Here is a 72,089-nt window from a genome sequence, read left to right as displayed (position 1 = left end):
CTTTACTTAGGTTATTACCCTATAATTAAATATTCTTAATATTTAAATTATCTAAATAATAATATATATGCTAAATTTTGGCTCATAAATAATTAGAACAAAGACAGTACTTCCTTGTTTATTGTGGAGGCATGTTTCCCTGGAAGTATACCTTCATCTTACTCTTGCTAGAACTGTGTTTCCTCTAAGTGTAAATAACCTGTAAAAAAAAACCTGTTGATACTTCTATCTAAAGACTTTTTTCATTGTATTGCTTTGCTTTTAAAATCCGTGGAAGCAATCGTTGTGTGGTTATGAATGACATAGGAACATTTCTCGCTTTGATTCATCATTCTAAAATTTTTCAACTTTTTTAACTTTATGGAAACGAATTCTCAAATCCTTTCCCATTGTTTTTTTCCTGAACTTTTCCATTTCTCCTCTTTCACCCTGCCCAAGTTTTCACATCTATATCTGTTTCTCCTTTCCAGTCAAGTGCTCCAACCAGCGGGCAAAGCTGCCAGTAAGCAAAGATTTACTCAGCGTGTGAGGGCGTGGAAGAATATTTGGCTGTTGCGTGCCCAGGCTAGCTTTCTCTGGCAGTGCTACACTGAAGGCTACTGTCAAACAGAATGTCATATTAACCAAAAGAGCTGGGTAAGAGCCATTAGAACCAGCAAAAATTATCTGTGGGTTGGTCTAATTTTTTTTTTTTTCACTGTGGAGGAACATTCCTTCTTTCCTTTTGGAATTGTCATATTTCTTCAATTGCCAAAAGGAAAATGTTTAAATGGTTTGAAAAAGACAATTTAACACATGCAATAAAGTTTATATTTAGTAATACCTGTTAATAAAGAGCACATGAATGATTTCCTAATTTATATTCTTATTTTCAAATGTTTGCAAAGTTTCACATTTACATTATTACATGTGAGATGCTATAATTTCAACACTGTCATCTGTGGTATTGTAAGGAAATAGACTGTATGCAGATAAAAAGAAAAAATGCATATATAAAAAATAAATTATTGGTCTTGTGATCATACATAAATTGTTCTTAATATGCATATACTATGTGTGTGTATTCTTGTACATAAATCAAAATGTACAAGTATTTATAAACTCTATCCTATGGATAAAAAAGTTAATGATTAAAATATGGCAGTATTCAATGAAATCCTGATTTATAATGTAACAAGTCTCTTAAAGGCAGTAAAATCAATACATCAAAGTAGAACTTACATTGCAATGGATTAATATCCTCTTAAATAATCTTAGTTGGGTCCACACCAGATCACATGCATCACTACTTCTTTTTTACACAAAGCAGTTAGAGGGTCAAGCATTTTGGTTAATAACACTATTTCAACAAGGAAAGGTATAGCGATAAATTCTCCTAGAGTAATGTACACAAGACACACATGACACACTTACCTTTGTTGCATCCATCCTACACAAGCCTTCAGGGCAGCTGAACCATACATTTCTCTTTGACATCACAGACTAATAAACTTGTCCAGACTGTTATTCTCTTCTGTATTCTCACTGCTTTTATTTTTCTATTATGTTTATTCTACTTTATCAACTTTAGGTATTCCAGACTCCAGCCTACTTTATCAACCACTTAGTTTCCCACCATTTTTTGATCTTCCAGATCTTGGGTTTCCCCAATGACCTGACACTATCAAAGCTCTCAACTCTTAACTTCTTGTCAGCATAACGACTCATTGACTTTTGATCCTAAGTGTCTGCCCTACTTATATAACTGCAGTAGCCCTGTATTTCAATATGGCATCAACCAAATGAATGAAGGATTATCTCCAAGCACTGAGGATATTTTAAACAGTCTCTAGTCTGTATCTGCTAACTCTGTGAAAAAAAACCAAATACACCAAGGGTCATTTGTCTTCCAATCATTTATAAAAGTAGCCTCTTCTAATTCTCTGCCCTTCTAATTCTTTTCTCCAAACTTATCATCTGCTCAATTTTTACCTACACTATTTCATTTAACCATTTCTGGGTGAAATATTTCTAATGATTTTAGACTATATGATAAGCATAAAATAAAATCTGAACTAAGATCCAATATAAATCCTTAAACTACATAATACTTTTTTTGGTACATGAGTCAAGACCAGAAATCTTCTCAAAGACTCAACATCAGTTTCAAAAATTATGTGGTAGAAATGTCTCCTTATTAAGTTGATAGATATTTCAAATAAAGTAGCAAATGACAGAAATATTTAGTTTCCCCTTTTGGAATGTATGATTGTAACACTTTTCTATGCCTTTGTGATTATCGATGGTTTGTTGTTTTGATGTAAAAAATTTCACAGGCTTTAGATTGAGAAAAAAGTGATATTTTTGAGCCTCCTGTGACAATATAATATTCTGATATAAGTAACAGTTAAAATGTGTATGTCACTCTACTATTTCAATAATTTCACTATTTCAGTAAATGCATGGAAAATTTCAGAATCACCTCCATAGGGTCTTAATAATTTTTTTAATAAACAAAATTAATAGCAATCATATTTAAAGCAGAAGTGTCTTATTTTATTTTCAAATCATTTTGGAGTTCAGTAAATAGAGTTTGAACCTAAAATCATTTAACATCTCTGCTTTTGCTTTCCCCATTTATAAAATGGAAAAATAAACATCTATTTCATGGACTTTTTGTCAAACTCAAATTAAATACTATATGTGAAAAAAGCTTGTAAATTTTAAGACACTACTGGAATTTGAGGAATTATTATTTGACATGTTCATCAGACTAACAAAAATCAAATTAAGATCATTTTCCTCTACTAAAGGATGTAAAAGAAAAATGTTAATGTTAAATGAGTTTTATGGTATTTATTGCTTTCATAAAATGTAGACTGGAATCATAACTTAAAAGGTACAAGCTGCAAAGTTTTAGAATTTGTGTATATTCCAATGCAATGCATATTTATAGCAGATAGAATGAGAACCAGGAACTAAGTGAAAACATTCTCTAAATTCAGTGCACAGCTCAATGTTGAAAGATATTGGTTATGTTATTCTTTTTTGGTGGAGACTACACCTTGCTGCCTATTTATATCAAATACTTCTTTGTTATGTGTTTTATACATTTATGTCTACTAAATCCTACTTAGAAAGATTAGAGTTATTTTGTAACAAGACAGAAGGAGAAAAGGATGATCTCTCCCAGAAGCATTCTGCTGGGCAGTGAGGAGATGGTGGCAGTGAGGAGTGGCAGCAGGAATGTCACCACATCACGAAGTGCATGTGACATATGACCTCACATTACAGGCTCTGGGGATATCATTGATCCAGTTTAATAAAAAGAAGAAAAATTATGGTAGCAGGAGCTGTAATTATAACCAAACGCATAAGGCAGCCAATATTATACCTGTGTCTCTAACTGGACTATTAACTGACAAAAAATGTCTTTTATACTTCTTATGAAAATATAAACATGTGAGACTAGCTGGCAATTTTTAAAAAACACAAGTAGTAAGCCATAAGCCATACCAAACATTAAAATATATTACAAAACAAATTAACAAGACATGTTAGTATTGGCTGATAGATAGCGAGATCAATAGATCAGAAGATACAGCCAAAAATTATATCAAATATTTATGGAAGTTTAGTTCAAATAAGATAGTATTTTCAAATTTATGTGGGAAAGATGAATTATTCAAACAACAGTACTAGGAAAAATGGATAGCCATTTGGAAAAATATAGTTGGATTTCTCCTTCCTCGGTCCTTATACCAAATAAATGTTAGATGTATCCAATATTTAAACATAATAAATAAAAACAAAGTGCTTGAAGAAAACATTGAAGTTTTTTTTTAGTGTATGCTTAAAGTAAGAAGGGCTCCTCTAAGCAGAATGACCTCTGAAATCATTAAGGAAAAGATCTAAAAAATTTAACAACATACACATACAAGTTTAAAAATGAAAAGAGAAACGACTGGCCAAAATATTTTAAATTAATAAGGAGGTGTTAATTTCTTAATGAGATAGAATAGCATAATGGTTAAGAGCATGTATGCACAAATCCATAAATACAAAGACATGCAGATCTGTGACTGTAAATCCATATGAGGCTTGGTTGAATTTATAAAGGGAAACTTTATAAATTCAAAGTAATATACTTTTCATGATATATCTTTAGAACATCTGGATTTTTTAAATTGTTGCCATGGGCTTCATTACCTCTTCCAAATCAAATACAGCTTATAAAAAAAAACATTTGTAGCTTTTTGGTTCCAGCCAGAGTAGAATAGCCTGTTTTGGACTAGCCTTCCAGCACAGAACAACTATAAAAGCTGAAAAAAAATCTATAAAACATGGATTTGAAAGTTTTGGAAAGCATCAAATATAGGCAGGGCTTGAAGGGGTAAAACCCTTGTGAAAAGGGAATTGTATAATGAAATATCAGACAAGGGAGACAAAGCAGAAGCAAGAAGTGTAAGTCTTACTGTGTTGAGAAGACTGAGGCCAGATGTCGGTGCTGCCATACTGGCTGGGATTTAATAGGCAAACACCAGTGGAGAAGGAAACCTCTCCTTCTCCTCCCTTTAAGAGAGAGCTTAAAATGAGTATACACATCTCCCCTAAATCATTGTCTGACCTGCTGTGCACTCACAGGGTAACACTCAAAAATGTTTTTAACACTTACTAGAAGCAGCATCTGGGAGGTTAAAATGCTAAAGCAGACATGGCAATAGCCACATGATTTAGGGAGAAACGTTGGAGTTCAAACCCAGTCAAGGTTAGGGGTGGCTTTCGTTACTACCCAGTGCTTTGATTTGAGACCCCAGAAAGGTTATGCTCTAATAGTGAGGGCTTTGGGAATAAAGACAAAAATAAAATAACTAGCCCTAACAAAGACGAAAACCAAGCCTTAATAGGACCCAGGTGATGCAATAGTGCTGCGGTTGTTTTGCAAAAGAAAATTTAGCCCACCTGGAGGAAGATAACATCATTTAGAATTTCTACACTTTTCCTCCAATCCAAACATATGAAGCATGGAAAAATAAAAGAAACAAATGACCCCAAATCAAAGAAAAATAAAAAAGGAGAAGAGAAATCTACAGGTGATTTAGGTATTTTAGTTACCAATTGATTATTAGTCTGATTGCCAAAAAACAAAGATAAAATTTTCAGAGCGGCCAAAGAAAATCACACTTTGCATTCAAAAGGACAAAAATTAAACTTAAAGCTAAATGGTCTTCATTACTCTAGAAGGCAGAAGACCAGGGAATATCTTTAAAGTGATCAAAAGGAAAAAGACAAGTTACTTAGAAATTTCTCTCTAGCAAAAATGTCCTCCAGAACTGAAGATGGAGTAAAGAGGTATCAGATAAATAAAAGGTAAACAAATACATGAGCAGTTGGCCTACACTACGGTATGTTTTCTCATATTAAATAAAATATGACAATATATGGAAACCCAGAACTTCTGAAGTAAACAAACCCTGGAAAAAGTAAATATAAATAAATACTGACTACTTCAATGAACAACAATAATGTCTTATAAGGCAGATCACAAATGTAGAAGTAAAAATTATGATAACACGAGCACAAAAGGCAGGAGTGGTGGTAAATGAATTAAACTGTTTGACGGCACTTGCATTTAGAAGTGACAAATGTGCTAGTTTAAGATAGACAGTAATATAATAAAAAATGCATATTACCGTCCCTATCAATTACTACTATGAGAAAAATAAATGAATATAGAGCTAAAAAGTTAATGGAAAAGTTAAAAAAAAATGGAATAATTAAATATACCTGACTCGTCCAAAAGAAGACAGGAAAGGAGGTACAAAGGAATAAAAAACAGATGACCAAAATGGAAAATATATATCAAGTGTAGGGGATTTCAGAGCTGATCAAGGAACAATATACAACCACAAGGTGGCAGGAGCACACACAAACTTTACTGGGCAAAGCTTTGACAGGTTTTCACGGGGTTGGGGAGTCCCTCACAACACGAGGCCAATTACAGGCTAAAACGTGGGGCAGAAAAACAGGAAACTTACTTGTCTAGGTGACGTCCCTTACCCCGGTGGGGAGCTTGTTGGCCTGGTTATTGAAGCCTCCTCTGCAGTAGATGACTTTACAGGGCGTTTGCTTACAACAGAAGTATCTTCACACCTTGTACCCATTCTGAAAAGTATATTTGCATAAAGAGATTAGGCTGTCTACACAGCTAATAAAAGATGCTGGCTGTGGGAGAGAAATAACTAATACGAGGTCAGAATCTAGAGCCATATTTTAGGAGTTCAAATCCTGGCTCCAATATTTACTTAATGGGTGATTTTGAGGAAGTTACTGAACTCTTATTATCTATAAATGAACATAATAATGGCCCTCTCCTCACTGGACTGTAGTGTGGACTGTGTGAGTTTCCATATAAACTGTTTAGGACAATGAAAATGGCTATTACTAGTACTATTTATAAAAGCATTAGATAGGCCTCTTAGTATTTCACACAGCAATACCAGTTGTCTGGTAGCTTTTTAACGTCTTACAGACTTAGTGTATATGTTGTGAATTTTTTATTTTATTTTTTTACTTTTTAAGAAAGAGATTCTGATGCAACAAATATGCTTCTAAATTGACACATTAAATTACCTAATTAGGTTTATTCTTTATTAGTGTCGTACTCACCCTTACTGGTAGAGTGTTTGTAGTATAATCACTGACTGTTGATACTTTCTGAAGTGTGCAAGGATGTATTCAAAGCATTCAGGCATCGGGACTCTAACATTGGGTTTGTGTGTTTATTCCTGGCTTTATCCCAGGGAAATATAGAAAATATGATTGGAAGTCTGAAGACCTTACTTAAAATTATTCACAGCTCTGTAAGACTTAGGCCAAGTCAGTGCATATTCAGTGTTTCCACCTGCAAACTGAGATGATGAATGGTAGTTAGATGAACACTAAGACATTTATCTAACACACCATCATTCTATGAGAAATGTAAATTTACACACACATAAACTCATATACAACATAGACAGAGGTTGTCCAACTGTAGTTCTCAAAGGAAGCTAAGATTTTTTTTGTTTTGTCGATTAAAACTGTATCAAAGTTATAGAACAATTTCCAGCACATCTGTTCTGAATACATTATCATAATTATTTCCTTACATTGAACATCTCAGCAGTGCCAGAGCAATGGGCCAAGTAGGAGCAAAAATCTTATTATTAAGCAGTGACAACAGTTCCCAATTCTTTTCTTCTCTGTTGTTTGATAACTGAAGTCAATTAAAGACTTCCAGTGGAATTCTTTAAGTTAAAATAAAGGTTATTTGTATTTAACAGCTATAGATGAACACTCACCTCCCGGCTAAGTGCAAATACAGTATTTGGTTCATTTTTATGACTGCAAGGTCGGGCCAAGGTCCAGCCCGCTGCCCAGCCGGGTCTGGGCAGTGGCGGGAGAGGCCAGGCCGCAGGCTGGGAGTTCCAGAGCAGCAAGGCGCTGCCAAGGTCCAGCCCGCCCCGCAACAGAGACGCCTGTTCCCCTGAAGCCGATCTAGGGAACTCCTCAGTCTTGCCATCCAGGGCCCCATGGGAAAGTCCTCTGCCGCTGAGAGATGCCTCGGAGGCCTGACTCGCACAGAGGCCGCCCTGTGTACCTTCCCGGCACAGGGCCACGGAGCGTCTAGCTCCAAGGACCTTCCCTGCTCCACGTCAGGAGTTCAGTGGGAGAAACAGCTGACCCCAGGAAGATGGGCTACGAGGCTGGACCGGCCCTGTTCACACGGCCCTACAGCTCCCGGACACCTGAGAGCAGGTGCTCCGTGAGGACGAGGTGGGGGGGTGGGGGTGGGGGCGGGGCGAGCGAACTGCCAAACTGCGCGTGCGCATCCTGCGACTCGGCATCCGGGCTCTTTGGGATCTGTCCCAGGTCGACGCCTTGTAGGGAAGGGCTACGCCCATGTGGCCGGAGACTCCTGGCCAGATCTCTGAGATCTGTAAGATCTCAGGGGAACTCCTCAGTCTTGCCATCCCAGGCAGTACCGGGAAGTCGGCTGGTGAGAGACACGTGGGAGGCCTGACTCTGGCTCTGTGTACCTTCACGGCGCAGAGCCTTGAGTCTGGCTGCAAGGAAGTTCCTTGCTCCTCTTCTAGAGTGCAGTTGGGGGAAACGCTAGCCCTAGGAAGATGGCCGGCTGGGCAGGGTCAGCCCAGGTTCACAGATGTTCATAGGATCCCGGGGAGTGTTTGCTAATACCAGCCTGACTCAAAAAAGAGCAATGAGAGAAGAATAAATGGAACCTTTTCCAGAGCTCACCAGGACCCAGGAAACAAGCTCTGAGCAACCGGAGTGGCTATTCCTTGCGTATCAGTGGGAGCACTTCATAGAGACCCCAAAAAGATTAGACCTTAGTATGAGACTAAACAATCTCTACACAGTGATGAAGAGAAAATCGTGAAAGCTGCCAGAGGAAAAAGAACCATTATGTAGAGACGGATACAAATAGAATGATTGCAAAGGTATCTTCAGAAAATACATAAGCCAGAAGGCAATGATGTGACATCTTTAAGATGCTAAAAGCAAACGACTGTCAACACAGAATCTTATATCCAGTGAAAATAGTTTTTAAAAATTAAAGCAAAATTAGGACTTTTGAAGAACACTTGTAAAAAAACACAAAACAACAAAAAAAGTAAGTTGCACTCCATCAAATTTAAATTTTCTTCTCTCCAAAAAACATCATTAAAAAAGCAAATACATATTTACATATATACTGCTTAAAATACATATCCTTATATGTATATGGATGTATATGACAAAAGCCTTATATCCAGGATATATAAAAAACTTACTATAATAATTCAATAATAAAAAGACAACCAATCATTTAAAAATGGGCAAAAGGTTTGAATAGACACTTCACAGACTAGATATATAAATGGCACATGAAAAAATGCTCAATATTATTATTCATGAGGTAAATGCAAAGTAAAACCACAATAAATGAGAGAGGATTACACATGTATTGAACAGCTAAAATTAGAAAGATTAAATGTAATCAAGTTTGCCAAACATGTCGGACAACCAAGAGCTCTCCTACATTACCTGTGGGACTGCAAGATGCTACAAGCACTTTGAAAAAAGGTGAGCAAAAATCTTTTAAACACATATTTGCTATATAACCCAGCAATTCTTCTACCTATGTATCTAAAAGAAATGAATATATGTGTATAGGCAAAGCCTTGTACGTGAATATTTATAGCAGCTTTATTCAATATTACCTAAAACATGGAACATTCATCTGCAATAGATGAAGGGATGAGTAAATTGATGGATATTCATACAACAGAGTACTATTCAATGTTTAAAAAAGAAAAATTACTGATAAATGTAACAACATGAGTAAATCTTAAAAACATTAAACATTATGCAGAGCAAAAGAAGCAAGACACAAAGCAGTACATACTATGTAGATAATTATATTTATATGAAACCCTAGAGGTGTTCAATCTAATACTGATAAAAAGCACAACAGTGATAGCCAAATCTGAGGGCATTTGGAGGATTGACTGGAAATAAGCAACACAAAATTGGGGGGTTTATGGAAATGTTTTGTATCGCCTTATAATGGTAGTAAATACAAATGTATAAATTTGTCAACACTCATGTAGTTGAATTGTGTTCTCCAAAATTCACATGTTTAAATCCTAATCCCCAGTACCTCAGAATGTGACCTTATTTGGAAATAGAGTCATTGCTGATGTAATCAGTTAAGATGAGGTCATATTGGATGACTTGTGTACTTATAAAAAGGGAAATTTGGACTCAGGCACACACATAAAGAGGATAACGTGTGTATATTGGGTTTATGCCACATGCCAAGGGAAAACATAAAAATGTCAGCAAACCAACAGAAGATAGAAGCGAGGCATGGAACACATCATTCCCTAGAGCATTCAGAGGGAGCCTGGCCGTGCCAACACCTTGATCTGGGACTTCTAGCCTCCAGAACTACTGTGAGACAATAAATTTCTGTTGTTTAAACCACTCAGTTTGTGGTACTTCATTAGAGCAGGACTAGGAAACAAACACAACTCATCAAAGTGTATAATAAATGCATACCCTTTCTTGACTGTAAATTATACCTCAATAAATTTGATTTAAAGTGATTGAATCTAGTTCATTAATATCTGAAATAAAGTCTATAACTTTATTTAAATAACTTCTGAGAGTTCACATGGAGATAAGTTACTTAACCTTTTAGAATCTACATTCTAATACATAAATTTGGGAAAATAATCTTGCCTCACAAGTTGTGAGAAATCAAATAATATACATGAAATCTAAAGCAGTGTTTCTAACACATTGTTGGTGCTCAATACATGTCATCCCTTCTCCTAGAATAAATGAAAGCAGAAAGCTTCAGGAGGGGCTATTATTTGTTCATTTATTCGTATTTTTCATTGTATTGTTCCTAACCAAGTTGTTCCCATACGGCTTCCAAAAAAAAAAAATCTTGGTTTTAGCATAAGAGCTCAGTCAGGCTGGGATTTTAACACTCCTAATGTTGTTTTAAATCAATCCATACACTTTTAAATATTTATTCCTGATTTCTATTTCATGTTACATACATGTCCCTTTTTAAAAGTGAGCTTATCAGATACAGCCCTGTGTAGGCCCTCTGTTTTCATCTTCATCAGCATAATCATAAATATAGTTGACAATTAGAGTTTTAATTAGAAGATATTTTTTAGTAGTCGCTGAAAAATTAGTTTTCACAATTTAATGATCTAGTACAAAGATATTTGCTTATCAGTATTGTTTTACACTCATTATTTTGCAGAACATGACAGGGATTGGAGAATGAGAAAAAAAGAGAATATCTAACTGGTAGGCATAATAGTAGAGTTCTAAAAAGTTTGCCTTTTAAAAATCTCAAAAGTATAATTTAGCCTTTAATTCCAACAAATTAGTGAAAGAGGTTCAGGTAATTTGACTAAACTATTTCTTCAGCTCCTAAATATTATGGTGCCAGGGTTGAAATACCACCTCAGATAAGTGTTTTAAATCCACCGAAACAATGTAATTCTTTGTGCTATAAATTAGCTTAAACCCTAAATCTTGAAGTTTGGTATGTTCGCAAAAATCATAGCTTTGTTTCTTTACTTAGCTCACCATGTTCTTCAAATGAGTTTATATTTAAGAACATTGTAGAAATGCTAGAGAAAAGTCAAGACTTCAAGTTACAATATTGAATAGAAAAATATACACTATAGCATGCAAATTATCAACAGATTTAGGAAAGAAAAAAATTTTGATTACTCTGCTTTGCTTGAAATGCACACATTATTTTTATTAGATGCATAACATTAAAGTAATAGTTAACATGTGGTCTGTGAAACTCTGAAAGGCAAAATAATGATGTTAATATTGATACTATTATATAAGCATTGACCTCTGTTTTAAGTCCACATTTAGAATGTTTACGCAATAAACTATTTTAATTAGCTATAATATTTTATTTCTGCTGTAACAACATGCACAATGTTTACTTATGTCATCAAGAATAAAATTAGGAATTGTTGGACTATTCATTCAACAATACCGACCCACTATTTATAGAGGATAAAAATGACTCAGATACAGAGATAGATAAGAGTATTACCATTATCCAGAAGCTTATCCTTAAAGAACTAAATATAATATAAGGCAAAATTTAAAAATTAATATGGTTAAGTTAAAAAGGCATATTAGAGAACGTTATTTTATTCTTACCAGGAGAGTTGCAGAAAAATTCCTGGAGGGTTTCACATTTAGTTAAATGCTGAAGTATCAGTAGTGTATTATGACAGATGCATAGTTTCCCCATGGTAAATAACAACAAAAATGATTATAAAGATATTAGTAATAAAAACTAACATATATTGACCATATATTGTGTGTTTAATGTTCTTTTAAGTAGGTTATACATAATATCTCAATTAATTCTTAGCGCAATCCCTATGAGGTATTATTTGTCCCATTTTTCAGGTGAGGTAATTGAACCATAGAAAGTTATGTAACTTACTCCAGGCCACACCCTGTAAAACAGCAGAGATAAGCAATGCGGAGCAAGACTATGGAGGGTCTTAAATGCTTTTATAAGATGATTTGGTTTTCTTAAATAACGGACTTATGGAAGAGAGTAATTCCAGTGTAAATTAATGATGCACTGAAAAAGAATGGAGAGGAACAAAATGAAAAGGCTCCACTTGGAGACATTGTGATAGTACAGAAAACTGAGGATGAATAGCTAAACGAGAGACAAATATAACAATCCTTATACTGACTGAATTAATGGGGTGTCCCTACTCGGGGTGGGGGAAGGAGTGAGGAACATAAGATGAATCTCACTATATGTGTTTACATTTCAATCACAGTATTTAAGAAGGTGTATGTGTCTTTTGGAAAAAAATATGATCCCACAAAATTTGCTTTAAGTTTTGACATTTTTAATATATAAATGGTTACTTTTTGATTACCTACATTTTGAACCAATTCCCAGCCAATACTTGATAACTGATCATGATGTTAGTTTCTTCACCATTTGCCTCTCCAGCAGCTGTTTATGTGAGCCCCTCTTTTCTTTCCTTTTTTGGTAAGATCCAGATCTCTTGCTTTCTCTGATCCCTCCTGTAATTTATCTCTCTTTTATCTGTTCCTAAACACCTACTCATTTCCTTTCTAAAAATATTTGAAGTATTTGTTGCCAATTTTTCATAATCATTTTGTATCTTTCAGATTCCTTCCTTCTAATTTATAAATAAATCTCACTTTTTTGGAATTTCCCTTAATATAATTGTTTCTAAATATATGATTGTCTGTCCCCTCCTTCACAAACAAATAACTAAATAATCAGGGTGACTCTGCAACATCTGATATAAGGAGTGTTGTTTAGATTAATGTCAAAACCCAAATTCAAAAGACTTACAATAATTTTGTTAACTGAAAATGATTTCTAAATCAAAATAAGGGGACTAAAAAAATACTTTGAAACATGATTAATTTTAATATGTTTACAAGGAAAGAGTAAATTCACCAGCAGAAAAAAAATTACCAAAATTAACATTTTACAGTTTTTTAGTCTTAAAGCACAATACATTTTTCATACAAATATATCACCATTATAGATATCATAATATGGCAACATTTATACACAAGGCCATTTACCATTAAGAAAATCAGTGGCAATGGTGATGCAATACATCAGTTCATGTTTGTTAAACTTTTTGCTATTATACTTCCTGGCCCGCAGGAGTATTTGCCAGGATACAATATAAATGTGTGACCTCAGTTTGAACAACACATAGAAAGCTCTGGTTGCCCACGCTTAATCCTATATTTATTATATGATCACTAGAAATGTTTTCGTACCACTACTCTTGACGTAATTCCATTTACTATTAAGACCGTTCCCAAGAAATCAAACATTTTCACAGATTCACTTGGATATTAAGGAATTATTTTATACAAAATAAGTGCAATATCAGGACTTAATATTCTATATGCCTAAACTTAATAAAAGAGAAAAATTATACAGGTATTATGTGGAAAATAATTTGATATTATATGGAGTAGGTAATCATAGCATTGAGCTTGGGAAAATGCAGGATGTGTTTTTTTCATTTTTAGAGTTACTATTTTTATTATTGTTTTTAAATGCACCAGATGATTTTCTGAGGAACATTCACATTCAATGTTTAGTGTCATTTTACTAGTGGCATATACAAAGCACCATATAATATAACATATGAAATGTAGAACAATTATGACTATGTAATACTGTAGAAATAACTGCTAAGAAAATATAGCAATATTTAACACAGGATTTCTAAAACCATTACATATTCATTACTTTTCCCTAAACTAACAATGTCCCATGTTTTATTTTATAGATGTAGTCTATCACAATTTATATGCATTTGACACTCATGGGGGGGTTGAAAATAGTTGATATCTTCTGTACAGTAATGTTACAGTTTTATACAAACTTCAGAAATATGGCATTTGGAATAGTGTTCCTCCTCCAACTGTTCCATTTCACACAACAGCAAATACTCTGAATGCCTTTCCTCCTGGAGGATTCTGTAAACTGCAAAAAATACACAAAGTGTATTGATGTCATCTCCATATATAGTCCTTCAAACAAATCATGCTTTCTTATGACAGTCAAGAAAGCAGCTCTATGAATCCAGATGGTCAACTTTCTTAGACTGCTATAATTTATAGTTATTGGAAAGCTTGAGTGAGGATGACATAATTCTTAAAATCTTGGTTGTACACAAGTTTACTAAAAACTTTTAAGGTGCATAGTGGTAGTAATAGTACTTTATACAGAACGTTATAGATTCCAGGTCATGTTTTCATATATTAGCACCTTTAGTTCCAATAAAGTAGAGTTAAGTGGCTCTTATGCCATTTTACTGGGGAAATACTAAGATACAGGTTTACAACTGACCGGCATGGTTAAAAGCTAACTGCAAGTTAAAGAGATGGAGATACTTAAGAGATACTCTGGAATACTAACTTATTATTCCCTAAGTCTGACAAAATTTAAATTACATAGCTAGCAAACTTATTAATATTGTAACATCTGTGCTTTCAAAAAATCTTAGTGAGGAAATTTAATGGTCAAATCTGGAAGGTCCTAGGTATTTCTTCACTGAAATGGAAACACACACACACACACACAGAGCACTCAATCTCATTTCAGAAGTACTTTATTTTATTTTATTTTATTTATTTATTTATTTTTTTGTGGTGTGCGGGCCTCATTGTTGTGGCCTCTCCCGTTGCGGAGCACAGGCTCCTGACGCTCAGGCTCAGCGGCCATGGCTCACGGGCCCAGCCGCTCCGCGGCATGTGGGATCTTCCCAGACCGGGGCACGAACCCGTGTCCCCTGCATCGGCAGGCGGATTCTCAACCACTGCGCCACCAGGGAAGCCCCAGAAGTATTTTAAAACAGAACTTTAAAGCAATGCAAAATCATTCCTTTTACTCTTTATTTAATTATTTCTATTTTATTTGACAATATTAATCAAGGTATGTTTTGCTTAAATGCCTCAAGTTAAAACTGGTTGATAATGGCATTAATCATTATTTATTCTAATCAAATGTAAACTATTGAAGTCCATATTTTTGCATAAAGTATTATTTTCTTAATAATACAATAAAAGCTTTTAGAGATAAACACAAATGCTAAGAGAGAGACAAAGTGCAATTTGTTTTATATATTTATTCATGTGTAAGAAAAGAAAGGAGAGAATTTTAGAATGAAGAAGAGATGAGAATGTCACAAGTGTACACACACAACATTACATAATAAACACACACATATACACAAGCCAGATTTTTCATACAAGCAGACGGCTAATTGAAAGCCATTTTTATTTGTAGGAAACAAACTGACAAAGTGCCCTGGAAAGTGTCTTTTTACACAGTGATACACCGGAAAAATACATATTTTTGAACTTACAGAACTAGTTCTGAATCTGAGCTCTGAGACTGACTAGTTATATGACCTTGGGCATATCATTTAACCTTTCTGAACGTCAGTTAACATGTCTGTAAATTAGGGTTTATAGAACCGACTTTGTAAGGTTATTGGTAGAGCTGAGTTAATATACTTAAAGGGCCCTCCAGAAAGGGCCCTCTGGAAAATTCATAGTAGATGTTCAAAAATAATTATTATTCTCAGTTTTCTTAGGATATCATCTACCTTATAGGTTTAAAATAAATTTAAGAAATATGACAGGTAAATGAAGCCACATTACTAAGTTTAGCTTATAAAACTGCATATCATACTCTATAACTCAATCTACTTTATATATTGTGTCTTTCATATATATATATATACATATATATATAGAGAGAGAGACAGACAGACAGACAGACAGACAGACATACAGAGGGACAGAGAGAGAGAGAAGGAGAGAGATGGGGGAAGGGTGTGGGGAGCGAGCTCTGTGTGTTTGTTTACATTTCAGTGAAGAAATTCTTAGGATCTTACAGGTTCGACCATTAAATTTCCTCACTAAATTTTTTTTAGATGTTAAAAATATTACTAAGTATGATGGCAATGCAATTTAAATTTTTTCAGACTTAAGAAACGCTAAGTTAGTACTCTACGGCATTGCTATGAGCCAGCTAAGCCAGGTTGTGGAGAAGTCACCTCCTTAACAATGGCCTCCTGATACAGTCTCATCTGAAAATAGATGCTAAATACAAAGCTGTCATTTTATGAAGATGGCACCCAGATGCTTATGTGGAAGGCAATCTAGGGATCCTGCATGGCACATCCTTTGGTGTCCTTTACAGAAACTTTACCATATGTGCAAACCCTCCACCGGCACTTTTGAAGAACCTCGTAAATGTTTAAAAGTTAGGGATTTATCTGTATCTATACAAAATACATGGGACTTAATATTACTTCCCCAAATAACAATGATTTTAAAAATCACTACAGGTTTTTTTTCTCTTAACTTTTATTATTACTTGATAAGGTAAGTCACATGAATTTTCTCAAACCACTGAAATATATAATACTAATGAGCCAAATACCAGATGACCTGAAAGGGTTCATTTACATCATACTAGGCATCGAAATTCCAATCAAAAAGAGAATTTGGTTCCAGGGAAAATCAGACTCCTTGTTTTGGTCAAATACTTTGTCAGATAACTGCATTAGAGAAATATTCAGTGCCTCGCTCACCTAGAAAGAGTTACATGTAAAAACTAATCTAGAAAATCCAAGAGGGTGAAAGAAATTTCCTTATTATAAGATCAATTAACAAAAGAGTGGTTCTGACTCATAATCCGATTTTCATGTTGATTTTTATAAGCCTGCAGGAGACAGGCATCTCTGGTACTGCAGCTTCTCCCATCCCTGGAAGACCTACTATTACACAGCGTGCGTGCAAAGAAAGCACACTGGCTCAGTCACGAAACCCCAAAGCCATGCTAAGGAAGTTAGTTGTAAAGCCAGCATAATGGGAAAGATGATATATCTAAATACATATATGTTTATAAATATATATATCAATTGATTTACCTTTCTGAGGAGATTCCATTCTGAAAAGAAGCAGTGTAAATCTTTCTTTTGTCCACAGGCATCACGTCAACATAACCCCCGTGATCTTGAACCACGCCAGCATGTACAGCTGCTCTGCAGATACTGGACAGCTGAGGGAACAAGGAAAACACCACCATCATTAGAAAACGTCTGCTGAACTTGTCCGGCCGACTCTTCTATTGGACACAAGGTCGCTGACATCTGTCTCTATGTGGATACCCAGTGAACAGTTACAGGATGATGTTTTGTGCATAAAGGAATGTTTTAAAAGTCACAAAGTTAAAGCCAAGCAAGTCGCACCTGAAGGTAGATCTTAAGGGTGGCTGCAAGGAAAAGATCCCTTCACCAGCTAATCTGTCCAAACAGCAAGCTTTTACTACTCTCCAAGCAATAAAATGTAAATTAGCTCCTTTTATCTCTTCAAGGGCCTATTTATCACTCTTAAATTTCAGCCTTTGCTAGTTTCTACTCCGGTCACTCTGACCAAACGTTCACAGGGGGGATTATCTGGACCTCATTTATACTCAGTTTTGACTTTGAGCAACTCAAACATAGTTCTGTATATCTCTATAGTCCCTTTTCCAAAATACAGGCATACATTAAATGAGGAGGTTTATCCTATTAGATAATATAACCTATGTAGAGAAAACTTGCCCAAAAGAATAAGCCCAAGAAGAAACAAAGATGAAGAAAAATCATCGCTTCTACCTAGATTTGCAATGTACATCACTCTGGTTTGAATGGTCTGACATGAGGTACTAAGAAAGTTCTATTTTTGCATTGTACCAGTTATATAATCTGAATTGAATGGAATTTCTATAAAAGAGAAAATTGTTTCAGGTCCAACAAACACTTTCCATTTTTTTAACACGACTGAGTTCTAGAAGTCAATGCTTTTCTTGTGGCCAATTAAAGTCTTCTGTAGATTTTGACAACTGCTTTCATCCAAATGTTCTACCAAAATTTGTCAATAGCTGAGTATAGCCTGACAAAATCCTACAAAATGAAACGCTTGAACTGTTTCAGTATAAAGCAATCTACCCCATATCCCGATGGGTCTTTTCTGAACCCACTGGTGTATTCTTTTCTTATCTCTATGCACATGTGAGTGACTTAATGTGCTTTTTTAAGTTCACATAAGCATGTGCATCTTACGTGACCTTGCTTTATTACTGTGCTCTGAACTCTGTGGCATCAGTCAGTATTTATTAGATCAGAGAGACCAAATGCCAAGCTGTCTAATACTTTTCATGCTTTTGCTATATCACAAAATACCATACATCCAAAACCCCATATCCTTACTCTGAGGACACATTTTATTCACCACTTAAAGTCCCTCACTGAATTAATATTTGTGTCTGATATGGTTCATAAACGATGGAATTAAAAATAACTGTACACTTTTCAGTATTTATCCTGTTCTGTTAAAAGGTTATCATCAGCATTTTCCCCAAGGCAATAAAAGTGCTTAGATATAACATTCACTAAATGCAAGCACTTAATATGGTTTGAAACTATTGTTTTGCCCATAACTATGCAGTCAGCAGGCATTACGATTTGAGTTCAAAGGTCAGAAAAGATTTTCTTTTCCTACCCGCACTGTATTAAGAACTAATATACCACGAAAAGAAAAAACTATATCTGTGAAAACAGTGGAACATTTTTAATGAATGCAGAAATTAATTTTGTCTGTCATAAATGAGAAATAAAAGCTCAAAGCAATAGGATGTACAAGTTGTAACTCTATAAATGGAAAGAGAGAAAGAGAGAAAGAGAGAAAGATGGGGGAGAGAGGGAGATTGATAGATTGTTCCTCATTTTTCCATATCTTGTATTTAAATAGATAATGTATTTTGTAAGGGATGGGAAGATTGCTTAATTAATGGCTGAATCTGATTTTGTACTTAGCACACACAAAATATATATTTCCAACTTGTTCTACATAGTAATACAAAATTTCTTACCCATTTCACTGAGTTAGAAAGATAAAAATGATCTCAGGATATAAGTTCTAATAAAACCTGAACTCTAGCAAAGAGGTGGCTTATAGATACAGAAGTGTATAGGATATTTTGAAAGATTTTCACCAGATGTGAATAAAATTAAGTTTTTTTTACTTAAAGGGACAACCTGGGAAGAATGATTTCTTTGGAAATCTCTGATGATTCTAGATTTCCTCATTCATATATATTTATTAATTTTTTTTAAACAAACATTTATGTTTCAAGGTGTTTGCCAAATGTCTGATATCACTGCGTGCTCTAAGTTCTGTTAAAGCAGGAACTAGGCCTGTCTTGTTCACAGCTTGGCACATGTAAAATTGTTGATGAAAAAACAATGCAGCTGCTGCCTTCAAGAAACTTTAAAATTAATAAAAGAGGTGGGGAAACAATCATAATGCCTAACAGAATCAGTTAAGTGCTAAATAAAAGGAAAAAACAAAGTAATAGGGTTAAAGAAAAGCAACACCGGGCTTCCCTGGTGGTCCAGTGGTTAAGAATCTGCCTGCCAATGCAGGGGACACGGGTTCGAGCCCTGGTCCAGGAAGATCCCACATGCCGCGGAGCAACTAAGCCCGTGCACCACAACTACTGAGCCTGAGCTCTAGAGCCCGCAAGCCAAAACTACTGACCCCGCGTGCCACAACCACTGAAGCCTGCGTGCCTAGAGCCCATGCTCTGCAACAAGAGGAGCCACGACAATAAGCCCGTGCACCACAACAAAGAGTAGCCTCCACTCGCCACAAGAGAAAGCCCATGCACAGCAACAAAGACCCAACGCAGCCAAAAAATTTTTTTAAATAAATAAATTTATTTTTTTTAAAAAAGAAAAGCAACACCATACTTGGGTTAGGAGAACCAGTAATACACTTCACAGAGAAAGTGGCAATAATTCAGAAGGTAAAGAATAACCATGATGTTCACAGAAAAATTAGAAAAAGCATGTTTTCAGAGACAAGAAGATAAGCACAAATTGTGAGGACTACCAAATTAAGATACCAACAGGACATTGAAATTGCAGATAAGAATACTGCAAACCTGGAGCTGGGAGAGAGACTTAGATTTGGAGGATAATTTTAAAGGTAAAGCTGAACTGAAAAAAAACCCAAAAAAACCTGAACCCGAAATGAATTCACCAAGTGGTGGTAATACCCACATTTCAGGACTCTTCATAATCGTATCTCCATAGTATTCTACTGAATAAGTACATCAAGAATATATGTCTTAAATTTCTTTTGGAACTCTTTGGATTAGATGTTGATAGTGGTTTCCAAATGTCTGACACATAAAATCTAAACTTATCAGCTTGTATTTAGACTCCAATTACATGTTTCAAGAGCCGGATCCATCACAGCTAATCTTCCTGGTCCAACCCCAGTCCTGGCATCCATTACAATACACCCTTCAACCGGTTTCCTTTTGTATGTATTTTAATGATTACCTGTTTTTGATTCTATGTTACTTGCTAAATGCCCATTTGGCAGTGGAGATATTGTTCATACTTTTGACAAACTCTTAATTATCCAGTTTATACTTCAAGTACTGAAGAACCAAAAGGAAGGTTAAAGAAAAGTAAAATGCTTTTTCCTTCCCAAGGATGCATCCAAGCTATTTCATTTAGTATCTGATATAAGAGATATAGATAGGATATGAAGAAAAATTTAGTCAAGATAAATGATTATGCATGCATATTTGCATATAGATATTTAGTTTTTAGTGTTACTGATGATTGACCTTTCTGAGAATATGTATATCAACAAAGAATCTGTTCCTTTTTCTGTATATAAATGTACATATATACATTTAAACAGGTGTGCATGCATATAGATAGATACTGAGAGCTGCATAAATTAGGATACTTACATCAGAATAAATTCGAGTTCCAATTACACGAGCATAATGTGGATTTGCCTGCATACAGTTCCGAGGACAGTATACTCTAAAAAATAAATATATACTTACAAATATTAAGTAGCTGGTTATTTCAGTCTTTCTTATTAGTAAGATCATAGACATGCATACACAAAAGTAAATTCAGCATTCTAAATCCTACTCATTTTTTATTGAAGTATAGCTGATGTACAATATTATATAAGTTACAGGTAGGCAATATGGTGATTTACAGTTTTTAAAGGTTATACTCCATTTATAGTTAGTATAAAATATTGGCTATATTCTGTGTTTTACAATATATCCTTGCAGCGTATTTTATACCTAATAGTTTGCACCTCTTAATCGTCTACCCCTATCTTGTCCCTCCCCACTTCCCCCTCCCCACTGGTAACCACCAGTTTGTTCTCTGTACCTGTGAGCCTGTTTCTTTCTTGTTATATTCACTAGTTTGTTGTATTTTTTTTAGATTCCATATATAAGTGATATCATAAAGTATTTGTGTTACTCTATCTTATTTCACTTAGCATAATGGCCTCCAAGTCCATCCATGTTGTTGCAAATGGCAAAATTTCATTCTTTTTTATGATTGAGTAGCATTCCAGTGTATATATACACATTTTTTCCTTCTGAAATAAATAGGTCAATTATACAATCCTGGAAGTAAGCACAATTGGTTCTGCTTACTTTACCTACTTCCAGCTTTGGCACAGATGTGTTTCTTTTCTCTTTCTTTTTCTTTAAAAAAAAAAAAAAACGCTTAGCCAGGAAGCTTTCTAATTGGGGGATTCAAAGCTGAAAGAAACATCAGGAAGTATCTCTCTCTCAGTATCTGGGAATTTGGTACCCAATATGACTGCAGAATTTAGTAAACATATAACTTGGAAAAACTGAATCATTGTCTGCCACAGACATCTCATAGTTTCTTTTCTCTATGTTCACATCTTTGGTATCTCATCCAATTTCATGGCTTTGATTATCATCTATAAACTACTGATTTCCAAATTTATATCTCTAGTTGAGACCTCTTCTCTTAATTCTAAATTTGTATGTCCTACTGCTTATTGAATATCTCCACGTAGACCTAATAAATATCTCAAATTTAGCATGTTTGAAAACAAACTCCTAATCTTCTCATCCAGTCAGCAAATATCTTCTTTCTGTAGGCTTCCTACAATAAATGTCAACTCCATTATTCAGGTGCTCAGGCCCCAAAAAAACCCTTTATTCTATCCTTAACTCCCTTCCTTACCTCAACCTTATATTCAACCCAATTTCCATTCGTTGTACACTGAAATAAAATCAGAGCATCCTTAAGCACCTCAATCACGGTAACTCTGGGCTCTATCTTCCAACATCTAGCTCACTGCAATAGGCTCCCCTATGATCTCCCTGCTTCCTATTTTGCCCCCTCCAATCTATTTTGCCACACATTTACACTGAAGAATACAAGTCTAATCATATCATTGCTCTGCTCCAAATATTCTAGTGGCTTTCCATCTAATTCAGAACAAGTGACAGCATCCTTATAATAGCCAATAAGCCCTGAGTATTCTGTCTTCCCATTACCTCTCTGACATTATATCCTACCCCTCTTTCACTTTCTCACCCAGCTCCTGTCACACTGGCCTAATGGTTATTCTTCAAACATACAGAATAATCTCATCCTCGGGGCCTTTGAGTTTATCTTTCTCTCTGCAAGGAATGTTCTTTCTCCAGATAGCCTACTCCCTTCCTGATACTTTAGCTCCTTTTTTCAAAGTTTCCAAAAGTTCTTTTCTTTAAACGTAGGGTCCAATTATCAGTGTTCAGTCAGTCACATGATATTTTAAAAAATTCACTCCCAGAGTTTAAGAAACTGCCAAGTGGCACTTATTTAAATTGATTGGCTCTTCTGAATTCACACACACACACACAAGTACACACACTCATACACTAAAAGGAAATCAAAGCTAAGACTGGAAAAAACATAATTCATTCTACACAGTAAATCAGGGTCTCAACAAAATGACTATATGAAAATCATTGTTTGATAAAAGTATCAATTATTTTCCTAAAAGTATTCTTAAAAACAAAACCCAAAACTTCATTGCAACTACCTTTACCAATTGAAGCAGATCTTCCTCAACACAGTTTTTAAGAAATGGCTACATTTCTTATTTAAATTTCATATTCCTAAAATTTGTATAACACAGTACAGTTTAGCATCTAAACCAGAACACTTAAATATAAGTAATAAATGAATAAGTTTTTATAACTTTGAATTAAAGGGTTGGTTTTTATAAAAGATGTCTTCTGTAGGAAGAAGGGTGTCCCCATCGACTATAAAATTTTATTTTTGCATTTGAGAACTGCTGTGCATTCATTGCCCACCCTATGGCCATAAAACCAGCTGTTCTGCCCTTAGGATCATGCTGTGCATGCTCTACCTTAACCATATTTAGCACTTGGTCTGTGGAAGGCCAAGATCAGTAGATTCAAACTGAGTTCATTTCTACGTAGGTAAGTTCAGGTCAAAGAAAGACTGCAGGAGCTTTTCGCTTGTCTGAGTTCTAGTCTCTGGTTTTAACACCTTGTTATATATCTGTGAGAATGTAGATAGTGATCTAGTAAACATTCCTTCATCTACAACTTCCGTTATGCTTTGAATAAAAATGCTGACACATTTTAACAGTACCTGCCTTACATCTAATCATAGGGAAAGGGGCTGCTTGGCCCTGATGTAATCCATTAAAGAGTCATGCAATGACCAGACAAGTGCCTGACATGTGTAACTTGTAACTTAATGGGTGGCCAAGCCTCATAATGCTGTAGGGGAATGAACATGTGATTCTTTCTTCTAAATGCTAAAATAAAGATTTTCATAGAGACAAAAAAAAAAAAAAACCCACATTTTTTGGAGAAAGTACACCAGGAGTGCCTAGAGTACATGCAGTTTGTGGTGTCCATTGCTCCCTGCTGCTAGCAGTTCAAGATCATACATCTTCTGAGTCCTAGAGACACCAGAATCTCAGGCAAAAGCAGTTATCCAGGGTAAAAGGCCCCCTGTTCACAGGTTAAAAACGAAGGAGAAAATCTAGAAAACAGTACCTTGGGCAATGTGAAGCAGGCTTATGAAAAGGACAGAGCTGTTCCACAGTTGTTTCACAAGTGACAGCCTGAACTGAAGAATTCAAACACAAAACAATAAGCAAACCCTTTAGAAAGAATAATGTGCAACAGAGTGGTAAGAAAATAAGACAAAGAAAGTGCTAACCTGTTACTTTAGAGACTGTGAAGGAATTAGCAGACTGATACTTGCTGAAGATAAAAACATAAAAATTTCAATCATCAACATCTTACATGAATCACCATCAACTCTTATATTTTTTAAGTCTATGAATATTTAATTTTTTCTTAAACGTTCTTATTTAAATACCTAGACATGTAGCAGTATAAGAATTAATCATCTGTCTTATGCTAAGTTCATATTACCTTCAAGTATGAGCCAAATAAATACCATTCTTGATATCAGAGAAAGATCTCTTTTCATTATCAATCTCAAAAACTTATACATACTAGCATAAAATAATACACATTTGTATCTATATATTTGTTTCCTATTAAAATTAAAACTCTCAATATACTCATTCCCTGTTACCACAGAACCAATTTAATCTTTCAAAACAGTCAATACAAGGCAGTGTAAAAAGACTACTAAATAATAAGTACCTTAAAGGAATATGCATCATTCATTTTTTTGGTCCCCCTAGTAGCTAGTAAAATGTCTACAATAAATGAATGAATTCCTCCTTACATGTTTTATTAAAAAGCAAGAATATAAGAATAGGTATTTTAATTGGTTTATCTATACCCAGGCTTTCATAAAAAACATCTATTGCAAAAGGTAATGCTTATTTGTGATGGTACTTTAATATGACACACACACGTTTCAAGAGAGTTTATATAATAAACAATTAAAAAAACAAAAGAAAAAAGGTAAATAATAGGAAATAAATATTCTTTAATGCAACACCCAATGTTTGGCTTACCAAAGCTAAAAACTAATATTTATTATTTATTTAAGATAAGTATTTGCTGGGTGAATAAATTAATCAATAAGTGTTTCTGTAAAACTTTTACTTAAGAGATTAATCACTAATGGCTAAAAACCACACATCAGGCCTTTGAATAAAACTGTATACAGAGGGAATCATTCCACCAATTTACAAGGATTCTTAACAAATTCTTTCTTATCATTATGAATTCCATACTGTGGAGTTTCATGCAATTGTTCAGTTACAAAGGAAGGGAGACTACCATATTTCCTAAGAAGAGGCATTCCATTATGAGGTTCAATAATGTCTATTATTTTACATAGGAGAAAGAGAAACTACAAAGATATTTCAAAAGCCTACATTTTTCTACTTTCTATAGAGTGTATATGAAAATATGTTGTTTTATAATAATACATTTAGTATATTTAATATGACAAACATTTCAAAAGTTAATCAATGCTTTTATTTGGGGTCACATTACATTTTAACAGACAAAAGAAAGGTGACATAGTGCACTACATATTTAGAGGCTTTGCAAAATGCTCTTTTACCTAGTAATCTATCTTATTAACAAAGTTACTGTTGCATGAAATAAATAATTCTCCCAAACAGGGCAGGAAGAATATGCAAATCAATTAGCCTTCTCAGGCACTTTTTATCATAGCTGAAAAATGTATTGCTTCACAATGGGAAAAACTATAAATTTGTACATTCTTAATGAAACTAGAAAATTTAGAGTTTTAGCATGATCTTTATAAGCAAAAGGGTTCAACTTTGAATTCAGATACTTTTCCTTCTTTTTGCCCACGGAAATTATGTAGTTGAAATGAACCTTGAAAATTACCTTCTCTCTTTATAAACTAAATTCTTCTATGCTTTGCTCTAAATGAATGTAACTTATTGTTACAACTTAAAATCTCTGGTCCAAAAGATTATTTAGGTACTTACCCAATTGTCTGAACACCATTTCTATTGGATTTGATGAAATAATGTTTTCTTCCTTGTCTAGTGATATCCACCCAACCACCGTCATTGTCTATTATACCATAATGAATTGCAGCTCTACAGATGCTGGATTGCTGGGAGAAAAGGAAGGGATAAAAGGATGTTAAAATGATAAGAATTCTGCATAGGATACAACTCGTTACTATGTATGACTTTAAACAATTCTGAGCAAAATAGCTATACATATATAAATTGTTATTTTTTCCCATTAAAAAATCAAAATATTATATGAAAGGATCCTATCCTCAAATAATGACATTTATAATACTTACCATTTCATAATGTACACTGCCAATAACTTTAGCTTTACTATCCAAACAGCCGGCAGGGCATTCATATCTAAATAAAAGAAAAGGGGAACAAAATTTAGCTTCTCTGAATGTCCATATAAAATGAAAATATTTTTTATATCTTGCCAGTTAATTTTGAGAGTAATCATAAATATTACCTATTGCAGGTTGTGCCTTTGCACTGGTCCCTTAATCTTATTTCGCAAGAAACAATTTGAGCTAAAATTCAGAAAATAATAATAATTTAGATTATGCAACAGCTGCTCTAATTCATCCCATACAGTCTAACGCCAAGTTTTTGCCATTCTAAAAATGTTCAGATTAATAAAATATAGTTGAATATGCCAGCAATGTAAACTTTAAAAGGTTTGTAAATAATGCAGAGATCTTACACATTTGCTGTGTGCTTATGACTTCGTTTCTGTTACTATCATCTGCTATTGTCCGGATGTGGGTGTCAGGGACTTGTGACTGCTGCCGTTCAATTTCATTTGTTTCTTCTTCTTGAGGAGGGTAATAGCTATCTGATCCTTCTGTTAGAGAGAATGGATTTAAGAAATACGAATCCATCTTAAATGTGCACAAATTACCAATGATACACCTTTATATGCCTGTTTAACACTGAAAGCTACTAGAAAAATCAGTACTGTATATTGGCACAAGTTTGGGCTTAAGGTGGTGATCTTACATACTGCATTGGAATAAATAAAACAGATGCATAAACCTTTGAGCCCTTGACTCATTTATGCTAACATTAAATGGAATCATTTCTAAACTTCATTTATATTTTAAAGTGGTATCAATGATTACCTTTCATCATGAGGTCTACACAGTGATCTAATGAAGTCGGGCTTAGTGAATTTGAATTTGTTTTCTCAAATGAAATCATATTTTTAGGAGGATAACACTTAAAATTTTCAAAAGGATCACATTTAAAATTCTGCTGAAAGGAAATTCAGCCTAAGAAGGATTGACATGCCCTTGCTATTTACCACAATATCAGTTTCCATGGAAAGGTTTCTCCTGCAGAAGGAAATTCAATGTGTAGAAATTTAAACTTAACAGTGGAAAATATGCAAACTTTGAATTTAATATTTTTTCCAGGATGGCTTGTATTAAGGGCTTGACAGGGGCACATTTTGGAAATGTGGTTATTTGCATGTATGTCCAAGAATTCAGAATCTAGAAAAAGGAAGTATGAATTCAGAGGAAAGTCAGCTTTAGTAAGACACTGTGGTCATTGACAATGGAGCAAGCAGGTTGGAGGTTTGGGGGATGGAAAACAGACTCAGGCACAAGGATAAAAGCTTTCAGAAATTAAAAATGGCTCATATTACACAGTGAACTATATGCTTACTTCTTGTCTACTTATTATAGCTAGTGAGCACTCAATCATTAAGGAAAAAAAGATATCTGTTTATAAGTACTGAAAAGTGGCTGTATTTACACATATTTCCAAATACACTTGGTCTGCATTAATCTTTATTTAGTCATCATTAAGAACAAAGTAGTACAAGAGGGTAAAAATGTTCACTTGGATGCCCAATAAAAAGCATGACTTTCACAAAGCTTTGTCAGGTAAGTTTTATCTTCATGTGTTACAAAAAGGACATCATATTTATATTTATTTTTGAGGACATCCAGTACATTTGAGACAGTATTTTTTGCAACAGTTTTATAATACTATTATATATATATTTTTTGTTGTTATTTTGGCATGACAAATTGTATACTCTGCAGTAAGAAGCAGAGAATTAGTATAATTCATTGGGCATGGTTCAGTAAGATTCGTGGATAGGTATTTAGGCAAAAACTCTTAAAGTGCTTAAAATAAATTGTGTTATACTGCTAAATTCTTCAGAAATGATGACATTTATGGAAATAATTCTAGTCAACACTATATCAAGATGGCTTTTAAGAATGAAAATATACTTGTCACTCTGGGATAATTTCAAAGTAGAATTAAATGGTTATCTGGAATAATCCTGAAACTTTCCTTTAAATACATGTTGGTATAATAGACTTATTAATATTATAAATTTAAAAAATATTTTAAATGACTTCTAAGTATTTGAAATAGAGTTCTAGAAACTTTTCATGTAATAATTAAATGTGCTTTTGGCTTTCAAACACAAATTAATGCAGAAGTTGGATGAAAATATAAATCAAACTGAATATTACAGCACAATATCACATACCTTTGTAGCACAGATTTTCTCTACAGCCTCCTCCAAAACTAGGTGGGCAAGCAGAACAGGGACGGCCATGTTTGTAGGGGGCATGGCCCCACCAGTTTCCCCTTAAAAAGATAATCCACTCCATTAAGAGGTGGTCTATTTTTTGAGAAACCTCCATACTGTTTTTCCACAGTGGCTGCACTAATTTACATTCCCCCCAACAGTGGACAAGGGTTTCCTCTTCTCTACATCGTCACTAACATTTGTTATTTGTGTTCTTTTTAATGATAGCCATTCTGACAGATGGGAAGCGATATCTCATTGTTACTAAGTTTAAACATACACTGCTACCTCATTCTTTTGAAAATATTCTAAATAATGTGTTATGTATATTGCTAAAAACTGAAAAACCAAACTTCTGCAAAACACTAACCTCTGCTATGGAATATTCATCTATATCCCATTTGTTTTAATAAAAACAGATTTTAGACATAGATTTGACCCTAAGTTCAGTTGTACAATATTTTCAGTGTAATTATTTGAAGGGTCTTTACATAGGTGAAAATACATTTCTCAGTCTATAGCTTCTCATCTCTAATAAACAAAAATTATTAAACATTTACACAATATAGTAGTGCAATAAATAAAACTGAAGCCCTAAAAATATGATTCCTATCTTTACAAAGATTATATTTACAATCTTCATATTCCTTTTAAGCATCAATTTTATGCATCAGGCAACCATAATTGTTGCCATATGACATAAACTCAGTTAAAACAATGCACTTTACTCAATAACACACACTGAAAATAAGGAAAAAAATCAAGAATATAAAGTTATTTTTATGTTGTTAAGAAATACTTACATATGAAAGTAGTGTTTTGTTTACTTACTTTGGGGAATAATTGCACACCAAGTAGACAGCTTTGGGCCAGATCTGCCCCCAGATGTTCATGTTATGGCACAAATTAATGGCACAGCCTATTCTGCTACTTGTTGCCCACACCACCTACATTAGAGAAAAGAAAGGCTCAGAAAAAGTAGGCTGAGATGAAGTAAGACAACAATGTACCTGAGAAAAAATGCATAAAAGTGAACTGGAGAACCAACAGTTACTATTCGAAATGAAATGAGGCAATATCAGAAACAATATTTTTCCTGAGACTTGGGGAAGTACTTAATTTAACTTTAAAAAAAAAAGAGATACACAGGTATATAACTCTACCCAGACATAAGACATAAACATCTTATTTATCACTAAATAATTCAAATGTTACATCCTCACAAACCTAAATGCCGTATTAATTTTTCTGTGAAGAAACGTACCTACCAAATGAACAGAATTTCTCATCTTAAAGCAGAAAGTACCGGAGCAAAAGTTTAGGTGTGCAAATTTCTTATACAATGTGACATTTTCACTGTGCCACTGGCTATAACGGAGTCCAATACTGATCTTACTCTTGTCCCATGCAAAGGCATACAGAACCATTTGCTTTATAGTCACTAATAATCAGTCATAGAAATTCTAGAAACTCAGATCTGTAGTGAGCTTTATCTAGTCAAATCTGACATTTGTTGTTTGATTTAGAAGTTTTAGAACATGTCCAGTACCCAATCCAAACACTGAAAATTTTAAAAAATGATAAATGCTGCACACAGGTGAATACTGAATGTCATGGTAAATAAAACCATATTTTTATTTTTTGAAAATAAAAAAATTGACATCTGAATTTGAAGATGGTAAATTTCTTCCCATTTGCATTTATTGGGGTCATATTAAAGTATTTTATATGTAAAATCATTGAAATAATATTTTTAAGGAAATGTCTGTACTTTTTTGATAATTATTCTTATTGTTTATAAAAATTTGTAAGCCTGTTCTACATAAATCAATATTAATATATTTTTAGTAATCATATAAATGACATAAGGAAGGCAAATGTTCAGTATCCTAAGTTCTCCCATACACACACACAAAATAACTTTGTTAGTTTACATGAACTCAAATTAAATGAATGAAGTGTAATATATCCCAAACATACCTGTGTATAATGAGTACATACAGGACCAGAACATCTGAATGGACAATACGGGTTGCATTCATGTTCATATGGGTAGCTAAAGTCTTTGACTTCATCATACCATGCTTGTACATGAAATGTTGGGGGCCTGTATCTATTTGAAAGAAAATAACCACAAAAATCAAGTAAGGCTGCAGAAAATATAAAACCAAATATTGCCAAAAAGATTGATGAAGTTTGGTAGAGAGGCAGTTTTGTGTAACTTATTAATATCAAATATTTTTGCACTTTACATCACTAATATATCAATTACTTGAAACAAAAATAAGTTTAAAATACTACTGATCATTCTGGTATGATATTTATTTTTTCTTATTTGTCTTGGTGTGACTGCTTGTTTTCCTTCTAGGCACTAAGCCTTTGAAAACTTACAATGACGAATTAGTAAGTATTTCATTTCAAGCTCTTATGTTTTCCGAAACAAGAAGTTGTATTTTAAGCTACCTTCCCCAATGTGCTCCCAAATTCTGTCCAATTGATGGAAGCATGCTTGCAGGTCCATGTTCCCACAAACAGGTTTCAGCCCAGGATTCTGCAGATCTTTCCAGTTCTACATCCCATGTCTACAATTCAAAACAAAAACAAAATACAGACACGAACAGATAATGTATATAGAAAGTTTGGATATTTCTTTAGAATCTAGTGTTACTCAGTTCTTATGTTTTCTCCCTTCTTCTTTGCAAAGTCAGCAACTTAGCCTGGGTTCTCTCCATCTCTCATATAGATTTTTGCACTAGCCTCCTAATTAATCTCCTTTCATCCACCTCTCATCCCTCCAGTCTGCTCTACAAGTGTTTAGAATTACCTAAGTGGACAAAAATACGCTTAAGTGATTCCTCTAACCGCATCCAACAAATCTCTGTATACTGTTCCCTGTCATAAAACATGTTATTCCTTGCTTTTGCTGGCATCGTTTCCTCTGCCTAAGACTTCCTTCTCCCAATTATTTGTCAGACAGGCTCTAACTCTTACTTCACAATCCAGCTTTATGTAATACATTCTTGACACATTTTCAATGCTCTTAGAAGTAAGCTAGTTCCTACTTTGGGCTCTTAAAGCTTTGTTATGCTCCTTTGTTTAGCAGCTATTACACAGCAGTGTTAGTATTCGTCTATGTCACTTTCATGGGACTGTGAGCTGCTCGGGGGCAGTTATTTAACTCACGCTGGTATCTTCCAGCCTATTATCTGTGTCTGCCATATGGCAAGGTGGTTAATAAACATTTGCTCAATACATGAATGGTTAATGAATCTGTATCCTATAAAATAGAAATGCATTTTTGTGTACAAAATTCAACAATATTAATTCATATTTTAAAAATAATTTATAAAGCGATATTTAAAATTATAAAATTATTACTGAAATAATTTCATATGTCCTGGGTTTAATATTCAATTTGTTAATTTGAAAATCAGGCAGTATAGTGAGTGTGGTGGTAAAAACAAAGAGTTGGATAGAACTGGACTCAATATTGGCACAATTACAGGATTCTGGGCATGTTAAGAGGGTAGAAAAATAGTCCTGGAACTAGAAAATGAGGACACAACCTAAGGTGATAGCAGTGAGACTGGAGAAAAGCAGACAGTCTGAAATAATGTTTAGAAATTTAAATTCGTAGAAGTTGATGGATGACTGAAGGTAGGTGGTGAGGGGGAAAACAAAAAAAAGGGTGAAGACTGATGGGGTTACCAAACTGTGAGAAAGAAAAACAGAGAGAGAAATAGATTGTTGTAATAGAAGTGTATGTCTATTCACTTCAATGCATATTTCAAGGGTGATGTGTGAGGTGTCTGTGATACATGCAGTATATATGTCAAGCAGAACGTGGAAATAGATGACTGGGGTTCTGGGGAAAGAAATACACTCTGAAGATATGGATTTTGAAGTTATCCACTCAGAGATGAATTTCTTCAGGAAGATGATACAGAATTAGAAAAGAAATGCCAAGAAAATTCTGGGGTTATCAAAATTGAAGGGGAGAAAAAAACAATGAGTTAGTAAGATGAACCTGGGAAAATGGAATCAGAAAGGTTAATGGAAAACTGAAAGAGGATTAAATTCTAAAAGTGACGGGACAAGAGATTCCAGGAGAAGAGAGTGGGCAATTAAGGTCAAATGTTACAGAGAAGTCAAGGAAGATGAGGTCTGCTAGGTACTAATTCATTGTTACGAGCAATTTCAGATCTGTCCTAGGCAGAAAATCACAGCGCAGAAGGTTAGTAAGTGACTGGTAAGAGAAAGTGGAGGAGACAAGTGGGAGTTACTTTGTTAATACTTTAGAGAGGAAGAAGAAAGATGGACAGAAGCCAAAACAGATTTGATGCCAGGCTCTAGAGGGAATTTTACTTTCTTTGATTTTTAAAGGATGGAAGGAACCTAATCGTGACTATAGGCCAAATGGACAAGACACTAGAAAGAAGCACCAAAAAAAAAAAAAGTATGTGTGGGGAAGGGAAGTTTCTTCACTCTTCATATAATTTTTTTATATTAAACATTCCTCCTCATTCACTTGGGGATCTGAAATACATAAAATCATGCTTTCAAAGCCAAAAAGTAACATGTATACAAAATTAGGGTAAGTAAATTTTTGTTATAGTGCATCTTTATTATCTAGCAAAAACACACACACAAAAAGTGTATTTACATGCCACTAAAAAATTAACAGCAGCAAAAGTATCCGGTTTTCATAAAAACTTGAATTTCACTTTGAATTAATATCAAATGTTCAAGATGACTGATTCTGTGATACAGACGTCCATAAGTATGTATCAGGTAAGCACTTTATTTGCCAAATACAAGCATACTATTAATTAAATTCATGACTTAAGTTAGACCTAATTTTTATAATTACATATTATGTAATATGCAAAGGCATAATTCAACTTGCTGTCATTATATCCCCAGATAAATTAGGTAAGAAGCAAAGAATTTGGCTGAAGTCCCAGAAATGAGTAAGATGCTGATTTCCTTTTGTTTTCAGAAGGTTGGAGAGATGGTCATCTCTCAAAAGCAAACATGTTCCCAAGTAGAGTCCCCTGGAAAGTAAGTTGTCCTTAAGAGACAATCAAATTTTTGTTTTCAATCTTGGAAATCAGGTTCTCATATAATACTTTAGTCATTAGCATAGTGAAACTATACTTATCCATAGGTTTCTAATCTAGCAACATAGCAATCTCATAGTCAAAGAGCAGCTGGGAACCAGAAGAAAAACGTAAACATTCCTAGATGGAAAAAAAAAAAGCCTTGAAACCTTGAAACCACTGAGATGGTTTTAAAACACTCCTCCCACAAAGGGTGGAGTTGAATTCCCTCCCCTTCACTTCAATTTAAGCTAGATAGTGATTCCCTTCCAACAAACAGAATGGCGCTGAGACTTCCCAAGCTAGGTTAGGAAATACAGACTCTATCTGATTCTTTCTCTTTTAAGGACACACATCTTAAAAGACCTGAGTCAACAAATTAGGAGTTCAGCTACCCTAAATAGGTAGCTGAAAAAAATAAGATGGAGAGACCACACAGAGACAGACAGAGATGCAAGAGGAGTTCCCACTGTTTGAGTTTTCCTAGCCCAGTCAAGAGATCTGTGAGTTTGCAAGTCCAGGTCACTGCAAACAAGTGAGAGACCCAGAGCAAGAAACCCCACCAAGAGAGTCCTTAAGACCCTTATTCAAGGTCAATTTAGTCTTGCTTTACACACAATTCTACAACCTTATATGTCAGTTTTTCTTACGAAATTGAAGATGGATCATTTTTAGAGAAGATACACAACCATTTCCAAATTCATAAATATGCTGTATTTCCAAAGTTTGTTTATATATCTGTTGTGTAGAAACTGGAAAAAAAAATCTAAGACATATCATTCAAATGCTTTAAGCTATGTTTTTTAATTTGTAAAATGTATCAGTTGAGATAGAAGGTAACTCAGGTCCCTCTGATTTATCAATTGTTGAGTATATATTATGGATAAGTTGTTTTATAGCATAACTTGTCTTCTATTTAATCCATTAAAAATGGGGGGTGGAGCATATCAAATTAACTATGATAATGTTAAAATAGGGACATACATTATTTTAATATAAGAACTGAGGCAGAGGGCATGCAACTAAAATTTGCTATCAATATTTAATAAATATTAGTTAGTGACAATTTTAAAAGTAATTATTTGAAAAATCTAATCAAGCATTGGTGTATAGGGCAAGTTCAATAATACAAATCAAGGACATTCTTTTTAAACAAATCACTGAAAATATAGCTGTCCTGTAAGAAATACTATCATTTAACATGACAACAGCATGGAATGTATATTTTTATGCTACAACATAATATTTCAGGTTTTAAGCCTGGCAATAATTCATACCCATCCCATTTAAATGCAGGTTACTCTCTATACATTTCTATTTAAATTCTAGATTGCAAATTAAGTCAAGATGGCCTAACCGGCTTCATTTTTTCTCTCTGAACTATTCACCCAGGACTAATTTAAAGCCAAGCCACACTTAAAATTACCATTTCTTTATAGAATGGGTACTTGAGGTGTGCAGAAATAAAAACCACTCTATTTTCCATCTACATAAGTAAGCTGTTCCTTCTGAGAACATAGTAAAGTCTTTAACTTAAGTTTTATTACTAGAAGAAACATTTAGAATACTATTAACATACTTTGTCTCCAGCGACATTTTTCAACCAATTCACCATAGTGGCTCTATCGTTTCCTGTGTGTGTGTCCATAAGAAACCTTAAACCTTGACATAGAACTTTCAAAAGTAAACCTAGAAACATATAGTAGTTTTAGCACTAAAATACTGTTTGTAAAAATCAAAAATTATGCAGCTAGACATGTACAGAAAATTCCACTGACTGCTATCGTTTGTGAAATATGGTGGGTATACACAATTCATATTCCTACCAGAATACTTGTTATCCTTTTATAATAACAGTCAATGACAGTTGCAAATCACTCAGGATTGTAGCTTTTAATAGAGTTAATATTGCTAGCTTACCAGAAGTTGTATCCCTATACATTAGGCAAAAACAGTCATTAGTAATATGACTCTTTCTCTTTGATATTGAGAATAGCTTCCCTCTTAAAAAGGATTAAGTATTTTCAAATATATTTTTTGACTATTGTAAATTTATAGCTCTTTCCAGATTTACATAATTTTAAAATTCATGTCCTGGAAATCACTGACTATTTATAGTGTCAAAATTATTATTGTAGTACATTAAACAACAGTTGAAAGCCAATGTTAGTCACTATGAACTTGTCTGAAGACCATTTTCTTAAAACTGAGGTTTCAAAAAGATTAGTATAAAAAACTAAAGTGAACGGTAGACTATTTTTCAAATAAAAGTCAACATTAATCTGAACTTTTAAATTAATTATTATTATTTTAGATTGCATTAAAGCAGATAAAGTAAAGTTTTGTGATATTATCTGCTTGATGCAAATTTGTGTAATTAGACTCTTCATACATAGATCCTCAAAGATCAGAGGTAGGGATGGAGATAATGGAAATCCCTTTATCCACAAAGGTATTGATATGCACTTCTCGGTGAAGGTATCATGATAATGAGTCTACCAAAGGAAATACGCTAGGTGACACTGAAGCTGTGAAGTAGTTTATTTTATATAGTTAGGTTCAGCAATGAAATAATACATGAGTAAACAAAGAAATTTTAACAGGAAATTGACCAGCATGATCTGATACCTTTAAATGCACAGAGAAATAATCTCCTGACTGGAAACTCTCACATAATTTAATAACTGTTCAGTGTCATTCTAATCAGGGAGAAATGGGATTGCAAGATTTTCTACCATTCTCTAGAAATAATGTTTTAATTCATTATAACTTTTTGCAGAATTGATACAGCTTTACTGGATTTCCAAGATAAATAAAAAATTTAAAAAAAGGTCTTTGACTATCTTACTATTAGGTATCTTAATTAAATGGCAATTAACACCAGTCCATGACACAATTTGCAATTTAATAGGGACTTTTAAAATATGCATTGCTCTCTGGCAAAGTAATAACATCAAAACACAGTGGTGTTGAAAATGCAGTTACGCTGGAAATCCCGATCTAGGCTGAAAGCTCTGTTCTTACCTTCCTACTAAAAATGATAAATAACAATGAAATTCTTTTTAAAAAACTATGTAAGTATTTGCAATAAAATTTGAAAATGAATTCCACAAAGATTTGTCTTTTTAGACATATACATCAGCATACAGAAAACCACCCTCATGTCTCCAAGCCTACCTCAGTTCTGAACAGTCACTGGCTGTCAGAAGTAATGATACCATTCCAGCTTTCCATATATTGAAAATACCTTTGAGTATTGAAAATACTCTTTCCTTAGGGCTATGTCTTCTAGACATATGCAAGCAAGGTCATTAATGATAAGTGTTTCTTTCCTTTTTTTATATAGACAGAGATAAAACTAAGCTTGCACTTGTTCCAGTTATTCAAACTAAGGTTAATTAAAATACATGATACACCCTAGAAGAGTCTTCTTTCCCATTTAAATTGTGTACTTTCAAATTTATCTCTTTGATTATGTCAAGTTTGGCTTCTGTTTCCTTGTCTCTGACATTAGTAAGCTGAAGTAAGTCTCTTCAATTCCTTTTAGCTTTAAAATTCTATTATTTTGTACTTACAGTCTCTTCTAGAGTGCCCCATATTGCTTGTAGAATCCCATGAAAACTTTCAAACATAAAATAATATTTCTGATGACAATAGAGGGTATTTCTTAGCTAAGAAGAAAAAGTTGATTTGTGATTTTCAAGACTGCAAAGCCAAGAAGGTTTCAAATCTTCTAATTATGAGTCTAGAGGAGAACTGTTTCCGAATCACCTCTATTGGGGAAAGTTTTAATATTGTCCAAAACAGAGAAATACAACTGAAAACCTTCCATAAAACTTCCCAGTAAAACGTCAACATAATTGAATACGACAGGAAGATATTCTCAGTAAAAAGTTCAAAATGGGTCTCTCTTCAGCTTAGTCCTGAAAACCCAATGGTAAAATCTTTGAAATAAAGCACAGATTTCCACACATAATTTTTCTACACAGCTAAAAGGAACACCAGGATTTTTCAACCAGCTCATGAATATAGAAGCAGTTGAAGAAAATTAAAGACATATAGAGTTATCTCTTTCTAAACACTACCTTTAAAAGATAATTCTTGTCCTGTCATACCTTCTGGAAAAACAGGTTTGCAAATATCCATCATATGTCACAACATAAATCCCTCCCAAATCACTGTACTTAAACCAGAAAGTGCAATCCCCAAATCTTATGGAATAAGCTGTCAGTGTTATCCTCACAATAGCAATAACTTGATCTCCAGGAAAGAATTTGTTTTTCTATGGAAGTAACACGTTTGACAGTTCACAAAACTTCAGATTCAAATTCCAAAAATAATGCCTCATTATAAAATCTTAGCCACCTTCTTTTCTCCCTGATGGGGGAATTATCAGAACTATAACAAAGAAATAGACATCAATGAAATCAATTAATCAATCATTCAATCTACGCTGAAAGAGTGTATGAGGTTTCTGTGACAAAGTCATCTGGTATAAAAAGCACTATGGAAAACAACAGTAGTACATTCCTTACAACTCAGAAATTACCTCAGGTGTTTAACTTCTGTGCTTCACCTGCTTTGAAAAGACTGTAGTTCCAAGGAAAATGCACGAGGCTCAGATTTCAAAGGGAACACCTGTGTTTCAGGACATAGAGGCTTTGCCAGGTACTGAGAAAGTAGCAGCATTACCTCAGGGCAATGCACATATTAGGGTCTCCTGGAAATTACAGAGATGCATGTGAGGCAGATGCAGCAGAGTTTTACTTAAAATCTACTTCAAAACAAAGCCTTAAAAGTCTTAAAAAAGATAATTTAGGGAATTGCCACTTCCTTTTACTAAAATTAAAATAATTTTTGGAATGGAAATTTAATGTGTGGATAAACTGACAAGATCATTTTAATTAAACTCATTGTTTCACTATTATACAGATAGACCAAACGCATGGTGTAGGGCACATTGTCTTTGTGAGGCAGCCTAGACATTAATTCAACAAAATCCTTACATTTCTACAGAATATCTGCTGATTCATCTCTCATCTCCCTGTCAAGGCCCTCTCAAGTCTGGCTATAACTTACCTACCTCACTTATAACCCACTCCTCAACATGGGTCCTCAACTGCTGGCTCTCTGGAAAGTTAAAGTGCCGGTAAATCATCAGGAGATCTGATACTGACTTGGTAGGTCAGGAGAGAAATCAAAGTTATGACATTTCTAACACTGATGCCAAAACCATACACTGAATACTTCAAGAAGCAAGGTTCTAGTACCTGTCTGTTCATATTTCTCGGCCATTGAATCCATCAGAAATTTTCCCCTACAGGACTGTTCTTTCTTTCCTCCCCTCCTTAGTTACTTAAACTTTATCCTTTCACCAAAGTCCTGTTCATAATCACTCTCCTCTTGGAAGTCATTCCAACCACTATACATACTCCATTTATCTCACCCTTCTCTGAACTTTCTTAAACATATAAGTTACCAATTACTGTATGTTCTCCTTGATCTGTTTCTACTACTTTCGGTCTTAATTCTCAAACTAGAATTTTAAATCAAAAACTGTCTCATACTTTTTCTGTGTTTTCCTAATGTCACCTAATATACTTGGCATATAATATGTTGCCAATATGTACTCATCAATTATCTCTAGCCTCAGCTGGCCTGTCCTGGGCAATAACTTGGATCAGAGATACAGGAACCTAAATTCCCTGCATCAAACATACATGTGTGATATAAACTTGGGTGAAAGGGTGTTCATGATGTACCTAGGCTAAACAAAAGGTGATTCTTGAAAAGTTGAACTCGGATTATTTTTGTAAAGGTCATATATAACTATCTTTGTATTGACTTTGTGATAAATTCAACACTATAATGCTTTCATTATTTTTGTTGTCATTTAGGAGAGAAGTAGCTAATCTTCAAGACTATATTCTGAATGTTTAAGGAGACCTCAAAGGAGACTTGAGAAAGTACAGTACCACCTATCAGTTATTTAAGTCTTCATCTACAAATATTGAGCCAATTTATAAAAATGAGGACCTATGTTTTAGTTTATTTATAGCTCATAAATTTAGATAGATATATGATTAATCTAAAAGTCAAGCCTAAAATATGCATGCTAGGAAAGATAAACTTTCATAATAAATCACTCTGCATGCATTAGTTCATACATTTAAATAGCAAAATGAAAGTAACAAGTTTTGCAAGTAAATAAAATATTAATTGTTTTTATTTATCATACTTGGGGATGTCTTTTTAATTTTCAAAAAGAAAAAAGAGATGGGTTAACGAATGAAAATTTCTTTTTGGAAAAATTAGTAAAAGATAAAGTTTATGGACAAATAGAAACCGAAACCTAAAATTTAACACCATTACTTCAACTTAAACCAAAGGCTAATATAAGAAACATTTAAACGCATATGTTTACATACTTTTAATGAAACTGCTATAGTAAGTTGCTCATTGTTCCTATATTGGGAATTCTGTGTTAAGTTTTCACTAATAATTCCTGCTTCAAGAACGATAAATTATAATGCTTCCAAACAGTCATCGAGAGCTATGTAAACCATATGGTCTCCTGTTTTCCTTGGCTGCTAGGAAACTCAAAGCTGGTTTAGTAACCATAGCATGCTCAGTCAGACGTTTAGGTGTTCCTTAGGAACTTGCCTATACATTTGTCTTCAACAACTAAACAATGACTAAGAAGATGATGTAAAAAAATACGGTTTACCAAAGTCTTTATTTGAAAATTTGAGAAAGAATATTGTGTTAAATATTCTTCATTATCTTCTCAGCCACTTGCTGCCATACTCTATGTTCCAAAAGGCTCAACTCTATATCCTGAGTTACTTCAGGCTCTCTTGGCTCCTGGGTTCTACTTGAATTTGGCCAGTAGAAGACATGGACAGGAAGTCAGAGGGTGAGAAGTGGATTTAAGTATGTATTACCCCCTCTTCAACCCCACTCATCCCCTGAGTACTCTGCCTCACAGTGATGGCGCCTGTGTCCTTTCATACAGCTCTACTACCAGGCTCTGGTCCTCACCAGGCTGTGGTACCACGATTCATGCCTGGGTGTCCCCCATCCTTGTGGTTCGCCTAAGCCCTGCCCACAACTCTGCATACAGAGCCTTCATTAATTTTTTCCTGTTAAATCCTTGTTATTGTGGCATTTGTTTTCCTAATGAGAAATAATATCTGAGAATACAAATATCTCATAGAATGTGTATTAGTAAGCTGCCTAACGTGTTACCTGATACCTAATATATCTTAATAAATGTTCTCTTATTCCTCTGTTCCTCTAAGAATCTGCTTCATTTGCTGTGATTCACATAGCCTTTTTATGGCACATTGTTAATATTCACGAGACTAAGGAAGAAATTTAAATCCCAAATTTTGAATGATTAGAAAAAGATAATCACTGCCACCTAAATTTCCGGTGAAAAAGTAAATTTCGTAGAATTCAAATTTAACACACTGTCAGTTATAAAACGAAGTTTAGAGTAAGTTATGCGTAGCTTTGCTTTGAATCTATTGACAATCAACTCTATAAGTCAGGACCTTTGTTCACATTAAATTTCCAGGATGATATTTCCACTGAAGCCTCCAAGTAAGTACTTGTGTAGTTTAGGTTTAGTTTAGTGTACACACACACACACACACACACACACAGAGGAATAGTTTAAAAAGTGTTAATAAAATCAAATTTTGGAAATCCTTTGTAATAACTGTATAACTTACAAAAGTCAAACTAATACCAAATTATGTCAAATAAAATGCTTCTTCATAGGTATGCAGAGAAGGAAAATGTATAGGGCTATGTTGCTCAAGTCTGTCATGAGTCGCACTTGATAGAGCAAGATTATTTTCATCTGTTCTCACAGATCATGACTGCCATGCCCTCTCCTTTCAATCAACTGTATACATATTCTCATATCAACATCTTCTCAGTTAAGGTTCTCATCATCCAATGCCCTCAACCACGGTCCCTACCACACGTTGACTATAACGTCTTCCAAACACTATTTGAAAATGTACCTCTTCTAAGAAGACTTTCCTGGTTACTGCTTTATCCTGAAATACTTTTATTTATATACAGTTCACAACATATTCATTTGTACTTCTTATCACACTCTGATTTACATTTTGAAAACAGTTCTCCAGCAAAAGCCATGGCATTCTGATCATTGTGTCTCCTGGAAGACTCTATCTCTACTTGCTGAAGAGTCTGGCCATCCCCACTTCATGAGACAGAGGTGTCCATAACCCAATATAACTCTGAAAAGTCACTAAAATCCAATGCTAATTTAGCCACTTGTCATACATATTAGAATGATTTTACCCTAACCAACAAGGTAAAGTACTTAAAAATAAAACATAAACACTTTGAAATGAATGCTTTTGCAACTTTCTAATAGTATTTTCTTGTCAAAACAAATCAAATCCTCTTTCATTCTGCCCATTTCAGAATCACTGTTGAAAATCCAATCCTCTTTTAATTTTTTCATTCATTCATTCCATTTTTTTCCCTTTCGACTAGCATAAACTGAGCTTAGAGCACGTTTCAGCCTCTCAGCTGGGGAAATGCAAAAATTACGAAAGCACAGTTCCTTCCCACAAAGAAAAGTCAGGCTAGAGAAAGAGACAAGGATGTAAATCACAGAGGCAAAGGCAGGTAGAAAACGCTGTGGAAGCCAGGGAACTGGGGTGAAGTGCACCTAACTCCCTACAGGAGGGTTTAGGCGAAAGCAGATTAGTCTTTAGAGGTGAGTCTTGAAGGAAGAGGAGAAATTCACTAGAGAGAAAACGAGATGCACATAAGTCATTCTAACATCTGCAAAAGCAACAGGGCTTGGCAAGATCCCTACAGCATAAAAAACCCCAAGGTATATGGAAGAGCGGTATAGATGTTCCTGGGAAATAGCACTGCTTTTTATTTGTTTAGATGTATTCACTATGTTCACGGCATTCAGCTAACAAAGCTCTTCTCTCAACCCTTTCTTTCTAGACAGGAGTTCTGATGCTCTTATTTCTATCTTCATTCAAAAGCCTCCCCTCACCACCCCCCACCCCGCTTTTTTTTTTTTGGGGGGGGGGGTGGTACATGGGCTCTCACTGCTGTGGTCTCTCCCTTTGCGAAGCACAGGCTCCGGACGCGCAGGCTCAGAGGCCATGGCTCACAGGCCTAGCTGCTCCGCGGCATGTGGGATCTTCCCGGACCGGGGCACGAACCCGTGTCCCCTGCATCCGCAGGCGGATTCTCAACCACTGCACCACCAGGGAAGCCCACCCCACTTTTTTTAATCTCTTTGGTTTCCTGCCTCTGGACAACATCTGATCTCACTGTAGCTTCTTTTGAGCATATCCGTCAATCTTTCAGTATTTCAGATTTGGATTTGCCATGTCTTGAGCAAACATAAGATATAGTTTTATATTTTATTCCCCTGTTTAGATGGTTACTTTGTACTGTTTGAGTTGCAACAATAACGCAAAGGGGAGAGTTATAAAGAGTAGCTCCCATGCTCATTTTGGGTCTTATCTAATAGCTCATTATCTGATCTAGCTGACTCTTCCCAACCCCACACTGCCACCCCCGTTCCTGCTCACTTTGGAATTCTACTTCCTTCTCACTCATATGGCCTTTAGAGTCTATCCTGTCACTGACTGCACTTCACTTTCCACCATCCTGCAGAACTGTGCCATCAACTACATTTGACATTTCATTTTCTACCCCTCCTCCAAGCAGATTTAAACATTGAGTCTTGGCGACTCTCACTGTTCAAGCTTCTTCATCTTTTTGGTTTCTAAGCACTTCATGAAAGGGAGTGAAAAGGAGTTTCTATTTTCCTGCACTAAGAGTTAGAGTTGCTACCTTATAAAAAGGAGAAGGTGAATGTGAGAGTTGAGATGAAAAAGAAAGAATCTGGATCCTAGAGTCAACTTTTAATGTCTTAATTTAGATCTCGCTTTCTCCAGAGCCTAAAGCTTTCTACTCAAAGTTCCATTCCCAGACAGCAGCTGCCTCATCACCTGGGAGCTTGTTAGGAATGCAGAATATTGGGGCCCACCCAGACCTACTGAATCAAAATCTGTATGTTAACAAGGTTCCAGGGAATTCATATGCACAGTAAAGTTTGAGTGACACTAGACTAAAGCACCCCTTATTTCTCTTCCCCAAATCATACCTAGCTGCTTTCCACGAAAAACACTTGCTACTCAATTTCCTGATGTTTGACTTCAAATTTTTCTTTGATTAAAAACAAAACATAAAGCATGTATAGACTATTAAATAGATTCTATCCATATTCATATATTGCCTTTAGGTTAATGAGTTTCTAATAGAGAAAATCTGTTGCCTTTTTCCCAATAAACTATATCAAAGCAGTTGACTTAATTGCACCTCATTGATTCTGTTAACTAGTTAAAAGAAAAAAAACAAGTAAGCTTCACTGGATCATAGTTCCAGGTTCTTATATTTGGTGAGTTTAATAACCCACTAATCCAAGTAACATATTTGGGTCATTCCCATAATTTAATTTTTAGAGTTCCCATACAACTATGTGTATTCAACCTCACTCTGCAGCTTGAACCTCAAACACATTATTTGGTCTATATCTGTATCTGTACTTGATCTGTATTATGTAATATCTGAATACCTAAAAAATCAACCGCCCTCCCCCCCACCCGGGCTAATATGCCTTTAATCTCTTTCACATCTCCAAGAGCTGCCTAGTCAAATGTCTTCAGAGGTCAAGCAAGTGACACCACATGATGTGGCTGGAAAGAGCGGGGTGACCTATGGCAAACCAGAGAAACCATTACTTTAAATCTTCCTGGTTTTTGGAAATACTTTACTACTACATACTCTAGTAACACATACTCTAGTAAACCTCTTCCCTATCTATTAGATTTTGTAACTTAAAGCATGGTGAACCAAATGAACTTAAAGTACTTCAAAACATCTCATACGTTTGACTCCACAGAGATCTTTAGATAGTAACTCCAAAATTACCATTTCATAATATCCTATCCTCACACCCCTCCATTCCTGCCTTCTCAATCTCAGCTGACGATCTTGCTCCATACTTCACTGGGAAAAACAGAAGCACCCACATGAAAATCCTTTTTCCATTAAACACACCAAACGATCTGCTTGTGTACCTACAACCTCAGCCTTTCCTGTCAAAATAAATGAACTGACTTTGGAGTTATATTTTCTCCCTTCCACGTCAAGTGCTTTCTCAACTTGTGCATTTCCATCAACTTACAAGCATGCTCTTTAAAGAACAAAAGCAAGAGCATTGCCATATACCCGTGTAGCGCTAGCTAGTTCCATTTCTCAGATCTTCACAGCAATGGTATCTTGAGGAGTTACTTAGTTCCTTCTCAACTGCCCCACCTTTCGTTCTCTTCTTCCCACTTCAGTAAGACTTCGGGTCATACTCCACCCTGAAATGACTCATATCAAAGTCACCAACAGCCTCCGTGTCCACAAAACCATTGTTGGCTTTTCTTCCTCTTACTCCACTCCTCAGCAGTATGGAAGCTGTTGAGCTCTCTTCTCCTGGCTTCTGGGACACCAGTGTAGCCTGTCTTTTCCCCCAACCTCACTGACCACTTGTTCTCAGCTTCCTTTGCTAGCTTCTCCTTTCGGCTCAACTCCATATGTTGCTGGGCCAGGGCTCAATTCAAGGCATTCAACCTCTGTCCATAAAAATCTTCTCCTCAGATGGTTTTGTTCAGTCAATTAAGATGGTCCCTAATAGCATCTACATGATTTCCACATTTCTATGTCAAGTCCCACCTCTCCACTGAATATTAAACTCAACTGAGGATGACATAGCATCGCAAAATAAGCTTGGCCAAAAAGAAATGCCTGATTTCATCGCCACCTTCTCCTTTCTGTTTCTCCTCCCGTCTCAACGAATGCTTCAACTATCCACAAACGTGCTTGAGTAAAAATCTAAGACCATTCCTCCTTATCCTTCACCCTTCACATTAAAGCTATCAAAAAACTGTCAGCGCTACCATCTAAACATACCCTGAAACTACCCACTTCTCTCCATCTTTACCACTATCACCCTCGTCTCAGTCACTATCATCTCTCACTCAGAATATACCAATGGCTTCCTAACTATCTCTCTGCTTTCAGCTGTGACCCTCCTGCAGCTCAGTCTCCATAACATAGAGTAATTTTATGAAACCATAAATATGACCGGGTAAATCCCTTGCCAAGAATTTTCCAATGGCTTTCCATTTCACTAGAAACAAAATCCAAATTTCTCTTCACCAATGACCCAAAAGGAATTCTGGCCCCTGCTTATATGTCTACTTCATTTTCTAACACTTTCCTCATTACTAAATAAAATTCAGCCACCCTAGCCTTCTTTGTGGTCCCTGAAGACTCCTACCTCATTCCTGACTTAAAGACCTTTTGCCCAGTATCCCTTCTGCTTAGATCTCTGTAGCTTTGTGTAGCTGACTCCTTCTTGTAATTCAGCTCTCAGCTCAAAGGCCACAAACTCAGAGACGTCTTCCGCAACTGTTTAACATGTTAGCTCCACCTTTATCATTCTCTATCATCTCACTTTGCTTATTTTCGTTAGCTTGTTGAACCTTTTATTAATTAATGTATGCTTCAGCATCAAAAAACAGTGGCTGGCACAAAAATGCTCAATCAGTAGTTGTTGAATTAAATGTTTTCTGAATCACAAATTTATCAATGAGAATAACAAATTGTTTTAATCAATTATAAATGCCTTTCTATAACTTCTTGAAATTATGAAGACAACAAATACTTAGAAAAATAAGGAAAGGGTTATTAAGCATACTTACTGTAATACCTTCACCAGACAAGTCATTACCACTTGAATTTTCACATTTTCTTCCAATGAACTAAATGTTTTATGTTATATATATATATATATGTATATATAAAAAATACATAATAACATATAAAATGAGCATAGATTTATGCTAGTTTCATAAACTTTAATTCAATTAGTAAAAATCATCAAAAATATGAGAATTCAAACTTTAAATCATGTACAATTACGTGGTTGTATAAATTCCTAAAAGAAGTATGTGAAAGAACAAAGCTGAACAATAGCAAAGAATGTTCTTGAACTAAATGTCACTCAGTTGTGATTATAAATGCTTATAAATGACCATGTTTGCTTTTAATGAAGGCATTCAGTAAAGGTAACTACAAAAACAAGCAAAGAAACTGCATTTTCCTACTGACCATAATGATAAGTTTGGGATATGTTCCCTAACTAAACTACCTCTTCTAAAACTAAGTTAAAACTTTTGGTTAGAAAAGAGTTAAGGCTGCAGAGCCCACCTGGCCCAGAGGAGATGGTTCATGTTTGATGAATGCGTGGGTGAACAAGCTTACTCATTTCTCCCATCCATTCTTCCTTGAACCATCCTAGGACCACTATGATGCCACCCAAACTGATTTTTGTTTTTTGTTTTTGCGGTACGCGGGCCTCTCACTGTTGCGGCCTCTCCCGCTGCAGAGCACAGGCTCCGGACACGCAGGCTCAGCGGCCATGGCTCACGGGCCCAGCCGCTCCGCGGCACGCGGGATCTTCCCAGACCGGGGCACGAGCCCGTGTCCCCTGCATCGGCAGGCGGACTCTCAACCACTGCGTCACCAGGGAAGCGCCCAAACTGTTTTATCAGACCTCCAGTGTGGCCTCCATACCTCAAAATTCAAGGGTCCTCACTTTACTTGGTCTTTATAAGCAACATTTAACAGAGTTGATAATCCTTTCTGCCTTGCTTCATTTGGCTTTCAGGACATCTTGCTTCCCTGGTTTTCTTCCTAGTCCTCAATTCCTTTTGCAGCCCCTCCTCCCCTTCCCTACGTCTACACTGTAAAGTATGTCGAGGGCTCACTTCTTGAACATTTCTTTTTTCTGTACTCATTCCCTTGATGATCTCATCTCTTCTACTGGCTTTAAATACCATCTAAATTCTGATGAATCCTAACTGTATGGTCCAGATTAGACTACATATATCCAATTGCATACATGACAAATTCACTTGGATATTTAAGGGAAATCTTGAATTTCATCTATCCAAAAGTGAGCTCCACCTTTCTCTACCCAAAGCTGGTCTATCCACATTCTTCCCTATCTTAAAAAAATGGTAACTCCAGTACTTCCAGTTCCTCAGGCAAAATCTGTATAGCCACACCCCACATCCAAAACCTGTCTGTTACCTCCAAGAAGGAATAAAATCCCAACAACATACTCCATGATGGTGCAACTAGTCCTTAATGAACAGGAACTGGGCCACTGTCCTGTTCTGCTAAAGTGCTCACCTTCTCTTGTTTTTAGGGGGAGTGGGAGAATAGACTGGAGGTGAGGGCAGACCACGTGGAGAAACAGCAAGCACCTTTATCCTGGGGAGCAAGGAGGCAGAGTTTGCCTCCGCCTCCTCTGATCTCTTGGAATTGGGTTGGCAAAATGGGTATCAGTAACCTGCCGATTTCTAGCATCTCTGTAACCACTCTGAAGTCAATACAAGTTGAAAGCTCCCCATCGATATTTAAACCAGAATGGAATCTGCCACCAGTTTTCAAAAACCACAGCCAGGGCTTGGGTGGGTTTAGACCTTGCACCAGATGCAGTAACTCCCAGCCTATTGGCTGCCTGGCTGGCCAAGTCGATTGCACTAGTCTTGCAACAAGGCTTCCTTGAATTTATCGAGATTGATGTCATGACTACAAAGGAGTTTCAGTGTGGATTCACACCATGCCATCTCGTCACCTTCAAGGCTACCATCCCACTCCTAACCACCATCAATTGCTGGAATGCTCATGGCAATAGCCTTGAATCCCTGCTCACACCGTTGCCCACCTCCCACCCCTTTAAAGTCTGTTCTCAACAAACCAAATCGATTCTGAGTAAGTATAAGTAAGATCGTGATACTCCTCTGTTCAAATGGCTCAAATGGCTTGTCACTCAGACTCAGAGTGAGTGAGTCTTTAAAATGACTACAACGATGTGTATCTCTTCTCCTCAGATAAAGCTCTGACCTCATTTTCTGCATTACTTCCACACTCACTCTGTGTCAGCCACATGGGCCCCCTTGCTGAGCTGGGATATGAAGATCTTTACACCTATTCCAGTAAAGGAAGAATGTTTGTTATGTTTACTGCGGGGTCGTAGACAGTGCCTGGCATTTGATAAATTCCTAATACCTGTTGAATGAAGGAATAAACAACAATAACAATTTCAAAATTTTGTGACACTTTTCTGGCTCTGGGTGTTCCACTCTCCTAACGGAACTGCTTGTCGTCTCTTGCCTTTCTAAGATCCTAGATTTGCTGCTTACATTTAATGAGGAATCTTAATCTCCCAGAACTCCAGGGTAGTAGAACTGAGCTACAGTGTCACTACTAAATTCAGTAGAACTGAGCTACAATGTCACTCTCTTCCTATAGGTACTTCCATCTACAGTGGAACTTCCAAAAAGGAAACTACATTAATTTAAAGTGTCAATGTCTTTTAAAAAACAAACAAACAAAAAAAACCACACAACTATGTATCAAATTAAGGTTGTGAAAACTTTTAAATTCAGTAGACGAATAAACTAAAACAAAACATAGCTTTATTGTATCTAAACAACATTAGTGGAGTAAACATTAGTGAAGTAAACTAAAAACACTTTAAGAAAATTAAATGTTATTTTAAATATAGAATAAACTTTTAAAACTCTAAATAAGAATAACATTCTTTGAAGCAAGAAAGATATTTCATGTACCTTTAAGTGCATGAAATTAAGTGCATCTCATTAAGAGATGCAAATATTTAACTTTTGAAAACTACCAGGCAAGTGCCAGCATACAGAGAGAAAAACCATTGTTTTAGGAATCAAGAGTTGCAATAAAATCTTACTGATAGTGAATTCCTGCCACTTTTAGCAAGATAAGAAATGTGTAGACACTGAGCTTTGGGTAAATAAGTTATGATGCCATCATTTCATTCTTTGCATTTATTCTGGATATATGTCATTGGTGGCAAATAATGTCAGAAAACGAGAAGTTATAAGAGTTGTTTTGTGAGAGCAACTCACAAGCCAAAAATCACTTTTTCAGGCTTGGATTCATGCTACAGTTAGTCAGAAATAGGGCAGAACTCAGACTAGCATCACCCTGTTCAGCAAACTAGGTTACCCCCTGTCCAGTTTCTGGAATTATCTGCTGTACTGAAGCACAGAAGCAAAATATCTTGATTTCCAGTGTTAAGCATGACCATATAAACAGTATATGTGACAACTGGAACTAAGCCATCGTTTGCATCAATATGTACCATGGACTGCAAGTACCACTGGCTATTTGGCTTGGAGCCTCTGGTTGCCCAGCAAAAGGATAAATATCCAGATATATTTTGTTCCACATTTGGAAAAATGCTGTGCAAAGTTTCTGCCCCTAGTCTCACCATATGAGAAGTGAGAGCAAGCAGACACAGCTATCAACCCTCCCAGCAGAGTATCTGTCAATGGGGGGATGGTGGTGGTGTGATAAACTGGGAGACTGGGATTGACATATATATACTAATATGCATAAAATAGATAACCAATAAGAACCTGCTGTATAAAAAGTAAATAAAATAAAATTTTAAAAAAACAGTTCTCTAAAAGACATGGAAATAGTTATAATAGTGGAAAATGGCTTATATAATTAGCATGATATAATGACACATGTCATTTTCAGGTAACGTGTCCTTATGTTGCGAAAATACATTCTAGACTTAGGTACGCTTTCTATCACAGTGAGCTATTTTGGATTTTAGCCAATCAATAAGTTTTAGAGGTTCTATTAAAAATTTGTTTGAAGGAGTAAATACTCACTAATTTAATTATTAAATTAAATTATTATTAATTTATTATTTAAATTCATTAAATTACTTTAAATTAAATGATTATTTAAATTCCAGAGCATTTGAGTATTATCTCAGCAGCTCTATATTACAGGACGATTTTTGTATAGCATGAATATTTTTAAAAATAGAAAAAAAAATCCTGACTTATTTATTCCTTCAACTCTGGTATTTCCGGTTTCCATGTCACTATCTCTGGGGTTGGTGATATCCTACCTTCCAGAACTTTTATTATTTTAATTCCCCTTTCTTACCTGTCTTTCATATTTACCTCATATAGAATCTTACCTTTTCTTCCATCCCTCCCTTTATTCAACACATATTTACTATCACTCAGCAATGTTCAGTCAACACATATTTACTGAGTACTTCTTTGCCATCAGGCACAGGGTTATATATATAAGTAGGGTACATCCTTACCCTTCTAGGAATTCAGTCTTGGAAAGGAAAATAGACACGTATATATCGAATTGCAACAAAATTTCAGGACTATAGATAGGCTTGAATAAAATCCTTTAGGAGCACAGAAGGAGTGGGGCAGGTGAATGAGTGCATCCGAGGAAGCTTTACAGAAAGACGGGGTCTGAGCGCAGTCTTGAATTTGTCAGGGGGAGACAGGATGCACAGGCATTCCGGGCACAGAAGAAAGTGAACTAGCAAAGAGGCACAGAGACATGAGGAACACCATCATCTCTAAGAACAGTGTATATTTTAAGTGTGAACACAGATTCAAAGATACGCGAGGGAGTTGAGGCTATGGGGCATATTGGGCTAGACCTTTTGCACATTATTCAAGGTGGGCTTTAGCTTGCGAGCAGCCAGAAGTTCACAGAAGCTTTGGGCAGCTGAGTGACCACCAGAGATGTGTCTGAGGGAAAAGACAGACTGAGTAACAGGGAGGAAGGCGGACTAAAGTAGAAATAAAGTAGGACTAGACGGTACAGTCCACTGCAGGGGAAGCTGCGGTACCCATCACAGGGGCGGTGGAGGAGGGGGAGACCACGAGCATCCATTAGGATGAAACAGAAGACACGGCTTCAAAAGACATTTCTGAGACAGAATCTGGAGAATCTGGCAAGTAACTGTGTATTCATGTGTGTGCGCGAATTTTACGTGGAAGTGGGTAGGGGCAATGAGAGCAAGGCAGGAGCTGAGGATGTGCCCAATTTTCTGCTTTTTGTTTGTTTGTCTTCTGTTTAGAGAGGACTGAGCCGATGTCCATGACATCCACGAAGAAAAGTAGGACCGTGGGCAAGGATGGAACAAAAGCAGCTCATTTGCTTTTTAGTAATCTTAAACTTGAAGTAAGTGGGGAGTCCAATTACATGGAGACGACCCAGTGGGCAGCAGGAAATAGGAAATCAATGCTCAAAGAGGACTGTTGGATGGAGTGTCAACTACAGAGCCATCAATATACATACGGATAGTATTTCAAGTCAAAGGAGTCGATAAGGTCCTGTAGGAAGGGAGAAGGCCGAAAGTAAAACCGTTGGGGCCAAAAGTAAAGTTTCAAGAGATGAACAGCAAACAAGAATATGCTGAAGGGGCTTCCCTGGTGGCGCAGTGGTTGGGAGTCCGCCTGCCGATGCAGGGGACGCGGGTTCGTGCCCCGGTCCGGGAAGATTCCCACGTGGCGCTGAGCGGCTGGGCCCGTGAGCCATGGCCGCTGAGCCTGCGCGTCCGGAGCCTGTGCTCCGCAACGGGAGAGGCTACAACAGTGAGAGGCCCGCGTAACGCAAAAAAAAAAAAAAAAAAAAAAAAAAAAAAGAATATGCTGAAGAAATAACCAGAAAAATAAAAGACCCAAGTGATGGGGTCAAAACCCATGGAAAGGAAAGGCTTGAAGAAAACTAAGACTATGCTCAACAGGATCAAATCTCTTACCTCATTGCAGCCTGTGGGTTTTATACTCCTACATCGATTTTACCGATGAGAGAAGCAATGCCCAGAATGATTGCTGACCGCCAGACTTCACATACCAGTAAAGCAGCAGAGACAACACGAGAACCTAGGTCCAGCGCCAAGTGTTGTTTCCTCAAAAATCCATTGCCTCTTCAGTAACAGCTTCATTTGATGACCTAAAAGCCCCCGTTTTTCAATGTATCCTAAGTTAAATGCTGGTAATGTCTCTCCTTAAGTTCACTGGTTTCTATAATTAACAACTCGTTTCTCTCCTTCCTGATTCTGCCACAGGGCTTTGCTGTCATCAACCTATTCTGCTTCTAGTTTCCTACAACCAGCCTGCCACTTACTCCATCCTAACTCAGCAACGGCCTCCACTCTTGGCCACAATTTGTGGTCCCGATCACCTTCCAGGAACAACATAAACCTCATCTTCCCCATTGATTAACTCTCTCGCTTAGGAATATTCCTAAATGATTCTCCACGATTCTGTGCTCCCTTGGCATTATTCATACACGTGAACAAAGAACTCTGTGTCCTTGCTCACTTGAAAATTTTCAACTATGTCTATTCTTTCTTCTCAATCAGCCTATAAGCTCTTCAAGGGAAGAGCTGGCCTTGCAGAAGCCATTTTTAACCCTATTAAATGAGCATTAGAGTATGGGTATCGTTGTGATGTTAATAAATGTGGATGTCACTTGGCTGCTGGAGTTCAAGCACAAAGAGTAGACTAAAATAAGCACCAAATGTAAATAAGGTAACTGGCTATGAAAATTTTTAACATAATATGACACACAGAGTGTAAGTGGCCAAAAGTGGTGGCACTTATCATAGGGCATTGCAGATTTTACAGGAAGTGTCTCTTTAGTTAGTTTTCAGTTTTGTTTTATCAAAATAAATACACTTTAAAGAACTATTTGAACAAATTTTGTTTTCACGGGTTGATCTACATCTGCACTTCCATTATTAATATGTAAGATATAAACCAACAGTATTTCAAATAAATAGTATTGTTCATTTAGACTGTCCCATAAATATGTTTTCTAGAAAATGTGTTCCAGTACTACCACTGGGAAATAAACTCCTCTGCAGCCCAGTTATTGGCCAGGACATAGTTCCAGTATCCTTAGATACTGTTAGAAGGACAACACAACATAAACCCTGGCTGGTTTCTGAATCTACATTTCAAGGACAGAAACTAAAAAGAAACTCATATAAACATCGTAGACCAGACATCATACAATAGGCAGTTGTTTTCTTTGGAAGTCAGACATGAAAACAAATCACAGAATGTTCTTTCATTATTCCCATATTACTTAAAACACACACAAATATTTTCAGATTTCTTTTTGTGGGTATTAACTCTCAAGTTCTTCCTTATTTTAAATAAAAAGCAACTGAATACCTATCCACATGGAATAAGCATACAGTGGCCTACTTGGAAAAGCTCCATAATTGGCCCTTTCTGTTTGAAAGCTCACAGATGAAGAAGTCATAGAATTTTGTACTCTGAACAAACACTTTAAAATACACAAAAATCAGAAATGTGAGACATTACAGATGTCATATCGTGCACAGAATTTTGAAAAGAGCGAACCATTTCCTCAGATATTCTATTTAAACAGTATAAGGAGACATAAAATTGGTTATATGTCTGAGTAACATTTACTGGGACCTTGTAACTGCAATACGCCTGATAATGAGCTAAACTTTACACAGGTCATCTCATTCCTCACACAATCCTTGCAACAACCCTCTGAGGTGAGTGTGTGTGCTAGACATGAAGAAACTGAAGTAGAGGGAAATTTATAAGCTTCCCCCAGTCTCCTAGCTAGTATCAGTGCCAGAATTTAAACCCTGATGGCCTGATGTTTAGACCCTGATTCTTAATCTCTGATGAGTTCTCTTGAGTGCTACCTACTTTCTTTAGGGTAAAGTATTTTTCTAGAAAAAGTTAAAATAATATAATGAAATATTTTGTAATGTGTAATGTTACCTTAGAATTTCCATGTTTCATGAAAGTTACCTAAATAGAGAATACCTACCAAAACTAATGTAAGTGCAAAAAAAAAAAAAGTAAAAACTAGAATGTATTAAAATTAACTGCACCCTGCAATGTGTCCAAAGGAGAAATGTTAGCACCACTGTTCCTTAAGTTTGCTGTCACCAATGATCATTATCAGCCTTTGCTAGTGCATTCCTAATTCGTGCAAGTACTATAGATTTTTGAAAATTTTTCTAAATATTTAGGGTATGAAGTATGCTAATATTAATGAGTTACATTCTTACAAGAGTAATAACTAATAGTCTTTACAAAGTAATTTTGTTTCCCCAAATTGCTAATTTACTCTCAGAGTGAATATAAGGTTATTAAGGATAAGTGACATATTTTTATTTAATCCTTCACCCAGGCTTATTTTCACACGTCAAACTTCACAAACAAATCCAGAAGAAAAAAAAAAAAAAGCCATTGCCGAAGTATTCCTTAACATAAAGCAATCACAGAAATGTACACTTTACAATATGTCATTTACATACTTCTAAGAAACAATGGCCCATTAGAAATGGTATAGTTTGCAAGGCAGAAATAGAGACACAGATGTAGAGAACAAACGTATGGACACCAAAGGGGAGGAAATCAGGGGGGGGGGGTGGTGGTGGTGGTGTGATGAACTGGGAGATTGGGATTGATATATATACACTAATATGTATAAAATGGATAATTAATAACAACCTGCTGTATAAAAAAATAATAAAATAAAATTGAAAAAAAATGTAGGGAAAAATGGTAATATGGGGGCATTTGACAGTTAATAAAAATACTATTTTCTAGAAAAAAAAAGAAATGACATATATCTATATCTATCTACCTGTCTATCCATATATGTATATCATCCATCTAAGCATCTTCAAATTATTGATCCTTGACTTTTTTCAGATCCACCATTCATAAGAAGATTCCATCGGTTAGGAATTAGGAAACAATTATTCAACTAAGTCACTTAAAAGCAAATACACCAACTATCAGCACTTTCAGGATAGGAATCTGTCTCCCAAGAGTAGAATTTAAAGTACTTAGTAGGAACATTAGACCTAAAGGTATTTTATTCTACTTTGAAATTCAAAGAGCTCTTAGAATGGAAGGAGCACTAATGAAAGAGTATGCAGAAGAAGATACTCTTGAAGAAAATCTTTTTTTTTTGAAATTTTATAGAGGACAAATAGTAAAAGATTAAGTACTAGCATGATGGAATTTAACCATGGAAGCTAAACGCATTATTAAACATTTCTATGTACCTACCATTTGAAAATTTTTCTTACCATATACTCCATATTAGAGGCTGCTGGATACACCTGACTTCGTAACTTATTATGAAGGTCCAGGATACTCTGCATGTCATCGTCCGTGATGGCCCTTTTCCCTCTTTGCTTTGCCATCCACCACTCACCATCCTCATCCATGTACTTTTCCAAAAGTTTGTCCAATAAAGTGGCATTAGGAGCCACCATGGCTGGAATTGCTCTGGCCATGAATAGCACTGCGGTAACTCCGAGCCACTCCCGCGCAGTACACCTCATAGTGAACGATCTCAGGATGTCCCCGGGAAAAGCTCCAAGAAAGGTTCTTCCACTCCGTCTGGCTACAAGGACATGCAGTGTAATTAGGGTGAAAATCCCGGCAGATATTAATTTTCTAATAACAAAAATAATCCAACGGTTACAAAGGGATGGAGCCAGTTTGATTTGTTTATATAATGCCAGCAAATGGACATGCACTTTTTGAAATAAATCTTCTCCCATCCATTTTTCCTCCAGAGGACTTTTCACAATTGTTTCCACAAAATAGATAGCAATATTTTCCAAGATAATGTGCATGACCCCAAAAATAAACGGCCAAAGTAACCGAGAGGAGCGAAAGCTTGAAAATAATGTCTGAATGACAAAGCTTTAAATGGCGAGATACTACATACAGCCTGCAAAGGGTATGATGTCCCTAGAATGTTTTATCAATCAGTCCAGAGGTTCACGATTCTCTCTCTGTTTTAAGGTATTATTTTATCTCAAGTGTCCCATCTCTGGTTCATAATGTCAACGAAATTATGAAATTGAGGGTGAATGCTGTAAAGAAGTACAAACTGTTATTCACACACATATCCATGGGTACTTCTAGAGGGACCCCTGAATGAATGCGAGTGAATAGTTACGGTCGCTGGAGGAAGTCTCTTCTTATACAGCCACAGGTCAAGAAGAAAATCATTATTTCCTAGAAAGTGTGTGCCTAACCTGTGGCCCGCACCCGATGAAGCCAACAGTACGCGGGCAGCTTCACAGCCTCCCCTCCCACCCTCCGCAGGCGCGCACTGTTCACTTAACCCAAACGAAAGGGAGCGACGGGAGGAGGTGAAACTCACAAACTCAGAAGAAGGAGCTCCCACAAATCTCCATCGTGGCTGCTTTCCCGAGCAGCCCACCCACCCTCTGTGACCGACCATTCTCTGCACGTTGATTTTTTTTTTTTTTTTTTTTTTTTTAAGTAGGGTTTAAGAAGCCAAAAGTAGATAGGAGAAGGCGGGAGCCTGACGACTCAGCGCTGCAGTTTTAGAAATGTCCTTACCTCTCCAGCGTGAAGTTCCCTACGAGGGCTGAGCCGAACGAGACGGCCGGCTTCCCGCAGCCAGCACGCACGACTGCACATAGACAGCCCGGTTCGGGCAGAACCCGGGCACGGCGCGTTCTCGGGCGACAGGGGCGCTGCCTGCAGGGGGACGTCGGCCCCGGCCTCCGCGGCTCCTCCCTGGACCTGGAAGGAGGAGCAGGCAAAAAGTGCTCCAAAGTTAAGGGCCTGAGGCTGGGGCGGAACGGCGGCTGCCCGGTTAGCTCGCCAGGGTGGGCGCCCGTGCTTCTCGGAGCCTTATCAGTCGGCGCGAGGGGCTGGGACCCGGGCCAGGCTTGGGCGGCGAAGGCTGGAGACGACCTCGCTCCCCCGCTCGGTGCAGCCGCCCCGCGCAGAGCCAGGCGCCGAGCGCTTCCGCCGCTTCCTCGAGCTCCCGGGCATTTATTGCGGTCCCAGCGCGCGCGCACGTGACGTGAGCTCCCCCTCCTCGCCCACCCCACCTCTGCCCGGCCCTGGACGGGGGCCCACGGCGGGAGTGACGAGAGGCCGCCCTGCTTCTCCCCACGCCCCTCACCCCCCGGCCCAGCGAAGCCGGAACACTTGGCCTTTGTGCGTGTGCATTGGGCTTCAGGGACCCGGGCGTGGAAGGTCTGGACCCTGTGGGAGGCGTATGCAAGGAGGTCCTCAAGTCCTCCCGCCCTTCCTGACTCGATGCTAAAATGGCTCTAACAACCCTTACAGAAAAGGAGCTGCCCCCCAGAGGGCCTGCGGAGAGGGTGCAGGTGGGGTTAACACGTTGGGTTTTGGAGACTTAGAAGGAGAACTGGGGCGGAAAGAGGGGACTGGGGAGAAGGTAGGCTGGAGAGCAGACGTCTTTTCCTTTTCTTTTCTCCAGGGCATCACTTCCCTTATCAAGACCCATTGTCTAGAATTGGGAAGTTGTTCTTTTTGGCTCCGTTAAAACCTTGATGATGATGACCAAACGGGGAAGAGGTTTCACAGAACGGTGGGTGATCTGTGACTCAGGATTACCTGACCGTTGAGAGCTCCACTTCTTGCATAAAATGCGTTGCATTTGGGTCCTCAGGTGACCACAGAACTTTTTTTTTCTTCTAATGGTGTAATCATTTATGGAGTTGATATGAAGGGTAGCCTCAGTTAATTCATCAGCGCTACCTTGACAGGAATTCAAAATCCAAACCTAGAACTGATAGTGAGCTGAGTCAGTTTCGCTGTTGTTCACGTTCTACTTGGAAGTAGGAAAATTACTAATTTTAAATTCACAAAGGCTCACCCTAATTAATGGGGTGCTCTTCTACAGGTATGTTTCTTATTAAGCATTTATTTAATTTACTTACCTTTGCTTCCCTTCTGTAGTGAGCCATGAACTCATTTTTTTTTTTTTTTTCCCTAAATGCTAGCGTCTATGGCCTATGGTCAAATAAAAGTAAAACATTCTGATAGTAATTCCCAAATCATCCCAAATTGCTACCTGTCTCTTTCCACACCACCCAATTACACTTTATCAGATCAAACAATTCAAATCTAAGCCCCTGGTGAACATGAGACCTTCCTTGGTCTCACAATATAGAAAAGAGACAAAAGGGAAACATGACCTATCAGAAGGGCACAGAAAGTGAAAAGTTTTGGTGCACATACCACTTTCATAGAAGGTGTAATTTTGCAATTTTGTAGCAGCTTAAGCACAAAAAAGACTTACATTTGCACTTTTCAGATAGTTACTTATAACTCTCATGCATTGGTTTTCCTTCCTGGAAATTGATGGAAGACCCCGAAGTATGTGGTAAAAGAACTATCATTTGTCACATCGGATGAAGAACACGTTTATATACTGCCATTTTAATGTGGTATTGAAAAGTATACTGAGTATCAAATAACAACCACTTAAAAGTAATAACATTACTTGAAACATTTTCAAAGAGAATTTAAGTTGTGAAGAGGGAATTAAGATGCTAAGAAATGAAGTTAAATGCACTGACTCTTGAATGTTTCTATTATAAACCTTTCCACACAATATACAAATCAGACACCTAAAGGCTCACATTAAAGAAAATTAGATTTGGTTTTAAGGTTTTAATTCCAAAACTTTCTCCAGGTAAAGGAAAAAAAAAGTTTGTATTCCTTGTCTCAGTGTTTCTATCTGCTTCCAATTTGGTACTGCAGGTCATATTTTTATATAAAATAATTAAACATTCACAATACTAAGTATTAACACTTCAATAATACATCATGTCATGTCTGATTTAATATATATGCTGAAAAGGTCATTTTCAAGAGTAATCAAACACAATATTCTGGAATACTCAAAGATGATAGTGTTCACTTTTTAATTTGTTGTTGAGAAATCTGAGTGTAGACAGAAGAAAATGTCACAGAATTCATGTAAAGGGGGCACTTTGGTTTGTGGCTAAGGCTGTTACTTATAAAGCCACAGTCGTTTTTAGCATTACTACTTTCTTGTGGCAGACACTGTTGGTTGCCTAACCCCAAACCAGCCTCCTACCTCCTTTCTTCCAAGCCCATAGCCTCCAATTTACTGGGGGTGTTCGCCCTCTCACATCCTGTCAAACTGGCATCCCTAGGAGGTGAATGTTGATTGGTCAAAGGCAGTCATCACACTCCGTCCCTGCTACCAGTAATTGACTTAGCATGGGCTTGCCTTGCAACCTTGGCTACTGAAAAAAAAGGAAGAAATCTTCTTGGGGGCAAAGAGAGGGTTGGCAAGGGTTTTCTTTTGTGATAAAAAGAGATGCAAAAAGAGGAAATGTCCCTTCAGGCACTGATGTATCAGTTTGTGAAGTTGAAAGATGCACCTGTTGTTGTGCAAAGAGGGACAAGCCTGAAGACAGACTTATCATCTTGGCTGAGCAGAAAGGCAGATAGTGCCTGAGTCTCCCTGACGCTGAACAATCATTGAACACCTAGCCTCCGTTTTTCTAGCCATAACAAGCAGTAAATGTATTGTTTAAGCCACACTGACTTGGGAATTCAGTTACCTGCAGCTCAAAGCATTCTAATAGATACATTTCTACGAAGAAGATACCTTCCTCTGGCAATGTCATGTTTTCTCCATGCTTCTGCTGCTATTATGTTCTGTTCATGTGCATACTTAGGAATTATTATTATTATTTTTAAGATGTTGGGGGTAGGAGTTTATTAATTAATTTATTTATTTTTGCGGTGTTGGGCCTTCGTTTCTGTGTGAGGGCTTTCTCTAGTTGCGGCAAGCGGGGGCCACTCTTCATCGCGGTGCATGGGCCTCTCACCATCGCGGCCTATCGTTACGAAGCACAGGCTCCAGAAGCGCAGGCTCAGTAGTTGTGACTCACGGGCCTAGCTGCTCCGCGGAATGTGTGATCTTCCCAGACCAGGGCTCGAACCCGTGTCCCCTGCATTGGCAGGCAGATTCTCAACCACTGCGCCACCAGGGAAGCCCCAGGAATTAACTTTAAGTATATTCTATGTGTTTTTTCTATCCCCATGATTGCAAAATCGGGTATATATTCATCTCTGAGTATTTCACCCACTGTATAGTTTCATGACCCCAAACCTTAATCTCAAACTGAAGCATACTGACTGTTCTATCACCATATTTTTACTAAGTCCATCCTCCATTGGAGGATGTAAGAATAGAATTTGTGTTATGTTTCGTGAGGTGGAATCAGTGTAGTACAATGTTTTAAAGCATGTAATTTTAAATTAAGATGCTCGAGTTAGTTTCATGACGTGTCACTAGTCCTTGGACCTTGATTATGCTACTTGGCCTCTACCAGCCCTGGATCCTTTTCCCTTTCAAGAAAATAATAACGGTAGCTATCTCACTTTTTCACTTTGTGTATTAAGATTAGTTAATACATGGAAGCACTTAAAACAGATAAACAGAAAGTACCCGATAAGAGTTAAAAATTATTATTATGAGAACCAAAGTAGAGAATTTATAGTTGCTATTTTATAAACTCAATGGGCTTTAATCAAAGTATTGTGCAGTATAAGAGTTTAACTTTTAAGTAGAAGATAGAAATAACTGGCCATACACGTGATAAAAGCAATCTATAATGTTTCTGGCAGTGCTTAGTGAATTTTCCTCTCACAGCTGTTAAAGTATCCAGTTCTGTTTACAATAGAACACAATTTCCATTTTTCTCCAAAGCAGCCATTTGTCTCTGCCTCAAGATGGTCACACATAAGTCTTTCTACTCTAACTACAAGTGTGCAATCAATTATTATAACCTTATTATTTTTGAAATGTAACATACATGCATTAAAGTGTAAACATCTTAAGTGTACAGCTCAATGAAATTTTACAAAGTTAACACACTGTGTGAAAACCACTCAGATCCAGATAGTGCACCTATCCATCTCCTAGAAGTTTCCTTTGTGCCTCCTTCTTGGTGCATTCTCCCCAAAGATAAGTAATATTCTAATTTCTTATCCAAAATTAGTTTTAATCTTTATGTGCATAGAATCATACAGTAGACAATTTCACTGTCTGGCTTTTTTTGTGTCTTGTTTCTTTCATTCAATATGTCCGCAAGATTCATCCATGTTGTTGTACATAGCAATACTTTGTTCTTTTTATTTATTTATTTATTATTATTTTTTTTTTTTAATTTTTTTTTTTTTTTTTTTGCAGTACGCGGGCTTCTCACCGTTGTGGCCTCTCCCGTTGCGGAGCACAGGCTCCGGACGCGCAGGCGCAGCGGCCGTGGCTCACGGGCCCAGCCGCTCCGCGGCATGTGGGATCCTCCCGGACCGGGGCACGAACCCGTGTGCCCTGCATCGGCAGGCGGACTCTCAACCACTGCGCCACCAGGGAAGCCCTATTTATTTTTTATGAGCCTTCTACAATTTTTCTACCCATTCTGTTGTTGATTTTAACAGTCCTGTTTAAGACTGAATGCTGCTAAGGACATTCCTATACGTGCCTTTTTGTACACATATTCACACTTTTTTATTGGCTGTATAGCTTGGAGTAGAACTTCTGGGTACTAACATATACTTATATACAATTTAAGTAGGTAAATTGAGTTTATACCTTTTTCTTTTTGAACTGTAAGAATCTTTTGCAAGTGCTGTGAACATGTCCTTTTTAAATGTAAAGTATATTATAAATTTCTTATTCCTTTCATTTTTTTGCCTTTTCACTCTGTTAATCATGTCTCTTGATGAACAGAATGTCCTAATTTTAATGAAGTTCAATTTTTCAATCTTTTCCTTTATGGTTAGTGATGTGTAAGACCTGTTGGATAAATATTTGCCTATCCCAAAGTCATGAAGAAAAATCTCCTATGTTATCTTCTACCTTTATTATTTTACGTTTTACAGTAAGATCTTTGATCCATCTGGAATGGGTTTTTATGTTATGACAAGGGAGTAACTGAGTTTTTATAGAAAGATTTCAGAGATTATGTTAAAAGCCTGCATATCTTACAAGCATCACTATAAAACTCTTTGTGAATTTGTTCTGGAAAGGAGGTAAATTTCAAAATTAATGGATAGAAAAATGTCTTTGTTCTTTAATCTAGAGTTACTATGCTTTAATCAGATTATTTAGAAATGCAAGTGCTGAGATCCATGTTGATGCCATAACCTGAAAAGTCCTTAGTCTGTCTCCTGATGTAAAGGAAAGTAGTTATTTTACGCTTCTTTTTAGATTTTCAGAGGAACTATTTTGTCATCCATTTGAAGTTTGACTGATCTGCAATCACTAAATGCAATGATTCATTTTTAAGTTATCTACTACCACCAATACTGCTTGTACACATTTGAAAAAAACGCGTTCCGTAATTTCTGTGCATGCTTCTGTGCCTGTCTTGGTAAAGTTCTCACTGGTTGAAGTTTCTTCCATTCATTCTCTTCTGAATATTCACACTCTAACCATTCTACACAAAGAAAATTACGGATCCAGTCAACCATTTTCTCTATTTTATTTTCCTCTAAATCTTATCAATTTCTATTATATAAATTATGGCTAGGGCTTCCCTGGTGGCGCAGTGGTTGAGAGTCTGCCTGCCGATGCAGGGGACACGGGTTCGTGCCCCGGTCCGGGAAGATCCCACGTGCCGTGGAGCGGCTGGGCCCGTGAGCCATGGCCGCTGAGCCTGCGCATCCGGAGCCTGTGCTCCGCAATGGGAGAGGCCGCAATGGTGAGAGGCCCGCGTACCGCAAAAAAAAAAAAAAAAAAAAAAAAAAAAAAAATATGGCTAGTCTTATATTTTCTTAGCTCTCCAACAACGCTAAAACCTCCTTGAGAAAAGAGATCATGTTTATGTGTCCTCTGTATTACTTACAATATATGTTAAATGAACAACTGAATTTGGATTTTTGGAATATTCCTATTGACCAGAAAAGTACACACGTCCCCGGATGTACAAGCTTGTAGGCAGAGGCACAGAATCCACAATGCACACAGAGCTCCACATCATGCTGACTTTCACCTAGATATTTTTCTTTGGAGAGAGATTATGTTATGTTGAAACAAACATTTGACATTTATGTCATAAATGATCTAGAAAGCAGGCAGGCAATTCAGACTAATTTTAAAATGAAAACTAGGCATGGCATAACTGTTCTCTGCAAAATCTCCAGACCCGCTACCATCAGTGGTTCTTCAGTGGAAACGTTTGAGGAGTACAGCCCTATGCCATTTATTGACAAAGTTTACGTGTGTAAACTTTTCTTTTTGAAAAAAGAATGCAATCCACTTCTAAACCACTTATTCTTTTCAATGTATCATTTCTAAATTCATAGGAAAATGGTGTTTCCTAAAGTAAAGAGATGTCAAATATTTATTAAAAATATATTTGGTTCCACTTATACGAGATACCTAGAATAGTCAAATTCATAGAGTCAGAAAGTACATTGGTAGATGCCAGGGGCACGGGGGAGGTCTGGAGGGGGAATGGGGAGCTAGTGTTTAATGGGGACAGAGGGTCAGTTTAGGAAGGTGAAAAATGCTGGCGATGGATGATGGTGAGAGTTGCACAACAATGTGAATGTATTTAGTGCCACTGAACTGTACAGTTAAATATGGTTAAAATAGTATGTTTTATGTGACTTTTACCACAATAAAAAAACATTAAAAAAGTATATTAAAAAAAGTATATTTCAGAACATTGCTCTATTTGATTGATGTTCTACTATGTCTGTTTTATCTATTGAAGGCTTATATTGCATGTCTTTTTATGAAGATCTGGCACGTGCGTATTGTTAACATCTGCAGCATTGCAGATTACAGCAGGAGCTGTAGATGCAAAACTGAAAAGAGCTATTCATTGATATAAAAAACTCCATCCCGGTTGAAATATTATATTTTAATTTCCGTAAATCAGAATATCCACAACAGTAGGCAATGCTAGAAACGTTTTAAATTGAAGAAGCGTCTCTGAAGTACATTCAGGGTGGCGTGAGGACTCTGGCTGCAGCTTCATCTTTTGATGATCACTTCTCTTTCTAGATCTGCAGAAGTGCTTCACAATGCGCCTGGGTTAGAGGTTGCCTTTCAGGTTTACTGGGAAGGGCTGTTGAAAGGCAGGCATGATAAAAGGAAAAGTATCTACTCTTTCATCTACAGCATTAATGTCAGAGACAGGCTTTTCATCCTAATAAAAGGAGGATAAAAACTTTCTCAACTACCATTAGCTAACCCATGAAGAAATAGTTGGCAAACACCCTGCAGCCCACTTTTAATGGCAATTTTAAGGAACCATATTTAACAAAAGTGGAAAAATGAAAATCCCTGATGTTTTTCTGCAAATACACCATCCACAATTAAATGATTTTTATATAATTATAAAATATAAAAATTATATATATGTCAATGTGTAGATCGTAATTGAATGTTAAGCATTATTTCACTAGATAACGAGAGAGATTAAGAAAATTTAATTTTAGTTAGGTAAGTTGTAGGGAAACACACTGCAAATATGGAAGAAAATGTGCCACTGTTTACTTGCTATATGTTCCCTTTAGGTATTCTGCTAGAATAAGCACAAGAATTAACAGAGATTTTCGAAATGCTTTGGAATTAAAAGAAAAGAAAATGAAATAACTACCAAATACCGGTTTTTGTAAATAATAACTTTATAAATAATAAACAGAGCACATGGACAAATAGGAAATATACTTAAATAAACAGCGTTCACAAACAGATCTGAAACATTCATAACCTCAATACTGTGTAACTGCACTGTCCACAGAAGGTACTCTGGTCCTGTCTTGCTTCATGCTGTTCCCTTAACTGGGGTACTAACTCTTGGCATTTCACTGCCTCCTGAATATTCCTGCCCTTGTGCTCTTTGCCCCAGTTTTCCCCAAAGTATAACATCATCCTCAATTGCTGCATGTACCTCTCTGCCCCTTCCTTTCAAGTTTTCATCACAAATCCTAACTCTTTCAAGAAATTGTCCTAATTGTCCTTATACAGAAGTGTTCTAGCTATACTCTTAGATTTCCATAGACGCTAAAACATGGAAAGAAAACCAAGGTTGAGAGTAAGAACGTGTCTGTTAGACTTGAGAAGACGCTATTCTTAAAGTGGAAGGGTTAATTACACTGATGATCCAGATATTTGGATCTTTTAAAATATAAACTCTTTGATATAAAAGAAATACATAGCAAAGTATATTCAGAAGAAGCTTATAATAAGGAGAATTTAATTTCATATATACTTTCTAGAGTTTAGGTATAAAAATGTGACATTTTAGGTATAAAAATGGAAGTGGGTTTTCATTATGTTTTAAACATTCATTGAAAACACACATATTCCAGCCGGTGTGATACTGAATTACAGATGACCCTAAACAATGAGTGTCAGTCCACTTTTACACAGCTTTTTTCAAAAAAGAAGTATTACATACCACACAATCGGGGTTGGTTGAATTGTGGATTGGAAGGGCCGACTGGAAAGTTACACAAGGATTTTTGACTGTGTGAAGTGGGGTTGGGGGGCCTTAAGCCCCAAGTTCTTCAAGGGTCAACTGTATTTGCCTACAAATCTTTCTCTTACCATTGACTTTGACCTTGGCCATGTGACTTGCTTTGCTCAACAGACTCATACTTTTATGAGTAAAAGCTAAGACTTTTGGAGGCATGTTCTTGGAGTTTCTGCCTTCTGTCATGAGGAGAGCATGGCCAGGTGGCCGTTGCTCCTTTAGTTTAGGTAGGACTGAACCAATCTAAACCCTGGGATCCAGCTGAGGCCAGAGCCAACTTGTCAGATCCCGAAACACTCAATAAATATTTCTATAACCCCCAAGATTTTAATGTTGAGTGCTTCACAAAACTATCACAACAAAAGACTGACTGATACATACTTTTATATTTAACATATCAACATTATAATGACCCTGTGAAACACATATTACTGACGTTCAGAAAGATAAAGTGACCTGCGCAGCATTTGATGGTAAATCTTTTCCTCAGAGCTAATGTGCTTAGCATGACATCTCTCTCTCTGCCACCACTCCTACCCCACCCCACTGCTTCGTTCTCTTTCCAGTGCAAGTAAAGAATCTTTAGAAAATGCAAAAATTGGAAGTGGGGAACAGGAGTTAAGAAGTAGCAAACTAATAGAAAACATGTGTGCCAAGCATTTTGTTTTGAAGTTTCTAAATTTTGTTCATGGCCAAATACCCTCATCTGTCACTTTTAACATTTGAGAACATTTTTGTGAGCCTGGGCAAAATGCTGATTGATGTATCTTAACAAAATAACAAATACACGTAAGTAGTGGTGTCTACGTGATCTAACCAGTAGGAGTAAATAAGGATGAAATGTTGTATCATGATATTCCATAATTATCTAGAGTGTGAGATTGCGCTTCCTTTGAAAAATCGTATCACTTCTCTAAATAGTTTCTTGACTTAAAAATTTGCTAGGTAAATTTCTGTTTCAGTCAACTCCAAGGAATAATAATGTTATATATATTTTAAATATCATAGTTTTGTCCATGATAGAAAAACAGCCTTGAAAGACTGTTTCAATCCTGAGTGGGAGTCTTGAGTTTGGAAGGGACTGATGGTGGAAAAACGTATGTGCACTTGAATGAAGAAATGAACAACAGGAAGTGTATAGGCTCAAATACAAGGTAAGGCATATTTCTTGATACTGGAAAAGGGAAAATGAGGTACAAAGGTTTTCTGCCCTCAACAGTATTATATAAAGGAAGTTATGTCCTGAAAAGCAGGGTCATGCTGGTGCCAGGAAGGAAGAAGTAGGTGTGCATGTTTTGAGATGCGACGAATGGCTGTTGTCCAGATGGCAGGCAGGGCGGCTGAAGAAGGAATCAGAAGAATTCAAGACACGTTTCTCGTTTTGCCAAAGTAGCAGTCTCTCCAAGTTTATTCAAGATTTAATACTTTAAATGTGAGCTGAAACTGTAACTTTAATTATACATTTGGAATATTTGAAAATTAAGATTGCCTGTAGTTACAAGAAGAACACCTGGAAAGGAATATGTAAGAAAAAAACGTTACTTCTGCAAATCCCATAAGACGGATTCAATTTCTATTTTAAATTAATAGCTTATCTGTTAGTAACAATTCAGCTCACAGACCATCTATTAATAAGATGAAGCACTGCTCCCACATGTTGAACAAATTGCCTTTGCTTTATCAGACCAGGATTCCTGTTCCACTTTTGGCTTCTCACAATTTGTTTTAAGTCTGCCCTTGGCTTGCTTTGTTAAACCAAAGGATAGAAACAGAATTAAAGGGATGCAAACACGAATAAAAATAATTCTAAGTTATACTATATACCCTTTCTTTCAGTTTGCCTTTTTACAATTCTATCCACTATTCCCTTTTTTACTATCTCTTTTAAAAGAGAACTTCTTTTTGTGAAGTTCCGTTTTACTTTTAATATTATTATGTTTATCTTTGAAACATGCATTTAGTTAAGAATCATTTTGGGGGGAATTTTTTTCGCTATTTAACTTGGTAAAATATACCTTGCTATTGATCTTCATTTTGTGGCATAACCCTGGCGTCACTGTATTACTGTGGCTGTCTAAGGGAGAATGTAATATCCTTAAACAGAAGTAGCTCTGTCTTGGCATTTCATGAATACTCAGTAATTATGACTTACTGATTCATAAGTCTACATGACTTTGGTTGCTTTCCATTGGTAATCAACATCATGAAAATACCTACAGAGAGCTTCAACAAACCCCTGAAATGTATTTTATTCATTAGTTTAGTTTTCACTTACCCATGTGTTTTATTATACAATGGTGAATACCTTTGGGTGATTATAAAAATGAGTAATTCAAACTATTACTGCCCTACTGATATATTAAAAAGCATATTAATTTTCTTTACTTGTGTTTACTGAAAAGTAAAAGAAATAACCATTCACTATTGTTTATGCATATACATTTACTAAGCCAAATTATTGGCAAAACTTTGTCAATTTTTAAAAATTAAAATTCACTAACTTAAAAAGAGTTTTCTGCCAGGAAAATGCCATAATTTGGTCTGTTCTCAAATGTAAGAATCATGTCTTTCATGACTATGAGAAAAGACTGGAAGCCGAAGGTCAGTCTAGGCTTGAGGTTTAACCACTGGAGATAATATCTCAGAAGACAAAAGGGTTCACGATTTCATTTCATTATTATACTCATTTACTTAAATATGGCAAACTCAAAGGCCACCATGCCTGTAAAGGACAACTAACAACATTGGTTCCGTATTCTGAGATAATATTTTCACCTATTTTGTCAACTTTACTAAGACTATTTTCTTTTTAGTTCATAGCTATTTCCAGATTTCTAGTACAAGAAATAATCTTTTCTTTTGGATTCAAGTCTGATAGAGTCATAGTTTAACTGATGTATAAGAATGAGTTCAAAAGAATGGAGGACTCAGCACACATGGACATTTTCTATACCTTGTCATTTTTTATAGATGAAGTGTCCCTTTTCTAAAAGAGGAATACGTTTACAAATAAAATCCAGTCAATCAACATTGTTTTTATTCTGTGTAAAAGTTGAATGGTTAGAACTCTAACCAGTGCACCTTCGACTTGATTGAGCTTCTAATGGAATTATTACACTAATTGGATGAAATCTAAATATTGGTCCTCAAAGCTGCATCAGATGAGGTTCTCAGGCATGCCTTGACAGTGATGGCCCTTTTTTTTTTTCTCACATTTAACAGCTTTATTTACATTATGTATTTTTTAACATTTTTATTGGAGTATAATTGCTTTACAATGGTGTGTTAGTTTCTGCTTTATAACAAAGTGAATCAGCTATACGTATACATATGTTCCCATATCTCTTCCCTCTTGCATCTCCCTCCCTCCCACCTTCCCTATCCCACCCCTCTAGGTGGTCACAAAGCACCGAGCTGATCTCCCTGTGCTATGCGGCTGCTTCCCACTAGCTATCTATTTTACGTTTGGTAGTGTATATATGTCCATGCCACTCTCTCACTTCATCCCAGCTTACCCTTCCCCCTCCCCATGTCCTCAAGTCCATTTTCTAGTAGGTCTCTGTCTTTATTCCCATCTTACCCCTAGGTTCTTCATGATCTTTTTTTTTTCTTTCTTAGATTCCATATATATGTGTTAGCATACGGTATTTGTTTTTCTCTTTCTGACTTACTTCGCTCTGTCTGAGTGATGGCCTTTTGACGAATATCAAAACCAGACAACTCACCTGCCACAGGTGCTCATAGTATAAAGAGAAGGCAGGGAAACATCACTGGGAAATACAGTTTTTAATGAGATTGATGGTTGAACTGACTATAAAACTGGATCCAATTGGTTCCACTTTATTACTCTATCTAGGTGGAAGGTTTTCAGATATATTTTAACTGTTTTTTTACTGAGCCTAGTTTATGAGGGTAAAAATTTCATGCATGTAGGAGGATTTCAATTCTTTCCATATAGCAAAATCATATTCTTTTAAATTTCTGAGCCCAAAGCATGATAAAGTACATCTACGCAGACACTAACTCTCCCAAACTAACTCTCTAACAAACCTTGAAGAAGTGAAATGATTCTAGCTGCAAATTCAAAATATTTTGGAATTTTTTATCTTGGAAAAAGTAGCAAACAATTCTAGTCATGACCCAAAGGAGATAACTTGAGTGAGATTTTCTCTTCTGGTCAAGACACAAAAAGATGAGGTATTAAAAAAATCAATGCTTACTACCACATGTTGGAGCAGCATGGCTGGGAAAGCTTGGTGGAATTTGTTTTAAAAAGGAACACTTCCAGTAGATTTTCTATGATTCTATCTCTCCAAGTTCATCTTTTTTTTTTGTTTTTCAGGGATCACATCCGTAAGTGTGCAGCAGGGCTAGTAATGTGGAAGCTGAGCTGGATCCTTGTCGTGTGTCTTTTTAAAGGATTTAAATACCCGTTAGAGTGGTCAGTAAGTTAAGAAGTCATTCACTAAGTTGACAAGGAGCCAATCTTTATAAATAGTAACCCATGATGATTTGTGCACAATGGAAGTGAGGAAGCTAAAGATCTCTAAGCGTGGCCTAAAGGAAAAGTGGCGAATGCTGTCCACGAGGTTGGCTACAGAGCCTCTTGTTAGTTACATGCTATTAACAAAGTCCTTTCTACCTGTCCTTAAAAATGCTTTCTGGTTCAGGGATTGACTGTTTGACCAATGGGTTAGAACACAATAAAACCACACCTATTTGGAAACTTGGTATATAACAAGTGTGGTATTATAAAGAAGTGGGACTGGATCATTCAATAAATTGGCACTGTGAAAAATCATTTTCATTGTGAAAAAATGAGATTCTATACTTATTTCATATCACGAACAAAAACAGTATCAGTTTTATTAAAGACATGAGAGGGTCTTAAAACTTGTAGAATAAATATAAGTGAAATAGCTTTTTAATACCAGGTGAGGAAAGAATTTCTTAAACGAAATAGAAAAAACACAATACCCGAAAGAAAACTTGATGCATTTAATTACGATAATAACTAATAGCTTTGGTATGATAGAAGAACAATTAAAAAATTTAAAAACAAAGCACAGATTCAAAGAAGGTAATTGTAACTTATATACCTGACAGATTTGTATTCAGAATAAGCAAAGAAACTCAAAAACTATTAGTAAAAACACAAACCACCCAACCAGAGAAAATAACCAAGGAACAGAATTTAAAAATTGAGTGGAATTTTATGAATTTTATGACCTCATTAGTGATGAGGAAAATGCAAATTAAAATAATAAATAATAAATACCAGTTTTAAACCATCATATTGACAATATTAATATTTGAGCAGGATGCAGAAAAAGAGGGACTGTTATACTGACACTATTGGGACTTACTCTATGCCAGAAACTCTGCTGAGCACCTTCCATTACTGATACAAATTTAACTATGGATAAAGAAATTATAAAACATGCATGGGAATGACATATACCAGCTTAGAGTAGAGGTTGCCTTTAGGAATGATGTTAGGGGAATGTAATCAGGGAATACAGTTCCAAAGAAGGTTTGTTTGCATCTGTCTGTTACCTTTTAAATTGGAAAAGAGAGACAGAGAGAAGGAAAGACAGAGAGGGAAACAGGGAGAGACAGAGAGATATGAGTCAAGATGGTAGTTGGTAGATTTTATGCTTTCTGCAGCCTCCTTACCTCTGTCTTTGAGCAGTCATATCCCAGAACTCATGTTCTTAGTATCTCTATAAATGCTCTCAGCAAGTTGAGATAATTATTTTTCTACTTAACGTACAATAAAACAGAAACTAGAAGATGTTAACTGACTCATAGCTAGCAATTTGGGGGGCCATAATTAGAACCCAGATCTGATATGTTCCAAACTTTTTTTTGGCAAGGCGTTCTACCAACTAACAGGGAGCCAGGGGACACACTTGTAGGCAACATCTGTGGCACAGCGGAAAGGCATGGTGTGGAGTCCAGACAAAGAAGTCCAGTCCAAGCGCTGCCGTTTTTGAGCAGCATGAACTCAGAAGAGTCGCAGAAGCTCTCTGAGGCTCTCTGAATCTTGGTTTATCCATCTCTAAAAAAAGATCCACCTACTGCAAAGAGTTGT

General features: G+C 36.3%; 1 protein-coding gene across 1 annotated transcript; it reads right to left on the bottom strand.

Annotated features, from left to right (window-relative positions):
* Positions 1-12,600: 12,600 nt before the first annotated feature.
* Positions 12,601-57,768, bottom strand: CRISPLD1 (cysteine rich secretory protein LCCL domain containing 1). The gene is made up of 15 exons (XM_059042842.2): positions 57,042-57,768; positions 55,748-56,067; positions 31,001-31,119; positions 30,518-30,650; positions 29,369-29,484; positions 28,496-28,596; positions 26,690-26,830; positions 26,456-26,516; positions 26,280-26,346; positions 25,951-26,081; positions 24,222-24,265; positions 24,056-24,128; positions 20,939-21,014; positions 17,055-17,185; positions 12,601-14,095 (listed from the first exon to the last, which is right to left on the bottom strand). The coding sequence occupies exons 2-15, from the start codon at positions 56,003-56,005 to the stop codon at positions 14,044-14,046; spliced, it is 1,503 nt and encodes a 500-aa protein (XP_058898825.1). The 5' UTR covers positions 56,006-56,067; positions 57,042-57,768; the 3' UTR covers positions 12,601-14,043.
* Positions 57,769-72,089: the final 14,321 nt, after the last annotated feature.

The sequence above is a fragment of the Kogia breviceps genome, chromosome 17 (genome assembly GCF_026419965.1).
Source record: "Kogia breviceps isolate mKogBre1 chromosome 17, mKogBre1 haplotype 1, whole genome shotgun sequence".
NCBI lineage: Eukaryota > Metazoa > Chordata > Mammalia > Artiodactyla > Physeteridae > Kogia > Kogia breviceps.
Note: the sequence above shows the minus strand (reverse complement) of the source record. Positions and strands in the feature narration are given on the sequence as shown.

Coding starts and splice junctions, on each gene's coding strand:
- CRISPLD1 (XM_059042842.2), bottom strand. CDS start 56,005: ATGAGGTGTACTGCGCGGGAGTGGCTCGGAGTTACCGCAGTGCTATTC. Junction 26,347..26,455: donor AAAGGCACAACCTGCAATAG/GTAATATTTATG, acceptor TCTTTTATTTAG/ATATGAATGCCCTGCCGGCT. Junction 14,096..17,054: donor AATGGAATCTCCTCAGAAAG/GTAAATCAATTG, acceptor TATTTTTTGCAG/TTTACAGAATCCTCCAGGAG.